We start from the raw sequence: 72,089 nt of genomic DNA on the forward strand, positions 1-72,089 counted from the left end.
TCCAGGGATATGTGATTTTAAAAAGTCACTTTATTAGTAGACGTGTGACAGTGGCTCGAAGACTCGACACTAGCAGTGTTTCGGCATCTGTGCCTTGATCAAGAGTCTTTCTTGAATGGTGGCACAATGCTGAAAACGCTGGTAAGTGTCAGTAAAATCGGGAGACTCTTGATAAAGGCACAGACGCCGAAACATTGCTAGTGTCGAGTCTTCAAGCCACTGTCACACATCTACTAGTAAAGTGACTTTTTAAAATCACATATCCCCGGCTGATCTTTTGACGTCTTATCCTCGCGATTCCTTCATTGTGTGTTTTCATCCCGTCGTTGAGGCCTGTTCCTGGCTCCTGATTCAGTATTTAATAAAAATATTTAGCATTTAATAAATACTGTATATTCAGCAGTGCCTTATGTATAGTCAACGGCTCTGATTATAAATGTAAATGCTGACTGCCACCCGGGGGCATAGCTACCATTGAATGAGAAAAGCAAAATGCCCAGGGCCACCCGATGGTAGGGGTCACCTGAAGCTGAACTCTTCCTTCCTTGCACCAAGGTCTAACACAGTGGTTCCCAAACCAAGATATCCCTAATGAATATGCATGAGAGAGATTTGCATATAACGGAAGCGACAGGTATGCAAATCTCTCTCATGCATATTCATTAGGGATATCTTTGAAAACCCAAGTGGCTGGGGGTCCCCCAGGACAGGGTTTGGGAACCATTGGTCTAACACCTCTCTCCCCCCTCCCCGTACTCAGCTACTTACCCACCTGCTGGGTCCTCCACAGTTAGCATCAGACAGAGCACTAAAAGCTGCCTCTGGCCAGCCAGCCTTTTCCTCTGCCATGTCCCGCAGCACTGATACAACTTCCTGTGGGCAGGACGCGGAAGAGGAAAGTTCCTGCCAGCCAGAGGCAGCATTTCACGCTGTGGCTGTGGAGGATTCCAAGGGCGGGGAAGTAGATGAGTGTGGAGGAGGGGTTGTGCCAGACCCGGGATGGGGGGGTATAAGCCCATGGGGTGCGCTGGAACTGGAGGGGATACCATAACTGAGGAGGGAGTGTACATGCACTAGAGGGAGGGGGGGGGGAACCAATCACTGCTGTTTCTAAATTATCCATATACCTTCAATATTATAACGATCGCCCAAATATGGGCGCCCAAAATTGGGCACCGATTCCAGATTGGTGCCCAAAATAATCAGTTAATGGGCTACATTGATTTACTTATTAGACCTAACACACACTTAATCAGTACTAATTATAATGTGGCCACGGATCTGACTATGCGTTATTCTGTAACAGTCAGGGTAACCAGATGTCTAGGAAAACCCGGATATGTTCTCTTTTTAGAGGACTGTCCGGGTTCCCGGCCAGGCTTTCCAAAACCCGGCATTTTGTCTGGGTTTTGACAAGCCCCAGTCGCATCTGGAGGGCCTTCAGCAAGCATGCGCGGATGATGTCACACGCCTCCATTCATGGCTTTGTGGGGGGGGGGAGAGGTATTAAAATAAAGGGGGATTAGGCAGGGGCATGGTGCATAAATCAATGCACTTAGGTTTAGAGCCCAAAAATATCAAAAAGCCTAAGAATATATATATTTGAGGAGGGGTCAGTCTCAAGTACAAATCAATCCCAAAGACCTGCTCCTTAGTCTTTTGTATTCTATCTTTGCACATGCACACCTACCATTCAAAAGGAAGAAATTGGATTAAGTTAGAATAGACTTAGTAGATGAAGACCTCTCCAAGGTAGGGAGAACGAGAGGGCACTCTCTAAAGTTGAAAGGGGATCGATTCCGTACAAACGTAAGGTAGTTCTTCTTCACCCGGAGAGTGGTAGAACATAAGAACATAAGAATTGCTGTTGCTGGGGCAGACCAGCAGTCCGCTCACGCGGCAGCCCCCAGGTCAAAGACCAGTACCCTTACTGAGACTAGCCCTACCAGCGCACTTCTTGTTCAGCAGGAACCTGTCCAACCCTGTCTTGAATCCCTGGAGGGTGCTCTCCCCTACGACAGACTCTGGAAGAGCGTTCCAGTTTTCCACCACTCTCTGGGTGAAGAAGAACTTCCTTATGTTCATCTGGAATCTATCCCCTTTCAACTTTATAGAGTGCCCTCTCGTTCTCCCTATCTTGGAGAGGGTGACCAACCTGTCCTTATCTACTAAGTCTATCCCCTTCAGTACCTTGAATGTTTTGATCATGTCCCCTCTCAATCTCCCCTGTTCGAGGGAGAAGAGGCACAGTTTCTCCAATCTTTCGTTGCACGGCAGCTCCTCCAACCCCTTAACCATCTTGGTTGTTCTTCTCTGGACCTTCTCGAGTAGTACCATGTCCTTCTTCATGTACGGTGACCAGTGCTATATGCAGTACTCCAGGTGAGGGCGCACCATGGCCCGGTACAGCTGTATGATAACCTTCTCCAATCTGTTCGCGATCCCCTTCTTTATCATTCCTAACATTCTGTTTGTCCTTTTTGCTGTCGCCGCACATTGTGCAGATGGCTTCATCGACTTGTCGATCAGAACTCCCAGGTCCCTTTCCTGGGAGGTCTCTCCAAGTACTGCCCCGGACATCCTGTATTCATGCCTGAGATTTTTGTTACCGACATGCATCACTTTACACTTATCCATACTGAACCACATCTGCCATGTCAATGCCCATTCTTCGAGCCTGATTATGTCACGTTGCAGATCTTTGCAGTCCCCCTGCGTCTTCACTACTCTGAATAACTTCGTATCGTCCGCAAATTTAAAACTGGAACGTTCTTCCGGAGGCTGTTATAGGGGAAAACACTCTCCAGGGATTCAAGACAAGGTTGGACAAGTTCTTGCTGAACCAGAACGTACGCAGGTAAAGCTAGTCTCAGGGCACTGGTCTTTGACTAGAGGACTGCCGCGTGAGCAGACTTCTGGGCATGATGGACCACTGGTCTGACCCAGCAGCGGCAATTCTTATGTTCTTAATACGATTTACACAGGGTGACTAATCAGTTCATGGGAACTTCCTTAAAAAAATTTTATATAAGGAGTTTAGGTTTAGAGCTCCATGGCAATCACTTGTCACTTTCATCGAAACTGGACTGAAATTTGGTATTTCCTTTGCCAGTAAGAATCCATGCTCTCTTCTTTTTTTTTTTTTTCTTTAAACATCTGTACATGTTGGCAGCAGCTCACATGATTTGGATTTATTTCATTTAGAAAATTCAGAGTGCTACTGATAAGATCCTTCCCTTTCTATCGGAGATACAAAAATACAACCCCATTTACGGCTCATCCTGCTTTAAAATGGACTCACCAGGGTCTGATGTTCTGTGACCAAAGGGTAATTAGCTAGAGAATCCTTTCTAAAAAAAAAACCTTATAGTTCCTGAGATAACAAGGGATACGAGGGCAGCGTGTCGTCAATGTATACAGTCTTTGCAGGAAATGCACACTTGCTTCCATGAAGTGTCTACAAAATGACTTGGAATCTCTTTCTGGTGCTTATTCTAAACAGTGAAGCATTCCTTCCCATAGTGTTGATTCCTGAAGGGCTACAGCATTTTGTGACCTTCGTGCCGGGTTTGATTATTGAAACCATTTTGTACCAAGAGAAATGTCTGATGCTGAGCCACAAAGTTTAGATAAAGGGAAAAGAAAAAAAAAAAAACCCCAATTTGAATTTTATGACTTCCTGTTTCTGTAGGAGTTGGAGTGTATTATACTTAGGGGATCTGTTTTTTTAGGTTTTAACTGATAAAATACCCCCTCTCCCTGCACAAAATAAAATAGAAGGTTTTTGTGGGGTTTTTAAAAAACATTTTTATTATTTTATTTAGTTACAATAGTGTAATACATTTAGATTGAAAATAACAAAATATAACAAAGAATACACTATCTCAAACAATAATATTATAGAATCACTAGTATTTTAGCCCGTTACATTAACGGGTGCTAGAATATATGTCTGTCTGTCTTTCTTTCTGTGTCTCTCTCCCTCCCGCTGTTTTTCTTTCTGTCTGTCTCTCTCCCTGGCCCCCTTTGTCTGTTTGTCTTTCTGTGTCTCTCTCTGCCCCTGTGCCTTTCTTCTTTTCTTTCTCTCTCCCTTGCTCTCGCTGTCTGGCTTTCTTTCTATCTATTTGTCTCTCTCCCCTCCACTTCCCTGTAGAGCAGCCACAGCAGCATTGCCTCCCCCTCCATGTCCCTGTGCAGCAGCATTCCCTCCCCTCCACTATTTCCCTGTACAGCAGCATTTAGATCCCCCTCTTCTCTGTGCAGCAGCAGCATTTCCTCCCACCCCACCCCACCCCACCCCACTTCCCTTTGCAGCAGCAGCGTTTCCCTTATCCCCGCTTTCCCTTACCTCGGTCTTGCCTGCTCTCTTAGTCCCTTGCCGCCCCCACCCTTCCCTTCCCGCGGTCCGACAAACCTGCCGATTCCAGCAGCGTGTGCAGCACTCTACACACGCTGCTTCGGGGCCTTTTACTGCCCTGATTTACTCTGGCACGTCCCTGATGACATCATCAGAGACGCGGCAGAGTAAATCAGGGCAGTAAGAGGCCCCGAAGCAGCGTGTGTAGAGTGCTGCACACGCTGCTGGAATCAGCTGGTTTGGAGTCGGGACCGCGGCATCCCTTTGCGGCTGGAGTGTTTTGGGCTTCCCGCCCCGCCCTGTGAGGTGTCGCCGCGGCTCCTATCGATCGCGCCAGAGTCGGAAGCCTTCTCCGACGCTGGTACGGCTGGTGAGAGGAGCCGACACGGAGAGCAGGGGGGTCCAGCGCTGGAGTGCAGTCCTGCCGGTGAGTGGTAGGTGCTGGGGAAGTAAGGCTGGGGACTCGCGCATGTGCACTCCTGCGGTCACAGACCTACGGATCATGGAAGCACGCAGATAGGAGTGCGCATGCGCGAGGTAGGCTTTTATTATATAGGATAGCTATACCCAACCCCTTTCCATCAATTATTAATATTGACAATATTAAACATCTTTAATATGAAGAATTAATATCTTTCTTTTCATTACCTTTCCCTACCCTACCCCTATCCCATTCCAGATGTGTAATGAAAAAACTCAGAAGGGAACATATTATCTTTTAATGTGAAACAGCAAATAAAGCCAATGGATTCCATATTTTGTTAAATAAAACCCTAAACTCTAAACATAGGAGTTCTGTTGGATGACCACTAGAAAATCCCTTTTCCTCTAGCCTCTCATCCCTTCCCTGGCTTCTCTTATACCCTTCATCGACTGTCGGCTCCGGGCGGCTTTCCCGCAGAGGAGAGAATCCTGCATTCAACGTGGGCCTCATCTGGGGCAGCCTCCTTGGAGCGGCTGGGGCACGGGCAGTGTGTCTGGGAGGGAATGCATGGATGGGAGAACATCGCAGGGGAGGAGACATAGGCATCCTGGGACTGTCGGCCAAGTCTCTTCCCTGAAGAAGCCCTTTCTGGAAACGTCAATCGCTCCTCCTAAACTTACTTGCTCCACTTCATCACTGACGCTGAAACCGTGGATTGAAGACAAAGTTTTATTTTATTTTTCTTTCCAGCTTATGATTTATCTTTAATCTTATCTATTGTTTTGCCTTTTGTCTTTGTTTTGTTCTATTTCTATCATTTAAATTTCCCCCTTCTGCTTCTATTCCTTTCTCTCCTCTCTTCTACCTTCCAAAGTATTTAGATCAATGCTGTCTTGTTAAAATGTTTATTTTATTTTTATTTTTCCTCTAACTCTACTTTTCACTTCTCTATTACCCTCCAGGTACTTTAGTTAGATTGTGAGCCTTCGGGACAGTAAGGGAATTTTTCAAGTACCTTTCTTATTTCTAATCTTAATGTATATTTTCTGTAAACCGCTTAGAACCTAACGGATGTAGCGGTATATAAGAAATAAATTACATTACATTACATTCATTCAGGGTTTTTGCCTTTACTGCACTGATGACACCTGAATGACACAAACATGATTAATTCCACTGGAACAGGCAGCCTGCCAATACATGGATGGACAACGATTTTGTGTCCTCTGTAAGAACTACTCATTGAGTTAGAAGATAAACACCTAAAAATATGAGCCCTAGATATGTGTTGCTCTGGACCTTGTAGCAATGAATAGATAGTGTTTTCTACTTTCTTTAAGTTATTCTTAAACTACAGTATATGATTTGTTTGAATTGGAGAATGATACAGGGACACATTTGTCCCCATACCCACAGGAACTCAATTTCCCTGTCCCCATGAGTTTGTCGCTGTCCCTATCCCATTCCTTTAAGCTCTGCCTTAACCGCACAAGCCTCAAACACTTATGATTTTAAAGTGTTTAAGGCTTGTGCAGATGAGGACGGAGCTTAGGTATTGGTGGAATGAGGCATTATGACATCACAATCTGAGCTCTAGAATGTTGCTACTTAAGTGTTTGATGATTGGGCAGATGAGGACGGAGCTTAAGCATTGGTGGAATGAGGCATTATGACATCACAATCTGAGCTCTAGAATGTTGCTACTTATGATTTTAAAGGGTTTGAGGTTTGTGCAGATGAGGACGGAACTTAGGCATTGGTGGAATGAGGCATTATGACATCACAGTCTGAGCTCTAGAATGTTGCTACTTAGGATTTTAAAGGGTTTGAGGTTTGTGCAGATGAAGACGGAGCTTAGGCATTGGTGGAATGAGGCATTATGACATCACAATCTGATCTCTAGAATGTTGCTACTTATGATTTTAAAGGGTTTGAGGCTTGTGCAGATGAGGACAGAGCTTGCAGGAATGGGGCAGGGACAGGAAAAGAACTCGCTGAGATGGGATGGGAAAATGAGTTTCCGCAGGGGACGGGCAGAAATTTGTCATCACGTCATTCTCTACTTTGAATTACCCTGGAACTTGAAGTTGCTTTACAGAGCACCCCAGCTTTGGAACAATTTACCACTATACCTACGTAATGAACCTTCCTTAGATAAATTCAAGCGTTCCTTAAAAAGCTTTCTGTATAAGGACGCATTTGAAACATAGACAGCATACCTTACTAATTACTAAATCCGTTAGACCTTAATCAATCCTACGAGTAAGTCGCCAAACTATCCTTTTATTTTTTCTTCTACTTTTCCTTTTCCTTATGTGTTCCCACCATATGTGTTCTTCCCTAAATGTTTCTTTTCTTCCTTTAAAGATTGTAGCTCATCCCTCGTGCCTTTTGAACCAGTTTGTATTGGAACGTATATAATTTATATACAATGTTTTGTTTTGTCCTCCGCTTTTTTAAAAACTGTTATACGCATTGAAATATATGATATTGCGTAGATAACAAACCCTAATAAACTTGAAACTTGAACTTGAACAAACTCCTGCAATGCTTATGTGATCTCCAGCGAAGCAGTTTTCTTCTGTGAGCTTGCACACGAATGGGGCTACCATGCCACGGCTATCCCCTGTTCTAAAATACTTCCTTTTACCTGTGCCACCCCTACTAAGACTGCACCCGGATCGGACCTCCCCCCCCTTATAATGCCACTGGCACCCGGACAAGAGCATGTCCAGGTTTTCCCTGGCATATGGAAACCCTACCACACTGGGTTCTCTGGCCAGCTCAACCATCCATCTACCTAGTTGGCAAATGAGTTTTATCCTGTAGTCAACCAGTAGCATTAAGATCCTCGGGGTTATTTTTGACAGCAAGCTTACCTTCCACAAACATATTAGTAGTATTGTTAGATCTACATTCTTTAGATTACGGCAAATTCATTCTGTTTCTAAATTCCTATACCCTCAGGCCCTGATTCTACAAAGTGCGTCCCGATTTTAGGCAGCTGTAGGCGTCCTACAGCTGTCTAATCAGCCAATCGGGATGCACGTTTTTTAAAAAAATGCTCCCCAGGCAGGCCGCTTATATTGAAGGCGCCTCCGGGAGCCTAGGGAGGCCCGCAAGCCGCCTAAGCTCGCCTAAAGGCCTTAGGTGAACCTAGGCGGCCTTATGAGTGTAGTGACTGTGTCTAATTTAACCCGATTCTCTAACCGGCGTCTGTACCATGGACGCCGATTACAGAATCGGGGTTTAGTGTAGGACCGATTCTGTATAGGACACCTCTCCTGGGCGTCCTATACAGAATCAGGGCCTAAATCTCTAAATATACTGATTCACTCACTGGTGATTTCAAAAATTGATTATTGTAATGCTCTATTCAAAGGAATTGCTTTAGAAGAAATCCGTCGTCTGCAGATTATACAAAATGCCTCAATGAAACTCATAAAGAACGCAAAAAAATTTGATCATGTGACTCCATTACTTAAGGAAGCGCATTGGCTTCCAGTTGTTCCCCGAATAACTTACAAACTAAGTTTATTAACTTTTAAATCTCTTCTATATAAATCACCTTCTTTCATTTATAGAGTTTTGATTCCTTATACTCCATCTAGATCACTTAGATCTACCGACCAACATCTCTTGGCAGTTCCTTCCCTTAAATCTATAAATTCACGACGACACTCTATTTTCTCTGTCACCGCCCCCCAAATGTGGAATTTACTCCCAATTTATATACGAGAAGAATTAAGTTTGGATAGATTTAAGAGCAAGCTAAAATGCTTTCTTTTTAACGATGCATTTGACAGCTAATAAAACTAGAATGTTGGATTAGTTTAGGGCTCTCTACTGAGCCCTGGGCTTCAAATTCTCTGTTACTTATTATTTTTCCCCCTCCCTATTGTTGTTCTTCCCTTATATGTTTCCTTTACTATCTTTTAAACTTGTATTTCTTTCCCCATTTCCTTCCTCTTGAGTCATGTTTTGTCTTGTGAGTTATACTCATATTGTCTGTTTCCCTTGAACTACTGTAATTTAATATTTTAATATGTTGTACATCGCTTAGATTAGAATGTGGAATAAGCGATTAATCAAATACTTAATAAACTTGGAAACTTAGGTAAAGATGACTGGGAAAGGCAAACCATCCTGCTAATGGTCAATCATAGTAGCATAGCAAATGACGGCAGATAAAGACCTGTGTGGTTCATCCAGTTTGCCTAACAGTCACATTCATTCCCATCTTCTACCAGGAATTAGAGTGTGGTGACGTCCTGAACCTGTTATGCATTCACGCCTCAATCCAATTCGCTTTCCCTTTTCCTTCATAAGTTGGCTGGTAAGTAAACTCCCTGTGCTGCCTGGTAGTGAGAACCTCCTTCCGGTTTTTCATCAGTTCTTGGTGCAGCTCTTTTTCCATCTCGTACATCGGATCTAATCTCCTTGTCTTCAGCACAAGCTGGCTTCTCTCTTCTCCTATTCAGCACAGGAAGTCGTTCGGCATCAATCACTTCAAAAAGAATCATTTCAAAAAGTAGCCAAAGATAGCATAAAAATGTTATGTTAATGTTCTCCTACTCAACTGGCTCCCCCTTCCCCCCCCCCCCTCCCGGATCACATTTCCCAGAGAAGCCTGGAACAGAGTTCTTCATTGTGTTACATAAATGTTTCCTTTCCCAAATCAAAACAAGAAAGATTTAAGCGGGGCTTAGACCTTTGGTGATGACCCCAAGCCGAGACTAAGAATGCCTAGCCAGGGAAAATGTAAAGGATGTCTGCATTGTAAAGAGGAGACTGGGACGTCAGTATCCTTCCTCCTCATCTAGGACATCACATATAGGTATTGAGTGTGACCCATGTAATAACTCACACACAGCTCTGTACCAAACTCACCAGTGTTTCTAAAATGCACATGTCTTTTTGTTGCATGTAAACTGTACAAATCTCATTTCTCCAGGAAATTTGACCTGGGTGGGAGAAAACTCAAAATACTGCTGCGAAATTGATCTTTGGGAAACGTAAATTCGATCACGTGACTCCGTTGCTCCAGAGTCTCCATTGGCTCCCGGTTTATTTTAGAGTTCAATTTAAATGTGCTTGTGTTGTTTTTAAAATCCTATATTGTATCTTTACTCCTCTCCTTCCTTTATCTTGGAATGCTTACAGACTTTCTTTTGCAAGAGGAAACCAACAATTTAAATGATCTCTTCCTTCCAAAAAAGGGATTAAAGGAGTCAAGATTTTTTAGTCAATCTCTGATCTTTAAGTTTTCTCAACTTTGGAATGATCTTCCATTTCTTTTATGGAGTTCCGGCTCACTTCAATTTTTCGCAAATCTTTAAAAACTACTTTATTTGCTAAACACTTTGAAAATTAATTTCCCAAAATTTAGTCTTATTTTTTATGGTTTTTATTTGTTAAGTTAATTATTGTAAACTGAGTCGAGCTTTCTTAGAATGATGACTTGGTATATAAAGCCAAGCCTTAGATTAGATTAGACTTAAGTTATTATTTTACCTTTTGGCTATTTTTTAAACGGATAGGGAGAGGGGTGTTGGTGCGATAGTGTCTGAGGTCCTCAAGGCTTGTGACAAAGCGGTGGTCCTAGCCAGAGGAATGCTGGGCTGCATAGCAGAAAAAGAGAAGTGCTGATGCCCCTGTACAAGTCATTGGTGAGGCCCCACTTGGAATATTGTGTTCAGTTCTGGGGGCAGTACCTTGCTAAGGATGTAAGAAGCCCTGAAGCGGTCCAGAGGAAGGTGATGAAAATGATATCGGGTTTGCGCCAAGAGACGTATGAGAAGAGGCCTGAATAACTGAATGTGTATACTCTGGAGGAAAGAAGGGATAGATGTTTAAATCCATGAAAAGTATTCATCTATACTCAAATCTATTTAGGAGATGGAGAAGCGGTAAAACTAAAGGACATAGAAACATGATGGCCCCATCCAATCTGCCCATCTGCAGCATCCACTATCTCCTCCTCTCCCTATTGGCTAAGGGTCTTTATACCTGCATCCCAAAGAGCAGTCTGATATGATAATGTTCGTTCATGATGTCTTTTAAATTTTCAACCCCTTCACTGGTGGATAACTGAAAAAAAGCATGAGCTTTACGAAAATATTTTGGATCAAGGACTGTGAATGCATCTAACAAGTAAGAGAGAGCCTGGCCTTTCCTCCAAAGTATACAGATTGAGATCTTGAAGGCTGTCTCCATACACCTTATGACAAAGACCACGCACCATTTTAGTAGCCTTCCTCTCAACTGACTCCATCCTTTTTATATCTTTTTGAAGGTGCGGTCTCCAGAAGTTTCAAAAGTTTTTATTAAAATTTGATATAATCGCTTATTTTGTTTTACTAAGCGAAAGACAAAATCAAAAGTCATTAAAACATACGCATATAGTATTACACAATGGTCTAAATGAAGTTTCACCAGAATCATATACAGGGACATCAATACCTTTTTCCTACTGGCCATACCTCTCCCTATGCACTTAATATGAGGTTACCGGGTGGTAGACTTAGGAGTAACGTCAAGAAATATTTCTTCACGGAGAGGGTGATGGATGCCTAGAATGCCCTCCCTACAGAGGTGGTGGAGGCAAAAACAGTGACGGAGTTCAAAAATGTAGACACAAAGGATAGACACAAAGGATTCCTATGATGTGCAGGAGTGGTGTTTAAACGGAAGCCCCAGCAGCGGGGAAGTGAAGACGATGCCAAATGGATTTCTGTGGTCCGTATGCTATATATATCTCACCTAAACATCACATATATATATATATATATATATATATCACGCATGCCATATATATATCACCTAAACATTAACTACTCCAAACACTAATTTCAATTTTTTCCTAATATGTCCCCTCTGAAAATTCTTAACAAATTGTATTCTGTAATTCGCTGCATTTTTAAGATTCTGCATACTGTAATTTCACTGACTATCTGCATATTGTAACTCGCTGATTGTCCAGCTCTCTTCGATGTGAACTGCCTAGAAGTCGCACGATTGTGGCGGTATAGAAGAATAAAGTTATTATTATTATTATATATGGCAATGCAGACCGGGGGGAGGGAAGGGGGCTGAAGTTAGCTTTGACAGCGACTCCAGAAGTGGGGCAGTGCAGCCAACAGACTTCTAAGGTCTCTGTCCCATGTTCCAGATTCTAAGCAAATTAGATTGGAGATGTACGAGTATAGGGACTCGATCTTTATGGTCTTGGGACCTCAGTTATGGAACTCCCTTCCAAAGGAATTGAGAAAGACTGAGTCTTTGAGTTCATTTAGAAAACTTCTAAAAGCACATCTGTTTTCTCAGGCATTTTTATGAATTCAACAAAAATTTTAGACATTATTCCAGTTTTTGAATACTGTATGTCTTGAAGAATATTCTGTTTTTAATGTTATATCTGTTCTATGGATGTATGTTGTAAACTGCTTTGATTTGTAGATTTGCGGTATATATGAAATTTATATTAAAAAATGAATAAAAGATCATATTTTATACCACATTCAAATCATCTAAGAACGAGTTTTACCAATCTCGATGGGTGGGAGGAAGCTTAGCAAGAAAAAGTGAGTAATTACTGGTTTGCTGCCATGGGAATGAATGTGACTGTTGGGCAGACTGGATGAACCACACGGGTCTTTATTAGAGGTCTGCACGGGAACGGGGATCGCGGGAATCCCGCGAGTCCTGTGGGGGTCCCGGAAGGAATTCCCCCATAACCCATGGGACTCCCACGAGGACCCCCTTCTGGCCCACGGGACTCCCACAGGGACACCCCTCTAGCCAATGGGACTCCCACGGGGATGGAAGGCTTTGGAAGCAGGGTTCGTCCATATAATTTAATGGACACGTCAGCCTTAGTAAAAGAGGGGGTTTATAAGTTAATTACCTGAACAGAAAACAAAAAAAGGGTTCCACCAAAGAGATTCCACAGCACAACATAAAAGAAACTGTGGAATTGATGATCCTGTCAGAAGTAATTGCTGCTTTTTATGGGGACGGGCGGGGATGGAGATAATTCCTTGCGGAGATGGGTGGGGAAGGAGAGGATCCTGGCGGGGACGGATGGGGACGGAGAGGATCCTGATGGGGACGGGCGGGGATGGATGGGATTTCTGTCCCCACGCAACTCTCTAGTCTTTATCTGCTGTCATTTGCTATGCTACTATGAATGACCATTAGCGGGATGGTTCACCTTTCCCAGTCATCTTTACCTCCCACCTAAGGCTGTGAACTCATTTGCCAACTCTAGGTAGATGGATGGTTGAGCTGGCCAGAGAACCCAGTGTGGTAGGGTTTCCATATGTCCTGGAAAACCTGGACATGCTCTCTTTTCAGATGACTGTCTGGGTGCTAGTGGCATAATGAGAGGGGGGGGGGGGTGGAGCAGTCCGCTCCAGGTGCAGTCTTAGTATGGGTTCTAGCACCCATCCCTCCTCTCTGCCCCTGCTCCTCCCTGACCCCCCCTGCTGCATGCGTGCATCCCTTCCCTCCCCTCATACCTCTTTAATTTTCCCTACATGAGCAGCATTACAAACTTGCTGCCTGCATTAGTGTTGCCTCTCTCTGATGTGACTTCCGGACCCTGCATCTAGGAAATGACATCAGAAGGTTAGCCAACGCGACTCAAGTTTGTGATGTTGCTCCCACCTGGAAAATTAAAAAGGTATGGGGGAAGAGAATGGGCTGCGTGTGTGGCAGGTGGGTAGGAAGAAACGTGGGGGTGTGTGTCAGAGAAGAGGGCAGGGGTGGTTCCAGGGCAGAATTTGCTTTAATTTTTTTTTTTATTTTTTATAAATCTTTATTAATTTTCAAAGCTAATACAAAGTGCCATGAATTATATATACATTAATTACAAAATAAGCACTTAAATTCCATTAATAACAATGCAGAAAATAAATATCCCTTCCCTCCCATCCAAGAATTTAATCAAGAAATGAACCAGAAAAATATCCCCCCCCCCCCCCTACCCCGTCCTGGATATGTATAAAAATAAATTAAAGTTTAAACAAAGACAACTATGTTGAATTAACAAAGGATGTCAACAGGTCCCAAATAGAGAGTTGCGCGGGGACAGAAATCCCACCCGTCCCTGCCAAAGTCCCACCCGTCCCCATGAGGAATCCCACCCGTCCCCACCAGTGTTCCCTCTAAGCGGGCGGGTGTTGTGAGCAAACTTTTTTCACTGTGAGCTAAAAATATCGGGCGCCAGCAAGTTATGAGCCAAATAAATATGTTGCTTTCTACCACAGAACTTCCTTACGTTTGTATGGAATCTATCCCCTTTCAACTTTAGAGAGTGCCCTCTCGTTCTCCCTGCCTTAGCTACTAAGTCTATTCCCTTCAGTACCTTGAATGTTTCTATCATGTCCCCTCTCAATCTCCTCTGCTCAAGGGAGAAGAGGCCCAGTTTCTCTAATCTTTCGCTGTACGGCAACTCCTCCAGCCCCTTAACCATACGTGACAAAAAATCAATTCATGTAGCAAATGCTACATTTATCTTTTGGCATGGCCCATCATGTAGCAAATGCTATAACTGATGGGCCATGCCAAAAGATAAATATACATATACTAAAAAATAAAAAATAAAAATAAATATATACTAGGAGTAAAGGGGCATGCAATAAAGCTTTTAAGTAGTAGATTTAAAACAAACCTGGGAAAATATTTTTCATTCAACATGTAATTAAAAAAAGATTTGGATAATTTCCTTAAAAAATCTGCATGACATTATTAAGATGGACTTAGGAAAGCCCACTGCTTATTCCTAGAATAAACAGCATAAAATCTGTTTTACTCTTTTGCACTGTTGTGCTTTCAGCAAAATGTTTTAAACACAAAAACAGAAAATCACATGCACAGGCATTAGGTCACCCAGGCATCTAGAATTAGCAATCTTGCACAGCCAGCCTATGATTGACAGGAGCTGCCAAATCACATTGAAAAGGATGATAAGGAAGGCAGATAAGAGATGGTGGAAGGAAGACAAAACGAAAAGGCAAGAACAAAACTGAAGTAGAAACGAGCCAAACATACAGTATAGCATACAAAAAATGTATGTTTTCCTTTGGCTTCCAAAAACTGATTGGCATCCAAGTTCCCTAAAGTTTCACACAGTCATCTTCTAATAATGTCACCATATACAGTTAGCTTGCCAGAAATATGTTTAGGATGCCACTGCAACTCTACCAACAGCATATTAACTTAACAGTGTAGCTTCAAAATAACTGCATCTCTATCCTTCCCTCCCCCCTGTGGTTTTTAGCATATCTCTCTTCTCATTTCCTCCACTCAGATCTGATCATTCTCTGCTCTCTCTTCCCTTTTCTTCTCTGGTCTTCCTTCTCTATTTTCTGCCTCCATCTAAATTAAATTCTTTCTTACTATTTAGTCCCGTTTCCCTCTTTTCACTGTGTCTACACACAGCTTGTCAGTCACCCCTTTCCCTCACCCCTCCATTATCTTACTATTTTCTTCCCCCTTTATTTATCTCCTCCTTCCATCCAGTATGTGTTCTTTCCCCACTTCCATTCAGCATCTGCTCTCCCTTCTCAACTGACATCCATCTGCCTTCTGCTCTCTCTCCCTTCTTCTCACTTCCATCATCTGTCCCCTTCTCTCTCTCTCTCATCTCCTCCATTCCATCATCTGCCCCTTCTCTCTCTCCCCCCCCCCCCCCAACTTCCATCATCTGCCCCCCTTCCCCTCACCTTTGTGGGTCACTTTCTTTCCCCTGAGGGTGGCTCATGTCACAGGGGAAGCTTTGGCCGAGCAGAACCGCTTGATTGACAGTGGAACTTACTTGATTGATGTCGATGCTGGGGCCCGTTGCCGTTTGAAGGAAAAAAAAAAAAGGTGGAAAAAAGGAACCTGTAAAGGCGAGAGGAAGGGAAACCTCCAGGACAGCTGCTTTTTGCCCTCCTTCAGCGGCCCAAGAGTTCAGACCAGCAGCGGCAGCTCTGTATGCTTTTAACTTCGGCACAGAGCTGCCCCTAATCAATAGTTTAGCGCGGTTTCATGAGGCAGCCTCGGGGCCTTTGATAGCCGGCCCGCTTCGATGATGCGATGTGGGCCGGCCTAGCAAAGGCCCCGAGGCTGCCTTATGAAACCGCGCTAAACTATTGATTAGGGGCAGCTCTGTGCCGAAGTTAAAAGCATACACAGCTGCCGCTGCTGGTCTGGAGGTGCGGAGACAAGGCAGGAGGCAAACGCGGTGGAAGGCAGGAGTCCCGGCGAAGGCAGGAGTCCCGGCACAGCGACTGCAACAGGAAGTTGCAAGTCAGCTGACGCCGGCCTTTCGTTGCGGCGGGGACCGAATCCTTCGCGGACCGGCAAGATTTTGTTTGCGGACCGGCGGTTGAAGAACTGTGCTCTACACTGTGTGCGCTGTGACGAGAAACTTGTGCGCTGCGAGGTAATATTTTGTGCGCCAGCGCACCCCAGCGCAGCTTAGCGGGAACACTCCCCACCCATCCCCGCGAGGAATCCTTCCGTCCCCACCCATTCCCGCGAGGAATCCCCCCCGTCCCCACCCGTCCCCGCGAGGAATCCCCTCCGTCCCCACCCGTCCCCGCGAGGAATCCCCTATGTCCCTACCCGTCCCTATAAACTACAGAAATAGTTATTTCATTTAATTATGCTACTGAATTAAAGGCTGTGGTAGAAACCCATTTACAAATAAGCAAAAAGACTTTATTAATTTGGAAATATTAATTGGAAAGAATACATACTTTGTAAACGGGTTTCTACCAAAGCCTCTAATGTTTATAAATTTTTATCAATACAACTAATATACTACTTTATCCTAAAGCAAAAAAAAAAAAAAAAAAAGAAATATAATTTTTTTTTCCTACCTTTGTTGCCTGGTTTCTGCTTTCCTCATGTTCTCATTCAATTCTTTCCATCCTCTGTCTCTCTTCTCTCTGCGTCTTCCATTTGCTCTGTTACTGTGCCTCTCCCTTTCTCCCCCCTTCCAAATTGGTCTGGCACCCATCTTCTTCCCTCCGCTCCCCCCATAGTCTGGCATCTCTGTCTTCTTCCCTGCCAGCATCTTCTCCCCACTCTCTCTTCCCCATTTCCTTTCAGTGTCCTTCTCCCCCCCATCTTCCCCATGTCCTTTCAGCGTTCTTCTCCACCTCTTTGTCTTCCCCAGTGCTTTCAGTGTCCTTCTCCCCCCTCAGTTTTACCTTAAGCGCCTTTTCCTCTCCATTCCACCTTTCCTCCCTTTCTCCCTCGCTGCCCCTTACCTTTGTGGCACTTACCCGCCCGAATGACAACAGAACAGGCCCGGTCCAACAAACCTCCCTGCCCTGTAGCCGTGAATCTAAATTACCTTCTTACAGCATCTGGAGTATTGAAGCTGCTGTAAGAAAGTAATTTAAATTCGCGGCTACAGGGCAGGGAGGTTTGACGGACCGGGCCTGTTGTCGGTCGGTTGGGGGACCTGGCTGGCTGTGCTGCACCGGGGGCAGACCGCCCCCCGCCTTGTACCACTGCCTTTTCCCTGCCTGCCCTGCCGCAGCACACTGCCGAACGGAAGTCTTCACGATGTCAGCGCTGACGTCGGAGGGAGGGCTTAAGCAAAGGGACTGTCCAATCTGCACCCACCGGTCAGACCACCACCGCCCGGATGGGACCTCAACTTGGGGCCGCATCATCTCACCTCGACCCCTTCAAATCTTTGGGGGAGGCAGATCCCGTATTCCTGGCTGGGAAAACCCTGACCATCGTGTCTACCGACACACTCCCTCATGAGAACAGGGTGGTACCCAGAACCCACCCCCGATTCTTGCCGAAGGTGGCTTCAGCGTGCCTCCCGGCACTCTACATCTCCCCACAGGGAGGCACACTGCCACCTCAGCAACACCTCCTGGACTGTGTGCGGGCCCTGACTATGCAGCAGATTAGACAAGCCTCAATTGTTCGTCTCCTACGACCAAAACAGACCAGGACTTCCGGCCACCAAACGCAGGTGCTCGCGCTGGATATAAGAGTGCATCCCCTTCACCTATAGAAAAGCGCAGCATCAACCGCAGGTGGGAGCCAACGCCTACCAGCGCAGAACCATAGCCAACACAACGGCACATCTGCACCACACACCAATAGGGGACATCTGCGATGCAGCCACTTGGTCCTCCATGCACACCTTCACCAAGCACTACTGCCTCGACATAGCATTCCACGCTCCAAATGCATTCGGCCGAGCAGTCTTGGAAGTGGCTCTTCCCTCCCGGGAGGGACAGCAACCACTAGCATAGCCTTGACAAACACTGTTCAAGTAGGGTGTTATAGATATTGATTAAGTAGGTCTTCCAGCACTCCTTCCTAGACTGAATATGGAATAGGCAAGTATGAATTCTCACATGCAAGTACGATTTGTCACTGTTGACCAGTTGGTTTCTCACTGTTCATTGATTGTCATTGACCAATTTCACTGTTCTGTGAGTTAAGTAGGTCTTCCAGCAATCCTGTCTAGTCTGAATGTGGAATAGGCAAGTATGAATTCTCATATGCAAGTACAAATTGTCACTATTGACCAGTTATGAATTGTCACCGTTGACCAGTTGGTTTTCTCACTGTTCATTGATTGTCATTGACCAGTTTTCGCTGTTCTGTGAGTTAAGTAGGTCTTCCAGCACTCCTGTCTAGACTGAATGTGAAATAGGCAAGAATGAATTCTCACATGCAAGTACGAATTGTCACTTTTGACCAGTTGGTTTCTCACTGTTCATTGATTGTCATTGACCAGTTCACTGTTCTGTGAGTATTATTGCTCAGTTAACACAGCACTTTATCTAAAACCTTGTTTCCACAACTTTACCTGCTTTGCCTGATTACCCTGCCCGGCTCGGCCTCCACAGCCAGGCGAGGGATGCACAAAGCGCTAAGGCGCAGGTCCAGTCGGTACATCCCTCGGCTAGGGAGTCACCCATATGTGGCTGACTCATCCTGCTTGTCCTAGGAGAAAGTGTAGTTACTTACCTGTAACGTAGGTTCTCCGTGGACAGCAGGATAGTCAGCCACACAACCCACCCTCCTCCCCTTACGGCCGACCCGGCCACAGCTAGGAACATCCTGGGGATTAGGGGGAAGCAGGGGGAAATGGGTAGGGCTCGGGCATGCCCAGTGGGGCCCGGGCACTGCACGTGCTCAGAGAAAAAAAAAAAAAAATCTCTCTGAGCTATTGGAGAGCTTATCCGCAAATTGGGAGGTGTTGGCATCAGGAAGACTTCCGTTTGGCTGTGTGCAAAGGCAGGGCAGGTAGGGAGACGAGCCTTGTGGCTGAATACATCCAGCCCCGCAGGAACCCCGCGACCCTCGGAGGCGTCCCCACGGGATCCCCGTGACCCAAAGGGGGAACCCGCGGGATTCCCGTCGTCCCCGTTCACGTGCAGCTCTCTAGTCCCAAACCAATTTAAATAATTTGCTATTCCCTAATATATCTGCATTCATCTTTTCATATTTGTAACTTAAACATAAACTGTCCCACCAAAACGGAAAGTTGAGGTGGTCACAATTTTTCCAATTGCGGGTTATCCATGGCATAGCAATTCCTGCCATAATTAGGAAAAGCCTGCCTTTGTAGCGATCCATGGGAGGCTTGATATGCAGCAATGTTCCACATATAATTGCCTCATACGTCAAAGGGATTGTTTGATTCCAGTATGAGGTTAATCTGTCCCCATATTGACTTCCAAAAGCTGAGTATCAAAGGACAATAGAACAACAGATGATCCAATGTCCCTATGTCAAGATGCTTGAATTTTTAGTTCGGATTCCAAGTTGTTTGAGTACCCCTGGGGCATTTGGATTCCAAGGTATCACTGTAATGTCACCAGCTTTCATACTTAGGCTGTCATATCTAGTAACACAATATATACAGTACAGAGTCTAAAACCACTGTCCTTAAATGTCACCCTTTCTGTAGGTATCAGCAGAGTACAGAGACTCTCTGCAACAGAGAGCTCCATCTAGTGGTGGATATGACAACTTCTGGCTATTTTATCTCCAGCAATTAATAGAGCCACTGGCTTTAGGGCAGAAAACTGCATCAAAGATGGTCTTTTAGGCAGAATTTGAGTAAGTTTCTTTAACTAAGCAAATGTTAGAAGACAGACAATGGGAGTACACTGGAGAGATGAACATCTCAAGAACTGCTTTAATTACACTAAAGAAGCTACAAAAAGAAAGCATCAAAACAAAAGCACTATTTTCAATTCTAGGTGCTTACTGCTTATGTCTATATTTAAGCTAGGAAACACTTTCCAGCTGTATAAGCAACCGTTTTTGCACTTTATCAGACCCTCAGTGGCACCACTCAGGACTCAAACATTTCATTGTCCTGAGCTTTACGTGTCAGCTCGTCACTGGGTCTTCCTATGTTTTTCATGGAGCTTAATTTTTAAGTATTTTTTTCAAACTTTTATATATATTTTTCTATATTTTTATACTTAGCTTAAAACTGTGGCTAAGTCCTCTTGGCTCGAAATGTCAGCGTTCATTAGGGATGTCAAAGCCGACATGTTTCGCCTAGAAAGCTTTTTCAAGGCTCCATCCCTGTAAGCATAACCAGCAAAGCCACTAATTAATAACCATTTACAGTATGTTTGTCAAAAGAAGCTCTTTCTTTACCCAACTAACTAACAACTTGTTGGATAAAATAGGAATTTTCTCTGTAGTCTTTCTAATGTGCTTACAACCCCCCTCCCCTTTCTCTGCCTCTTTCTCTCCTTTTTTCCTTCCTCTCTCCTAGCAGATTTTAGCATATTTCTCTTCGCCTTTTTCCCCCTCAGATCTAGTATCTGTCTCCTTCCTCTTTTCCTCCTCCTAGGTCTGGTATCTGTCTCCTCTCCTTCCCCCCTGCTTTGGCATCTCTCTCTCCGCTAACTTCCTCCTGTTCTTCCCTGGTCTTCCTTCTCAATTTATTTTCTGCCTTTGTCTAAATTCTTTTTTACTATTCAATCCTCAATGTCCTTCTTTCACTGTGTCTACCTATAGCTTGCCACCTCTTTCCTTCACCCCTTCCTGTAACTAACTATCCTGTTCCCTCAATGCTGCATGTGCCCTTTTTTCTTTCTCCTCCCCACTTCCTTCCAGCGTCTGCTCCCCTTGTCCCTCACACTTCCATTCAGCGGCTGTCCCTCCTCTCCCCCACAGTTCCATTCAATGTCTGTTTCCCTCTCTCTACCCCTTCCATCTACTGTTCACCCTCTGTCTCGCCTCTTCCATTCACTGCCCTCTCTGCTCTTTTCATCCAGTGTTCGCCCTCTCTCTCTCTCTTCCATTTGGCATCTTCCCTCTTTCTATGCTCCTTCCATAAACTATCTATCCTGTGCCCCTTCTCTCCTTTGTACATGATTGATTTCAGCTCTGTCACCTCTCCATTTTTCTCTCTCTGTCACCACCCCCTTCCCTATGCTCTGGCATCTCTCTCTTCTTTCTTTCCTTCCCACCCCATGGTCTGGCATCATCCCTTCCCTGATTCCCTGCCATCTCTCTGCTTTCCTTTTCTTCCATCTCTCCCTCCCCCTCCATGCTCTGACATCTCCTCCTTCCTTTCCCCCTTCCTTTTCCCTTGGTCTGGCATACCTTCCTCCTTCCCTCCATGCCATGGCATCTCCTTTCATGCCCTTCCTCATCTTCCTTCTCCCTCCAGTTGGATACAGCAACACTCTCCCCAATTCTCTCCCCCTCTGCTCCCTTTCCTTCCTTCCTTTCCTGGTGTCCTGAACTTCATCGGGCAGCAACAGCGTTTACAATTCACTGCTGTTGCCGGCTTCAGGCCTTCCTCTCTGTCAGGTCCTGTCTTCATGAAAACAGGAAGTAGGCAGGACCCGGCAGAGAGGAAGGCCTGAAACCGGCAACAGCAGCGAATTGTAAACGCTGCTGCTGCCCGAAAAAGGTCATGGCGCCAGGCCTTGGAGCACCCGAGGCAGACTGCTTCTCTCCCCTCCCAGCCGAACCCCCATTGACCCTCCTATCTCTCCCCCCCCAAGCGAACCCTTCCGACCCTCCCAGCGAGATGACCGAACAGCAAATCTCCCTCCAATAGCGTCGGTAGCCACAGCACGCTAAACAGGCTGCTTCACAGCTTTCTCCTGCCGGTGAGTCCCTCTGCCGTGTCACTGATGACATCATCAGTGACGCTTCACCGGCAGGAGAAAGCTGTGAAGCAGCCTGTTTAGCGTGCTGCGGCTGCCGACGCTATTGGAGGGAGATTTGCTGCTCGGTCATCTCGCTGGGAGGGTCGGCAAGGTTCGCAAGGGAGGGAGAGATAGGAGGGTCAACGGGGCCCGAATCCAGACTGCGATCCCCTGTCCTTTTGTCCCTACTCTCAGCTTCGGGATGCCCTCTTTGAAAACGGGGCATTTTGGCGTCCGGAAGCTATGAGTGGGGACAATGGGACAGGGGATCTGAAAAAGGGACTGTCCCGTTCAAAACGGGACGTATGGTCACCTTAAGCATAGTCCTAGCAGGGTAGGAAGGAACAACTAGGGATTGCTCCTCTCTCTTTCTGACTTGCCAAGGGCTGTGGGCGGGGCAAAGAACAGCTGCTCCTCCCTCTTTCTGACCTGCCGAGGGCTGAAGGGGGGGGCAAAGAACAGCTGCTCCTCCCTTTTTCTGACCTGCCAAGGGCTGAGGGCAGGGCAAAGAACTGTTGATGATATGACCGAAAACCTGGGGTTGGGAGGCGTTCATTTTAGCAGCATCACTTTTTCAGAATAGGGAGAAGGGGCAAGACTGGCAACCTGCTTATGGAAAGCAAAACAAGCAAAGAAAACGAAAACCAAATGCTGGTCTTTTCTTTCTCTTGATATACCACTGTTTAAGACCCACTGGCAAAGTGGTTTACAATAAAATAAAATAAATGAAACCCAGTTCTATTAACAGGACAGTGAGGAAGAAGAAGATAAAGATGGGGAATAGTGCTGCCCGATTCACGATTCGCATCGATTCACCGATTCAAATCAGGCAAATCGTTTCAAATCGATTAAATTTTTTTAAAAATCGGCCTCCCGAATCAATGGCCGACCCTTCCCCCATGCCTTCCTAAAGCAGGAGCTGCAGCGCTGCCTCTTGCTGGCCATCCGCTGCTGCTCCTGCTTGAGGGAGGAGGGTCGGTCAGAAAGGCCTCCCCCAGCTTGCCCGCTCTTGCCTCCCCCAGCTTCCCCACTCTTACCACTATTTTCCACCACGAACGAACGCCTTCTCCCCCCCGCAGCCTGCACCTTCCCCGCTCTTACCTCCTTAAAGCTAATAGGGCAGCCTGCAGGCTTGATGGTGTTATAGCGATCCCTGCTGCTGCCTGTGGTCCTCAGCAGCAGGTTGTCTCTGTCGTGATCCTGCCCCTGCTCTGACGTCAGGGGCAGGATCGCGGCAGAGAGAATGTGCCGCTGAGGACCATGGGCAACTGCAGGGATCGCTATAACACCAGTGAGTCTGCAAGCTTCCCTATTAGCATTAAGGAGCTAAGAGCGGGGAAGATGCAGGCTGCAGGGGGAGAAGGCATTCGTTCGTGGAGGAAAATAGTGCCTTTGCGGCGGGGGGGGGAGTAGGCCTTCCTGGGGGGAGCTGGCATTCGCAGCAGAGAGGAGTAAAAGAATGCCTTAGCAGCGGGGAGGAGCAGGCCTTCCTGGGGGGAGCTGGCATTTGCAGCAGAGAGGAGGAAAAGAGTGCCTTCGTGGTGGGAGGAAAAGGCCTTCATGGGAGGGAGCTGGCATCCACGGCAGAGAGGAGGAAAAGAGTGCCTTCGTGGCGGGGGAGCAGGCCTTCGTGGAGGGATCAGGCCTTTGCGGTGGGGAGGAAGAGAGAAAGTGCCTTCGTGGGGGGAACAGGTCTTCGTGGTGGGGAGCAGGCCTTCAGGGCAGGGAGGTAGGCCTGTGCAGAGGGAGGAGGAGGAGGAAGAGTTCCTTTGGCGGTGGGGAGGCAGGCCTGTGCATAGAGAAGGAGTAAGAGAGGGAAAAGGAGATGCCAGACCTGGGGTGAAGTGAAGGGAAGAGAGAGACCAAACCAAAAAGAGGGGGAGGAAAGCAGAGGAGAGGTGCTGGACTAATGGAGAGAGGGAGAGAGAAATGCAAGACCACAAGGGGAAGGGTACAAGAGGGACAGATACTGCTCCAAAATAGGTGGGCAGGGTGCAGAATGGCAGGAGAGATAGTAGAAAAAAGCCTGTACCTGGGAAAGGGGATACAGGAGGTAAGGAAGGGAGAAAGAAGAAGCTGGATATGGGGAGAGATAAGATGCTGGGCATGGAGGGAGCATAGGAACAGAATACAATGGGGACAGTACTGGAGAGGAGAATAGGGACAGGAACACAGAAGAGAGATGCTGGATGAAAGGAGTTGAGAAAAGGAGAGATGGTGGATCTGTGGATGATGGGGGTCCATCGCTGCAGCTGCGGGGGGGATGGAAATGAAAAAAATGAAAGATGCCAGACCTCCGGGGAGGAAAGGGAAACAAAAGAGGAGGACAGAGATGGAAGATGGATGGTTAGCACGGAGAAAGAAGAAAGAAGGAGAGCCTGATCAGAGGACAACCAGACCAACATGGGACCAACAAGATTTGAAAAATGACCAGACAACAAAAGGTAGGAAAAATAATTTTATTTTCTGTTTTGCGATTACAATATGTCAGATTTGAAATGTGTATCCTTCCAGAGCTGGTGTTGGACCGCAAACGTGAGCTAAGATTTAATAGAGAGAGGAAAAGTATTTTTTGTTTATTTTGTTTACACCACAGGACCAGTGTAGGTAGGAGAGGGCAAAGGGGGTGAAGAGGCTATAAAATAAATCCACCAGGATGTTTGGAAAAAGCCACCCAATTGGGCAGGAAAATTGACACGAATTGAAAAATTGATTCAATAGGCTGAATCGAATCGAAATTTTTTTTCCTGAATCGGGCAGCACTAGTGGGGAATTCAGCCCATGCTTCAAACTTGGGGGAAAATGAAACCAAGTCAGAGAAACTTCATTAAGATTTCATATTTCACTTCCAGCAAAAGCACATGCCTCAGGCAGAGAGGCTCCATTAGGGTCCCTTTTGAAAATCTCGTGTGCCATAGGGTGTTTTTACCCCCACCCACCTACTTTGCAGGGGCAGAGTTAAGAACCCAACAGGAATTTTCAAATGAAAGTGCAGTTTATTCTGACAGTCAATAGGGGAATTTAGTCCACAGAAAACACACATTTACCCAAAGAAATCCCTTTGGCACCTATGTTCAGGGTGGAAAGGAAACATGATGTTATTTCTTTGTTTTCAGTTCTTCAGTCTGATGTAGGCAGTATCATAGATCGTAAGCCCTCCTGGACAGGGAAATATTTATTGTTCCTGAATGTAACTAGAGCTCCAATTGAAAAAAAGGCTTAACCAAAATCCCTTCCTTTCCATGTCAAATACATTTTGCATCCCTTTTAGCTTGCAATCTGGCTTTAGAGATTTATATCTTTGTTATTTTGACCGATTTTAAAAAATTAATTAGGTAGCTGAGAGCTTCTCTGATATTTTTATTTTATCCTTTCTTGTAGGGAAACAACACCCAGTGGGCACCATTGAAGCCTATGAGTAACCCATTTAAATAATACTGAAATAACAAACAAATTTAAAATTAAAAAAAGATACAGGTTCTTAAAAAAAACAACAACAAAAAAAAACTTTCAGAGAAGTCTTGCTAAAAAGGAAGAAAACCCCCCTCAGAAAAATTAACTAGGCACTGAGGTGGATATCCTGAAAACTTGACTGGCAAGAGGGTACTCCAGGACCAAGTTGAGAAACACTGCTCTAGTCTAGGGTGTACATATTTAGATCTTTTCACCTGTCCCCCGTGTGGTCTCTAACACTGCTCAGAAATGATGTCTCTCTCACCAGAGACACCTCATCCTGTTTGCTCAATCTAATCAAAGGAGACCAATTGGTGTTCAGTCTCTTTATTGGTAAATAGACTCGGCACGATCGTGTTTCGGCCCACAAGGGCCTGCCTCAGGAGTCTTCCAGAGAAATGCTTTCTCCTCTCCATTGGTGATTACATTACAGATTTCTATTCCGCCATTACCTTTCGGTTCAAAGTGGATTACAAAAAGAGTTATGGAAGAAAGGTTTCCAAGAGAGGGAAAAGTAGGATCTGGGGTTAGGGAGGGGATGGTAAGAGGGGGGTTAGATCAGAGAAGGTTTCCAAGAGAGGGAAAAGTAGGATCTGGGGTTAGGGAGGGGATGGTAAGAGGGGGGTTAAGCTTTATCATGGTATTAAGCTTTATTAAGGGATTTCTTGAAGAGTATAGTTTTTATTTCCTTTCTGAACATCTTGTAATCTGGGGTTGTTGTTAATAGGTTGGAGACTTGGTTGTCTATCTTCGCTGCCTGAGGGGCCAGTAGTCTGTTGTATAGTTTTATCCGTTTTACTTCTTTGATTGGGGGGTAAGTGAATGGGGTGTGTGTTTTTCTATGCCTGGTAGAGGTGGTTTGGATGAGGCGGTCGTTTAGGTAGGTTGGGCTGTTTTGATCTGTTGCAGTTGTCCTCAGGGAATTATGAGATTTGGGCAGATGATACACAATCAGTCCTAAGATCTGCCAGTGGGACATTGCCAAGCGGGACACTGTAAAGAGTTCCTTGCATATTTCACTTTGGCTCAGGAGAGGAGAAAGCATTTCTCTGGAAGACTCCTGAGGCAGGCGCTTGTGGGCCGAAACACAATTGTGTTGAGTTTTTTTTTTTTTTTTAACCAATAAAGAGACAGAACACCAATTGGTCACCTTTGTTGTTGTACTTGCTGTTCATCGTTGTGAGGGCGGTTTCTCCTGTTTGTATCCCTGCTCAATCTAATCCCCATCGCAATGACTTTTGCCTTATCCTCTTGTTGATTCCTTAAGATGATCACTTATGATCCCTTCTAGGTTCTGGTCTTCTATGATGCACTGGTCTCTCAGGTTTTTGCAGCCTAAATACATGGCCCTGTATTTTTTTTATTTTTAATCTTGTGTTTAAATCAGCTGATCTTATATAGCTGTAGCTAAGGAAGTTTATATACTGCAGTAGGAGAGGAAGCACTTTTAAGATGTTCTATTGAAATAGTATTCAAGAAGTTTTGATAAAAGATAAAAAGAGAAGAACCCCACCCCCCAAACCAGACCAGTGAAGATGTGTATTGGATTCAGGCTGACTAGCGTTTGAATCAGAAAGTTTTAACTATCTGAAGGTCCCTGTAGAGAAGAATATTGCTTTTGTGACTTATACAGTATATGTAAACTCTAGTGTGAAGATATAGATATTACATCCTGTATTTTTTTTAAGCATTACATTTTACGTGCAAAACTCTGCTGTAACTCCATCTACATGGGAATCAACACTGCTCTAATTCACAAACTGCAACTCATCCAAAACACTGCCCTAAGACTTATCTTAACCTGAGACAATATGACTCAGCCACAACCATCATCGAACAAATGCACTGGCTACCCATCCCATCACGAATAACAATCAAAATATCTTGCATCATTCACCGCATACTTTATGGAAACTCTGCGGCCCCACTCATCCAACTCTTCTCAAAAGCATGGTCTACTTCCCTCAGAACCCTCAACCGGATGCTACTAAATCTCCCATCCACTAAAGATCTTCACTATAAACGAGTTTTCCACTCCATGCTTACCTTCCTAGGAGTCAAAACTTGGAAGAGCCTTAGAGAAAAGACCAGAACTGAACCTTGCCACATCATCTTCCGAAGAAAATTGAAAACCCATCTGTTCGATATTTAATCTCCTTCTCTCCCTTTCCCTTCCTCCTCTTTCCCCTCTTTTTCTCTCCCCCTTCCTTTCCCTCCTCCTTATCCACCTCCTCTTTCTCTCTCCTTTACCCTCCTCTCTCTCTTTCCTCCCTTCCTCCTCTCTCCCCTCTTTTTCTCTCCCCTTCCTCTCCCTCTTACCTATCCACCTCCTCTTTCTCTCCCCTCTTACCTCTATTTACAGTCGCCTTGAGCCTGTATAGGTATGAGCGACTGCCCAAATAGAAGATTAGATTCTTCCTCATGTTTCACTGATCCCACCTGCTGCTTTCCACACCTTCCTGGATACCCACTGCATTGCAGTTTTCTATTGACTGTGGACAGGAAAACCTCTCCCAACTGTTTCTTTCATATCTCTTCTTCGTCCCAGCAAATACATTTTTTAAGTAATTTCAATTTCTTTTTGTAGAGTTGTGTTGCAGCCCTTGTATCATTTAGTAGCATTCTGGATTGATATGAAAATTCTGGAATACCTACCCCTGTTCCCCCTAAGCCAGTGGTCTCAAACTTGCGGCCCACCAGGTCCTGTTTAGAGGCCCTCAGTATGTTTATCATAATCACAAAAGTAAAATAAAACAGTTTCTTGATCATATTATTATTAAGACTTAGCCAAAAGGAAAGATTTATAAACTATAAAGAGTTTTACCTCATGCAAAATTGTCACTTCTTTAATATGACATTAACTATTTTTTTCTGAGGCCCTCCAAGTACCTACAGATCCAAAATGTGGCCTTGCAAAGGGTTTGAGTTTGAGACCACTGCCCTAAGCTGAATGGGAGTCCTCCACCTACAGAACAGTCCTACCAGCAGGTGGTGCTATTTCACTATCACATTTTCAATAGTGAGAAACCGACAAACTCTGCAGGACTCCAGGCAGTGGCGTACAGGGCCGCCGAGATACAAAGATTTTTGAGATGACATATTTAAGGCAGGTACCTGAAATGAAATATAGAACATAGAAATTTGCCGTATTGCTATCAAGAATTTTGTTAGTGGTTCTAAAGTTAGGATAATATTGCTATTGTCTTTCCGCTAACCTTCAAGCCGTTTAAAGTCTCAAATCTCTCAATAACGTAGACAAAAAGACACGTGATGATAATGCGTTGTTTATGCTACAATTACAGCATTTACAGGGAACTTTACCTGTGGAATTATTTCTTCCTTCTCTGTCATGTAAAGTCTTCTTTGCAGTCCATGATGAAATAGCGTGGCTCGTGTCCCGTTTTCTTCTTCCTCCCGGGATTCGGTGGGAAAGCAAAGAGGAATAATCCGAGCTATAAGCTTGAAGCTAGGAATGAACATGTGAGAACACTCGTTGATAGTCACTTTCACAAGTTTTTGTTTGTTGAATCTTGAATGCACCATATTATGTCACTCAAAAGTATTTGATCATTGTCACGGCCTTCTATCGCTTCGCGCTCACTCAATGCTTCACAATCTTGTACGCGAACTTTCTCGCGCCGTTCTCTGTAAGGACATCTCCTTCTTGAGATGACACATTTTGGTTTTTGTGATGTTTCTTGGGCTTCGTTGGGCCCCCTTGAGCTTCATAGGCCCTGGAGCAATGTACCGGCTGCACACACACCCCTCCCCCATCTCCTCGGGCCTGATGGCGTAGCGAGAGTGAGAGGCACCCGGAGAGCTTGCGCCCCTCCCCCAACCCTCCCCGCTCCTTCCCCGCTCCCTCATGCCATGCGCATGCGCCCCTTCGGAGGACATTGTAAATGGGGATCAGGATGAAAAGCTGGTCCAACTAGAGGTAAGCCAAGAGGATGTCCTCAGGCAGATAGACAGACTAAAGAGCGACAAATCACCAGGTCCGGACGGCATTCACCCAAGGGTACTCAAGGAACTAAGGAACGTAATAGCAGAGCCACTTCGCCAAATATGTAACCTATCCTTAAAAACTGGAGAGATCCCGGAGGATTGGAAAATTGCGAATGTCACACCCATCTTCAAGAAGGGTTCAAGGGGGGACCCGGGGAACTACAGGCCGGTGAGCTTGACCTCGGTCCCGGGAAAAATGATGGAAACACTGATTAAGGACAGTATCTGTGAACACATAGAAAACAATGGACAGCTAAAGTCGAGCCAGCACGGCTTCTGCAAGGGTAGGTCATGCCTCACAAACTTATTGTACTTCTTTGAGGGGGTAAACAGACAGGTGGATAAAGGGGAATCCATTGACATCATTTACCTTGACTTTCAAAAAGCCTTTGACAAGGTACCGCACGAAAGACTGCTTAAAAAGCTGTGGAGACACGGGGTGCAAGGGGAGGTCCACCGATGGATCAAAAACTGGCTGGCGGACAGGAAACAGAGGGTTGGAGTGAAGGGCCATTACTCGGACTGGCATGGGGTCACGAGCGGAGTTCCGCAGGGGTCGGTGCTGGGACCGCTCCTGTTCAATATATTTATTAATGACCTGGAGGCAGGAACAAATTGCGAAGTTATTAAATTTGCGGATGACACCAAACTCTACCGCAGGGTTGATACCATGGAAGACTGCGAAGATCTGCAAAGGGACCTAACGACGCTAGAAGAATGGGCCAAAAAATGGCAAATGAACTTTAATGTAGGGAAATGCAAGGTCATGCATGTAGGGAAAAAGAACCCGATGTTCAGCTACAAAATGGGAGGATCACTGCTAGGGGTAAGTAACCTTGAAAGAGACCTGGGAGTGATGGTGGACACGTCTTTGAAGGCGTCGGCACAGTGCGCCACAGCCTCAAGAAAAGCAAACAAAATGTTGGGTATCATTAAGAAGGGTATCACGACCAGGACGAAGGAGGTCATCCTGCCACTGTATCGTGCAATGGTGCGACCGCATCTGGAGTACTGTGTCCAATATTGGTCGCCGTACCTCAAAAAGGTCATGGCGGTACTTGAGGGAATCCAGAGAAGAGCAACTAAACTGATAAGAGGTATGGAAAACCTCTCATATACTGACAGACTGAAAAAGCTGGGGCTGTTCTCCCTGGAAAAGCGGAGACTTAGAGGAGACATGATAGAAACCTTCAAGATTCTGAAGGGTATAGAAAAAGTAGACAGGGACAGATTTTTCAGATTATGGGGAACCACAAGTACAAGGGGGCACTCGGAAAAATTAAAAGGAGACAGGTTTAAAACAAATGCCAGAAAGTTCTTTTTCACCCAGAGAGTGGTGGACACATGGAACGCGCTTCCGGAGGCTGTGATAGGCCGGAGCACGTTACAAGGCTTCAAAGAAGGTTTGGATAGGTTCCTAGAGGATAAAGGAATTGAGGGGTACAGATAAGAGTAGCGGTAGGTTATAGGGATAGTCTGGGACCATTGCTCAGGCAATGGGCCTGATGGGCCGCCGCGGGAGCGGACCGCTGGGCGAGATGGACCTCTGGTCTGCCTCAGCGGAGGCAACTTCTTATGTTCTTATGTTTTCCCCTGTAACCTCTTTAATGTTCCCGGCACATGGTATCACAATTTTCCCTAAGCTGCGCAGGAGTCCTCCAACTGCATAACTGCCAGGGAGTGGCAATGCTTCTGTTGCTAGGGAATGGGACAGATAGGTTCCCTGGAGTCAGTGGGGTAGTAAGGGGGGTGGCACTGGCACCGGTCCTCCTCTCCGGGCCCCACACCCTACTATCATCCACGTGCATCCCTTCCCTTCCCCTCCCCCATAACCTCTTTAATGTTCCCGGCACAAGGAGCAACCCCAACCTGCTGCTCGCGCCAGGTCCATGAAGTGACATCAGAGGAAGAGCCGACGCTGGCACGAGCAGCAGGTTGGGGTTGCTCCTTGTGCCGGGAACATTAAAGAGGTTATGGGGGAGGGGAAGGGAAGGGATGCACGTGGATGATAGTGGGGGGTGGGGCCCGGAGAGGAGGACCGGTGCCAGCGCCACCCCCCTTACTACCCCACTGACTCCAGGGAACCTATCTGTCCCATTCCCTAGCAACAGAAGCTTTGCCACTCCCTGGCAGTTATGCAGTTGGAGGACTCCTGCGCAGCTTAGGGAAAATTGTGATACCTGCAGAGAATGAAACACACACAACAAACCTTTTAAGCTCTTCCAAAAAGGACAGCACTGGGGTAACCTGCAGAGAGTGATCGTTACAACCCTGAAAGGCCGTGGCACTGCTTTGAAAGATTGGGCATGGCTAGGGTTACTAGACGGCCGGATTTCCCCGGACCTGTCCTTTTCGTGGCATGCAGGTGGCGGGGGAGGGGGGACCGGGAGATTGGGGACGGGACTGGGAGGTAACAGGGCGGGGATGGGTGGAACTGGGTGAGCCTGGGGGTGGGTCTAGGGGGGTCCAGATTTTATAGCATATGAGAGAAGCAGAAGTGGGTGTCGGACTCCATGTGAGAATTTGGCCCATTTAAAACAAATAAGAGAAAATATATTTTTTTCCAATGAGCACATAGTCAACTCTTTGCCCGAGCAAGTGGTAAAAGCATTTACCCCCTGTTTTACTAAGGTACGCTATGCATTTTAGCATGCGCAAAATATACGCTTGCGCTAACTGTTAACATGTCCATAGACTAACATGCGTGTGTTAGCGTTTAGCGTGCTAATATTTACTGCACACTAAAATGCTTAGAGCACCTTTGTAAAAGGAGCCCTTAATGTATTTGGGTTTAAAAAAAGGTGCGGAAAAGTTCTTGGAGGAAAAGTCCTCAAACCATTATTAATGAAGACATCGGGAAAGAAACTGATTTTCCTTGGCATTACGTAACATGGAATCTTGCTCCTTTTTGGAACTCTGCCAGGCACTTGTGACCTGGACTGGCCTTTGTTGGAAATGGGATGCTGGGCTAGATAGACCCTTTGTGTGGCCTAGGCCCAAACACACTAAAGCCAGCGATCGTTGCTAAACCTGTTTTGACAGCTTTAGTGATGACTGCATTTGCTGACCCCGGTGCACAAAACGGCTCACCGCGTGTTTTTTCCCCTCAGTCGCCCATTTTCCGATCCGGCCATGCAAATCAGCTAAAATCCCACGCAAACTAGCCAAGCGATTGATTCACTAACATTGCTTGGCTATGCACAAAAAAGAAAAGCAAGGGTTTTAGCAATTCCAAACCCCCGATTGTATTGTATCTCTCCAGGTGGCTAGCATCTCATCTCCGTCTCTCTTCATCCCTTTCCCAGCCTAGCAGCTCGTCTCTCCCTATCTGCAGTCAGTGTTTCTCTCACATCTTGCCTCACCTCCTCTGAGGCTTCCCCTATGCCTTAATAACAGACTATGAACTTTTCCTCCAGGAATTTGTCCAAACCTTTCTTAAAATCAGCTACGCTATCTGCTTTTACCACAACCTCTGGCAACAGAGAGCGTAGCTGGTTTTAAGAAAGGTTTGGGCAAATTCCTGGAGGAAAAGTCCATAGTCTGTTATTTCTTCATGGGGGAAGCCTCAGAGGAGGTGAGGCAAGATGTGCGAGAAACACTGACTGCAGATAGGGAGAGACGAGCTGCTAGGCTGGGAAGGGGATGAAGAGAGACGAAGATGAGATGCTAGCCACCTGGAGAGATATAATATAATCTTTATTTGTATACCGCCAATACCTCTATGAAGTTCACAGTGGTTTACATAAGTAATTATGGTGATAGAAATTAAAAACCAGTGTTACTATATTTAGGAATTATTAGTAACAAATTCTTGAAAAAGATAGGTCTTTAGGTCTTTTTTGAAACATTTAAAATTAGATTGCTGGTTAATATTAGTTGATAATGCTTTCCACGGTTTTGCTGCTTGATATGGCCATGTGGAGTTTAAAGTTCTCTTATATTTAATGTTCCTAATATCTGGATACTGAAAAGTAATCATTGTTTTTTAGGTTCAAAGATGGATTGTTAGAAAATTTAACGAGATGTGGCATATAATCAGGAGTTTCTCCAAACCATATTGTAAAGAGAATACCATAGAATTTATAAAGTATTCTCTCTTCTATAGGTAGCCAGTGTAATTCACGTAAATAAGGTGCAATCTTATCACTTTTTTTCAATCTGAAGATTAATCTAATGGCTGTATTCTGTAGTTTAGGGAAGGGAATATTCTGAATTTTTGGGGGGAGGGGCACATAACTGAAAGCACCCTGAGGCTGTGGGTTCAAATCCCTTGCTGCTCCTTGTGACCCTGGGCAAGTCACTTAATCCTCCATAGGCCCAGGTACGTTAGATAGATTGTGAGCCCACCGGGACAGATAGGGAAAATGCTTGAGTCCCTGATTGTAAAAACCGCTAGCCTTAGATAATAGGCGGTATATAAAATCCTAATAAAATTGAAACTTGAGTATCACGAATGCATGTCCTTTGGCCACCTGTGAACCCACAAATTGCCAGCATGAAAGGAATGTCTACGGAATCATGAGTCCCAAATATAAAAGTGCAAAGCACGTTACAACTCATTCCAAAAACAACACTAGAGAGGAACTACAGAACAGAGAACAAGGAACTTAAGAAACCATAAGCAGAAACAAGAAAAGAAACAGACGGAAGAAAAATCCCCAACCCCCAACAAGATGAACAAAACGTACACAGGTAGAAAGCTTCTTGTTGCACACAGAGATGATAAGGCTGGGCCTTCCTAAAAAATGGGCTAACCTTCATTTTTGCCCCATTTCTGCTAGTATCCTATTTAATAAAACGCTAGCCGCGCATGCGCACTCAGACCTGCGTGATCTGTAATCCCTGATCCGTGATCTGTAGGTCCGTGGCCAGAGTGCGTATGCGGCGGACAGATCGGGAAAGCACAGCACAGCCGGCGACTCCCCCCCTCCCGCCCTCACTCACTGCCAAAACCACAACCTCCTCCTTCTCGCCGGCTCACCCGCTTCACCCGCTTTTAAAAATAAAGAAAAAAGCACTGCACTGCGCTAACGCTGGCTTTGCTGTCTTCTGTCCACTGCGGCCCGCACTCTCTGACTACTTCCTATTTCCGCTAGGGTTGGCCGCAGTGGATAGAAGACACCGAAGCCAACTGCTGTAGCCGCCGATCTCCGTTCCTCCAGGGGGGGGGGGGGTCTGGGAGGAGAGGGTTCGCGGCCACTCAGCGCCCCCACCGACGAGCCCAGCAACTTTCCGCTGCCCGGGACCCAAGTCATCTGCCGCTCCCCCTCTTCCCTTACCGCGGGCCCGACTGGCGATTCAAGCAGCTGTGCAGCAGTCTTCACACGCTGCTTCGGGCCCTTCTACTGCCCTGTCGAAGCAGCACCTGATTGGTGAGGCCCGACTTTAGTGCAGGAAGAGGCGGTCGGAGCATACCACGAATGATTTCCTTCACTCGCCGGTGCTCCGGCTGCTCTCTCCTGCCTCTCCGGCTGCCCTCTCCTGCCCAGTCATTCGTGGTCAGAAAATACCGCGAATGACTGGGACCGCAAATCGCCGAACGCGAATGACCGGGGGAGCACTGTACCTGCCTATGGACTGCGGGAAACGTGCAGCCAGGGCTTTCAGGGGATTCAGGGATTCCCCAGCTCTACTTTTTGCTTGAGGCAGCCTGCTCAACCAGTCAAACTGCATCCGTACCCCTGAAGGCCCTGATAATACTGATCTGAAATTGATTGGTTCAGCAGCCTCTGTCTGCTAAACCAATCAAATTCAGAACAGTGCCCTCTCTCCTCCTACCCCCCAACCACAGACTCACAGAAATCCACAGAAAGAATATTCATGGCCCCAGTCAATTGTCTTCAGATCTCAGCTGCTTACTGAGATGTGTTCTGCCCCCTCTTCTGTTGGATTAAGATTCAGAGACATTGCCCTCCACACATTTACCACCACCTTGCTTCTTCTCGGTCTCTTCACATTCACTGCAGTGCCAAGAGCCACAGAATCAACATTTCCGTTCTCTCCCTGTGCTTCAGTCTCTCCGTTGAGCGCCAAGATGTGTGAGAGGAGGAACTCTGCATGTGAGCGATGCTCCCTCCAAGCTGCGCGGGAGTCCGCCCACTGTATTCCTGGCACTGAAGGTGCTGTTTCAGTATCACATTTTCAATAGTGAGGGACGTCTAAGGAACCTGCCTATCCCTAATGATTAGAAGCACAATATTGAAGCACCGCTCCCTACTGGCAGTAGTGCAGTTGGAGGACTTCCGCACAGTTTAGAAGGAGCATTGCATGTGGGTGGGTGACGTCCTCCAATTGCATGTATGCCATGCCTACTGTGTGTGACTTGGTTTTGCCGAAATCTATTTTTTACTGACACACACACACAATTATACCTGCCTTTTGAGCAGGTGTAGCTTTGTATGGAGGTCTCAGGTAGGCCCAGATTTTATAAATGGTGCCTGAAGTTCCTAGCTAGATCAGTTCGTCTAGCCAATCTAGGCACCTAACTTAATTATTCGATTAAGCTTAATTGGCGCCGTTAATTGAGAACTGTCACTGAAAAGTCATTTTAAAACAATTGAAAATATTTATGTGAGGTAGGCATCTACAAGGTGTCTACCTGAAAGTAGGTGTGGTTGGAGCAGATTCGGGGTGGATTTGGGGTGTGGTTTGACTTAGGCACACTTATTTAGGCCAAGAAAACCCTGACATAAATGGAGTGCGTCTAAGACTGCTTAGCCACCGCTAGGCATGATTCTATAAATGGTGCTTAGCAGATGATTGAGGGTTGCATGTTAGGTACCATTTATAGAATAAGGGCCATATTTTTTTTGCTATAAAATAGGTGCAGTGTATATGCCGATGTGCTCACCAAAATGTCATGGCTTCTTAAGTACGGATATTGTATTTGACCCCCCAGTTAATGTCAGGCAGCGCAGAGAGGGACAGACTACAGCAAACACACAAAGGGCCTCGGTGAACAGGACTCGTCTTTATTGACCCAACACGAGCCGTGTGTCAGTGTAAACGCCTGCATCAGGGGTCAGCCAAAGAGCAAGAAAAGGACGTTGAGACTGCTTTCTGTGCTCTGGCTTAAGGACTGATTCCGATTCCTTAGTTAATTGGCTGACCCCTGATGCAGGCTTTGTAGGCCGAAACACGGCTCATGTTGGGTCAATAAAGTCAAGTCCTTACGTAATGAGGCTTTGTGCTTTTTTTGCACTAATTAATGCTATGCAACTGAAGAGGAAGCAGTGGCATAGCTACGGGTGGGCCTGAGTGGGCACCCATTCCTGGCTCAGGCCCACCCAGCAACAGTGCCTCACTCCCCTCTCTTCTCCTCCTCCTCCAATAGCTTAGCATCTGCCCCCTCTCTGAAACCCCAGCCTCTTCCCAGTGTACCTCAGACTAGCGCATCGCACCGTATTGGTTTAAATGAATGAATATCATTTGGGTGTTGCAATTTAATTAATTGGATATTCAGCTTGCATGTATTTATTTTTTTCCCAGTGCCATTTTTTGAGCGTCATTTACCGAATCTAGACCAGAGAGTGCAGCACCTATGCTTTCATCACAGATACCTCCAAACTTTTGGATTCTGGGTTTGATTTGATGGAAGTTTATTGAAGCTTTATAAATACTGTATATATAATAAAAAATAAAAAAAAAAGATAATACACTCTTGTGCTCTCTGGTTTGCTAGTCTTATTTTCTTTGCTTTGTTTTATATCTATTTACAGTATTATCTTTAAAAGTGGGCTAACATGACTACCATAGCACTATCTCCTGATTTCAGAGAAACCCTCTGAGGACTGTACAGTATTCATGTGACAGACCAAAAATTACCCTCAGGGTTATGTCTTTGCAGACCTTCTTTCATCTAATGCAGCAAAGAATCATAGTTGCACAGTGTCATGACATACTAAACACTTTGTTTGAACTGGTCACTGGCCTGGAGGTAGCACAGCCAACCAGAACAGAAGGGTCAAGATTAATGCAGTTTCACTAGTAATCTTTCCAACCACAGTTCCATGTGGTTTGTAGTTGTTGATGCAGAGCACTACCTTATATGGTGTGGCCTCGGGACGGAGAAACTTAACTCCAAATGGATGAGGTTTACTACAGTTTTAATAAGTTACTGTTCTAAAGTTCGGTGTAATGTCTTCCAAGAAAAACATCTTCAAATGCAGTTCCAACCTTAAACATTTCAGTGATCTGGCATAAAGCTATTGAGGGTCATGTTGTCTTCATCACTATCATGAGCATTGCTTCCAAATGTCTTCATTCTCTTTGGCTTCACCTTACTTTGTTCAGCTGCTGGCTCATTGTCTTGCAATAGAGTAGAGATACACATCATCTCTGTGCTGTTCTCTTGGTGCAGTCTGTGGTCTTTCTTTCTAAAGGTGAGTTTGGTAAAAAGAACAATTGTGCACACAATGAACAGAGTTGCAAGAAATGCAAGAATAAATATTGCCATCAAGCACGGCCCCATGCTGGAGTAGGTGGAGGGTTTTTCAGAAGGAGATTCTGTCCTGTAGATCATAGTAGTTTCTAATGTCATATCCGAGTCAACTTCTCCCATGTGGCTGTTGTTGAATGCAGAGGATGTGATTAGAGATTGATCTGAAGAAATGGTGGCTAGTTTAGAAGATCCATTAGCTGAAGCAGTTACACTTTCAACCAGGTCAATATGTTTTGTGGTTGCTTGGTTTTCTGTGGTTGGTTCAGAAGATCTATTAGCAGGAGCAGTTGCCTCTTCAACCAAGTCAATATGTTCTCTGGTTGGTTCGTAAGATACTTTAGGTGTAGCAGTTGCCTCTTCAACCAGGTCAATATATTCTGTGGTTGGTTCGTAAGATACTTTAGCTGTAGCAGTTGCCTCTTCAACCAGGTCAATATGTTCTGTGGTTGGTTCGTAAGATACTTTAGCTGTAGCAGTTGCCTCTTCAACCAGGTCAATATGTCCTGTGGTTAGTTCAGAAGATACTTTAGCTGTAGCAGTTGCCTCTTCAACCAGGTCAATATGTCCTGTGGTTAGTTCAGAAGATACTTTAGCTGTAGCAGTTGCCTCTTCAACCAGGTCAATTTTTACTGTGGTTCTTTGGTTTTCTGTGGTGGTTATGTTTTCCCTTTTGCTGACCTTGGCTTCTTCAAATTCAATCATAGATTTCCAAGTAGAGATGTCACCCACAGGTGTCTTGAGTATCATAGTTACAGCACTAGTTGAGTCAACAGCTGTAATTTCTTCATTTAGATCTCCAGAATTATGAAGGGAATAGGCCTTTGTTGGACTATTTTCTGTAGAAGTGTAGAAATCTAGTTCTGTTTTGGAAGAATCAAGAGTATTTTGACTGCTAGATAGGATTGATGTTTTCATTGTAGATAATGTATAACTTAGTACTTGTGGAAGGCATAAGAAAACCAGCAGCAAAGTGATCCTAATGACGGTCATTTTGCCTGAAAGAAATAAAAAAAAAAAAAGAATACAATTCAAATTGTCTGTATTTGAATACTTCTATAGACTTTAGCATAAATTAATATTGTTATAAGGTATTAAGGTGCTCATTTTTAAAAAAGAAAAACATCCAAAATTTGACATAAAGGGACAGATGGACATTTTTCTCACCAAATCCTTCCAATTTGCTATTTTCAAAACCTATTTTCTAGACGGATTTTTATGTTGCTTTTCCTGCAGTGCTTCTGAGTCTCAAGGAGGGGGGGGGGGGTTGTTAGAGGCATGGTTTGGGCTGGACTAAGGCAGGCTTAAAATTTGTTCAATTTTCTGCAATAATCAATCATTTTAGAAAATGTACAGGCATAATTTAACTGTTTGGGGCTAGACCTATTTTTAATAATGAATAGGTGCCAAAAAGTTGCCCAAACCAACCAGATGACCACTGGAGGGATGAAGGCATGAGGCCCCCCCCCCCCACACACACACACTCCCCCAGTGGTCACTGACCCCCCTCCCACCCCCCAAAGATGTGAATGAAACAGTACATTGCCTGCCTTTATAATAGCTTCAGATGTTATGGCCAGTCCTAGTAAAGCAGCAAGTAGGTTTCTGGAGTAGACTAGTGGGGGATGCAGTGGACTGTAAAGATGGGGACCCAGGTCTATATCCCTCTCTCATTTATGGGAGCTTATGTGAGCCTTCCAAAACCTACCCAAATCCCATTGTACCAACATGTAGGTTACATCCGTAGGCATAAAGGCTATTGGTGTGGTGTACAAGTGGGTCCAGTAGGTTTTGGGTGGGTTTTGGAGGGCTTACCATACACTGTAACGGGGTTATGGTAAGATGTGTACCCAGGTCTTTTAAAGTGAAGTTCACAGCAGTGCCCCACCGCTCTGGAATGACAGTGTGGTCAGTCTACTAAAAATGCTGGCCCCTCCTACATCCCGATGGCTTGTGCATTTTTCTTTTGGATGTGTGTGTATTGTGGGTTTTTGGGTTTTTTTCAAAAAATTACATTACATTACATTAGTGATTTCTATTCCGCCAATACCTTGCGGTTCAAGACGGATTACAAAAAGATAGATGTACTGAGGACAAACACATCTAGGAAATGGTCATTTTCTAAACAAAAAGATGGATGTGATTCTGGTCACGTTCGCTACTGGAATTTTGTGCCTCTGCCACAAAACGTCCAAACTCGGATTTGGACGTCATATCGAAAAGGCCCCTCTATGTATTCCATGATGATGTGCCACCTATACACACAATTTTCAACATAGTTGACATAAGAACATAAGAATTGCCATCTCCGGATCAGACCCTAGGTCTATCAAGTCTGGCGATCCGAACGTGCGGAGGCCCCTCCAGGTGTACCCTGGCATAGTTTTAGTCCCCATATCACGCTATGCTTCTCATAGGGAGATGTGCATCTAGTTTACCCTTACCCGTATCACTCTATGCCACTCATAAGGAGATGTACATCTAGCTACCGTTAAATCCTAGAACGGTGGATTCTGCAATTACCTCCTCTGGGAGAGCATTCCAGGTGTCCACCACTCGCTGCGTGAAACAGAACCTCCTGATATTTGTCCTGGACCTGTCCCCCCTCAGCTTCAGTCCATGCCCTCTTGTCCGTGTCACATTGGACATTGTAAATAACTGTTTATCCTGCTCTATTTTGTCGATTCCTTTCAGTATTTTGAAAGTCTTGATCAGATCCCCTCGCAGTCTCTTCTTCCCAAGGGAGAACAACCCCAGTCTCTTAAGTTGTTCCTCGTAATCCAGGTTCTCCATACCTTTCACTAGCTTTGTTGCACGTCCTTGCACCCTCTCCAGCAGTTTTATATCCTTCTTTAGGTATGGAGACCAATGTTGGACGCAGTATTCCAAGTGTGGTCTGACCATCGCTCTATAAAGCAGCATTATTAGTTTCTCCGATGACTTTGGAGCACTGGGTGAGAAACTGAGGAGGATGGATGCGCAGGTGGTCTTCTTCTTGATCCTCTCAGTAAGGGGCAAGGGAAGAGCCAGGGAAGATCATATCCAGAGGACAAACAACTGGCTGCACGGATGGTGCAAGGAGATGAACTTCGGGTTCCTGAACCATGGAGAGGCGTTGCAAGGACTACAGGGACCAGATGGGCTACACCTGACCAGAAGGGGAAAGAACGTCTTTGGACACTGACTAGCCCGCCTATTTCATAAGGCTTTAAACTAGGTAAGTTGGGGGAGGGTACCCACTCAAGTACTGGCATAAGTAACCAACCTGGTGAGGTAAGCTGCCAATCCATTTCTGAGTCTGAGGTAAGTGCACATTGCATTTCCGAGTCTGGGGTAAGAACACATTGCAATTCTGAGTCTGGGGTAAGTACACATTGCAATTCTGAGACTGGGGTAAGTACACACATTGCAAACAGTACTAAAGGAGTCAAATTAGCTCAAGCGGTAATATCTCCACAAAGACATAGCAAACATAAGGTATGGAGGGCTATGGACGTCAATGCCCACAGTTTGGGCAACAAGATTCTGGAATTAGAGACGGAAATGAGGAACGCCGACCTAGATGTGGTGGCGATATCCGAGACCTGGTTCACGGACTCCCATGGGTGGGATATGGCTATACCGGGTTACAACTTACATCGTCGAGACAGAGAGGGCAAAATGGGAGGAGGGGTAGCTCTATTCACTAAAGATGACATTAAAGTTACCAAAATTGCAGATGTCAGGTACTCTGAGGAATCCCTCTGGGTGAATTTGGCCAGGGGGAAGGACAAATGCCTGTATCTTGGCATAGTTTACAGACCTCCAAGACAACAGGATGACCTGGATATAGAATTAATCGAAGACATAGAGAATATCACTTTGCGTGGGGACACAGTATTGTTAGGAGACTTCAATATGCCTGATATGGATTGGAACAAACTTTCCTCTGCGACTAGCAGCAGCAGAAGGCTATTAACCTTTATAAAGGGAGCAAGACTTAGGCAAATGGTATTAGAGCCCACTAGGGATCAGGCGATACTGGACCTGATACTTACCAACGGAGAAAGCATCACAGAAGTGACGGTAGGTGACACATTGGCCTCCAGTGACCACAACAAAGTATGATTCAACCTCAGGAAAGGTTTCACTAAATCAAACACATTAACCAAGGTCCCCAACTTTAAGGACACAAACTTCAAAAGCATGGGAGATTTCGTCCAACAGACACTGCAAAACCAAGCAGAAACAGATAATGTAGAGGTAATGTGGTCAACTCTGAAAACAACCATACACGAAGCAACCAACCGCTATATAAAATCAGTAAGTAAACGGCGAAGAAACAATAAACCACAGTAGCTCTCTGCGGAGATCTCAGATCTCATAAAAAAGAAGAAAAGAGCATTCATCTCCTACAAACAATCAGGGAAGCAGGAATCCAGGGAAGTCTATCTGGCCAAGTCAAAAGCAGTCAAAACAGCAGTCAGAGAGGCCAAATTCCGAATGGAGGAGAATCTAGCAAAGAACATCAAGAAGGGCGATAAATCCTTCTTTAGGTATATTAGTGACAGAAACAGAAACACAGATGGGATAGTACGCCTTAGGAAACCCGACGGGAACTATGTAGAAGCCAAATCTTAAATGAATACTTCTGCTCAGTCTTCACTTGCGAGGCGTCGGGATCCGGCTCTCAGCTGCAGACAAGGGAAAGCTCGGAAGATCCATTTCGAAATTTCGAGTTTACGCCCAGCAGTGTCTACTATGAGCTATAAAAACTCAAGGTGAACAAAGCTATGGGACCAGACAAACTACACCCCAGGGTGCTCAGGGAGTTAAGTGACGTTTTGGCAGAACCGTTATCCGCGCTCTTCAATCTTTCCCTAAGTACAGGAAGAGTCCCGTTGGACTGGAAAATGGCTAACGTCATTCCACTCTACAAAAAAGGATGCAGGACGGAGGCTGTGAACTACAGAACGGTGAGTCTCACATCGATAGTGACCAAACTTATGGAAACTCTAATCAAACGCCAATTGGATACGATTCTGAAAGAGGAGAATCTACGGGATCCCCATCAACATGGATTTACAAAGGGAAGGTCCTGCCAACCCAATCTGATCAGCTTCTTTGACTGGGTGACAAGGAAGCTGGATATAGGGGAGTCCCTCGACATCATGTACTTGGACTTCAGCAAAGCATTTGATAGCGTCCCACACCGCAGGTTATTGAGCAAGATGAGTTCGATGGGATTAGGTGAAACATTAACTGCATGGGTTAAAGACTGGCTTAGAGGTAGACTTCAGAGGGAGGTGATCATTGGAGTGCAGCAGGGTTCGGTCTTGGGCCTGATCCTATTCAACATCTTCGTAAGAGACTTGGCTAAGGGGCTTCGAGGTAAAATTATGTTATTCGCCGATGACGCCAAAGTATGCAATGTAGTAGGCAAGAGCACAACAGACAAAAGCACAGTGCCTGACAAAAGCTCAATACCCAACAGTATGACACATGTCCTACTCCTACTGGAACATTGGTCCAAGACTTGGCAACTAAGTTTCAATGCCAAAAAATGCAAGGTCATGCACCTTGGCAGCAAAAATCCATTCAGGACTTACACACTAAATGGTGAGACCCTAGCAAGCACTGTAGCAGAACGAGACTTGGGGGTGATCATTAGTGAAGACATGAAGACTGCCAATCAAGTGGAGAAAGCTTCATCCAAGGCTAGAAAAATCATAGGTTGTATCCGTAGAAGTTTCATCAGCCGTAAGCCTGAGGTCATAATGCCATTGTACAGATCCATGATGAGACCCCATCTGGAATACTGTGTACAATTCTGGAGGCCACATTACCACAAAGATGTGCTGAGAGTTGAGTCGGTTCAGCGAATGGCCACCCGGATGGTCTCAGGATTCAAGGATCTCCCGTATGAGGAACGGCTGGATAAGTTGCAGCTATACTCACTCGAGGAACGCAGAGAGAGGGGGGACATGATCGAGACGTTCAAATATGTCACGGGCCGTATCGAGGTGGAAGAAGATATCTTTTTTCTTAAAGGTCCCACGGCAACAAGAGGGCATCCATTGAAAGCTCAGGGGTGGGGAATTTCATGGTGACACCAGAAAATATTTCTTCACCGAAAAGGTGGTTGATCGCTGGAATAGCCTTCCACTACAGGTAATTGAGGCCAGCAGCGTGCCAGATTTTAAGAAAAAATGGGATTGGCATGTGGGATCTCTTCATGGAGGAAGTTAGGGGGTGGGTCATTAGTGTGGGCAGACTAGATGGGCCGTGGCCCTTTTCTGCCCTCAGTTTCTATGTTTCTATGTTTCCCCCCTTTATCATGCCTAGCATTCTATTTGACTTTGAAAATTTCCCCTCACATTCACAGGGTTCATGAATTTAAGCAGACAGTAAAAAAAAGCCAGATTGTTGATTTAGTTGGTCAGCACAAATTTTCAGCACAGGGCTTTGGAATAATCTTACTGCCCCACTACGGAATCAGGGCTCCTTCCAACTATTCCGTAAGCACCTGAAAACTAGGCTTTTCACAAAAATGTAGTGCTCTCCTCTCCCCTGTACTCAACCTCCAAACCCAATATGTTATTCCTTCCTAGATTAAGCTCTTGTAAACCGTGCAGAGCTCTATGCGGTATATAAACTTAAGGTTTAATTTAGTTTAGTTTAGCACTAAGGCGACAGCTCTGATTGCATTTTAACATAAGTCTAACTGAACAAAATTCTCCAGCTAGATTTAGGTGAATTTTCAGCCACAAACCTAGCCAGCTGGATGCGGCTGAAGGTTCAGCTAAAGATAAAGCAAGCAACTGTTTGCCTTTCAGACACATATTTGAAAGTATGAGGAGCTAGTAATATTGATTTTTTTTTTTTTTTTGTAAATCTTTATTAAATTTCCAAACTACCATAGTGCAAACAAACAATTTCAATGTACATAAGTTTACACAAAATGCACATTAAATTTATAGACATTAATGTACAACTATTTCCCTCCACCCACCCACCAAATAATCAGAAAAAGTACATACCTACAGGAAACCATCCATATATTCCCCGAATGAAATTCCAATGCAAAACCCTCCCTCCTCCCACCCACCCTGGATGTGTATGCTTAAGGGTCAATAAAATAAAATCAGTTATCATTCCTTACAGAACTTAGTCAATGGTTCCCAAACATATTCCTCAAGATAAGTTTTATGGCTACTCCTGTCATTATAAAGAGAACAGCTGGTCACGGAACCGACACGGGGAGATGCCACTCTTGACTTAATCTTCAACGGACTAGGGGGACCCGCAAAGGAGGTGGTGGTACTAGCCCCACTAGGAAACAGCGATCACAACACGATCCAGTGCAGGCTAGAAACTGGATCATCAAAGGTGAAAAGAACCACAACGACGGCACTCAACTTCAAAAAAGGGAATTATGATGCCATGAGGAAAATGGTGGGAAAGAAACTCAATGGCAACACAAGGAAGATGGAGTCCGTAGAAAAAGCCTGGACCCTACTCAAGGGCACTGTGCACGAAGCACAGAACCTGTGCGTCCCCAAGTTCAGGAAAGGGTGCAAAAAAAATAGAACAAAAAAACCCAGTGTGGATAACAAATGCAGTGAAAAAGGCGATAAGTGACAAGAAAGCATCGTTCAAAAAATGGAAAAAGGACCAAACAAAGGACAACCAAAAGGAGCACAAAGAACACCAAAGGGAGTGTCACCAAGTGGTTAGGAAAGCAAAAAGAGAATATGAAGAGAGACTGGTGGGGGAAGCAACAAACTTCAAATCATTCTTCAGGTACGTTAAGGGAAGCAACCAGCAAGGGAGGAAGTGGGACCCTTGGATGATGGAGACAGAAAGGGAGTGGTAAAAGAGGAAAAAGAGATAGCTGACAAGTTAAATGAGTTCTTCACGTCAGTCTTCACGAGGGAAGACACAACCAACATTCCGGAACCCGAAGAGACACTCTTGGAATGTAATAGAGGTTGTCTAATTCAAGAGTATCCACTTTAGTATATTGTAATATATCCCTCAAGTACATTTTCAAGAAGCCCTTAATGGCCGCCTTGCTACAGAACAAGTCCCATCATTGTTTGTTTCTTAGCACAGAGAGCGTCTCATGTTCAAGGGCAGCGGTCTCAGCACACTCCTTCGGACACACCCAGCCTCAGTGACATAGTAAGGATGGGTAGTGGGTGGACTGCCCCGGGTGTCTTGTTGGGGTGCCGGCACCTCTCTGCCCCCCCATGCCATGCTCGTGCCCTCCCTTCCGCGCCCCTCCCCCCATACCTCTTTAAATCTTTGCAAACGCGAACAAATACTATAACCTGTTGCTCCCACCAGTAGACCAAAAAATAAGTTCATCCAGTTCAGTACTGATTGAGTGAAATTCTGGATGTACCATTGGGTCTGATTGCCAAGTCCAAAAGCATAAGGAGGAGGATTATTTTTTTGGTCTACTTCGCATGGCAGGACTGATTTGTCTCTGCGCCTGATGAAGGAATCGAAACGGAGCTCTGGCGGGTGGTGACTCAGATAAGTTGGATCATTTTTAGGATCACAACATTTTGATGACATGTACTTTGATGGTTTTTCTACACCAGGATCGTTTGGGGATTTATTATGACATTTAATTGTACTTCTTTCTCACTCACTGAAAATTAATTACACTGTGTGTCTTTTTCAAGAGATATTTTATCTTCAATATTTAAAAGATTTGAAATAATAAATAAGATGGAATGATGGATGGGGCAGGACTTATTTAGACATGGTCTGGTGCTAGCCACCTATGAGTTACCTGCCTGGGGTAAAGAAACCAAAAATGATACATTTTGGTGTATCCATACTGAAGTCTGCATATCAGTGGTCTCAAACCCTTTTGCAGGGCCATATTATGGATTTGTAGGTTCTTAGAGGGCCGCAGAAAAAATAGTTAATGTCATATTAAAGAAACTAGTCTTTAAACCCGTTACATTAATGGGTGCTAAAATAGATGTGTCTATCTGTCTTTCTTTCTGTCTCTCTCTCTCTCTCTCTCTCTTTGGCCGCTGTCTGTCTGTCTTTCTTTCTGTATCTCTCCTTGACCACTGTCTGTGTGTCTGTCTGTCTTTCTGTCTCTCTCTCCTTGGCCGCTGTCTGTCTGTCTTTCTGTCTCCCTCTATCGCTCTCTGTGTGTGTCTGTCTTTCTGTCTCTCTCTCTCTCTTTGGCTGCTGTCTGTGTGTCTGTCTGTCTTTCTGTCTCTTTCTCTCTCTCTCGTTGGCCGCTGACTGTCTGTCTTTCTGTCTGTCTCTCTCTCTCCTTGGCCGCTGTATGTGTGTCTTTCTGTCTCTTTCTCTCTCTCTCCTTGGCCGCTGTCTGTATGTCTTTCTGTCTCTCTCTCTCTCTCCTTGGCCGCTGTCTGTGTATCTGTCTTTCTCTCTCTCTCTCTCTCTCTCTCCTTGGCCGCTGTCTGTGTGTCTTTCTGTCTCTCTCTCTCTCGTTGGCCGCTGTCTGTCTGTCTCTCTCTCTCTCTCTCTCCTTGGCCGCTCTCTGTATGTCTATCTGTCTCTTTCCCTCCCTCCCATTCTCCGCCTGCGCCCTACTCCCCTTCCTTTGGCTGCCCCCCACACCACCCCATCCCATCCCCTCTCTGCGGCAGCGCCACCAGCCTCCAGCACCATGGCAGCGAATAAACAAATCCTTTTCCTCGACCCGCCCAACCAACTCAAATTCAGAGGTAAGGGGTGTTGGTTCGCCGCCAGGCGGGCAGAGAGTGCGGCTCCTGCGAGCTGTAACGGTGCTCTGACCCAGAGGGGAGAGCGGAGGCAGAGGAGAAGGCCGTGTGACCAGGGAGTGGCAGTGGTTGCGGCCTTCCCTCCCCTAGCTCAGTAGCTTGGTCGTCGATGCCTCCTTCTGTCCCCCATGTCAGCTCCGAACGTGCGCACGTGCCGCACCCTTTAACATTCTGCCGGCCACGGAGCTATAGATCACAGATCACACAGGTAGGAGTGCGCATGCGTGCTTAGGGTTTTATTATTAGTGATGACAACTTTGCATGAGATAAGTACCTACAAATCCAAAATGTGGATTATCTGAAATCTGAAATTATCAGAAGCAATTAAGGAAAGATTTATAAACAGCTGAAAGCAGTGCAACATGCAGAAAGTGAAAAACTATCAAAGTATCAACTGCAAGAGACAAGATTTTGGACCAACTATTTTGAGGCCTTCGGTATTATAAAGAAGGATTCATTAGGGAAAACTTGTGCCTTAAGTGTCTGGCAGTCGCGTCCGCAACCGCCTTCAGCTTTCACCTCCACCAGCACTGGACACACGCACAAGCTGCACCACCTCCATCGGTTACCTTATGTTCTGGAACGTTGCCCACCTCGCTGCTGTAACTTCACGCAAGCGCTTTCCTGCATCTGTACGCGATTGTGAGGTGGAGTGGAGAGGACAATTGCGTACAGATGCAGGAAAGCGCTTGCTTGAGGTTACAGCAGTGAGGCGGGCAATGTTCCAGAACGCGACCGCCAGACACTTAAGGCACATGTTTTCCATAAAGAATCATTCTTTATAATACCGAGGGCCTTAAAATAGTACCTGGCGGGCCGCGAGTTTGAGACCACTGCTGTATATCATTATTGGATTTAGACACCGGTGTTTCTTTTGAGTGAGATTGAAACTTTGTTGTCAGTTGGGGTTTTTTTTTTTGGTTTTGTAATACACATTTTGGCAATTTATAGGTTTTTCTTTGGGCCTATTACATTGATAAAAAGACATTTTATGCAAAAAAAAAATGAGCACTATTTTATTAAATTAACCTTCAATATCTGCACTTTATTGTGGAAAATAGAAATTTAACATACTTCACTAACCCCCCCACCCCCCTTTTACAAAACCGTGAAAGCGGTTTTTAGCACAGGCCGGCACGCTGAATGCTCTGCGTTGCGTCCAACGCTCGTAGGAACTCTACGAGTGTCGGGAGCAGTGCAGAACATTCAGTGTGCTGGCCTGCACTAAAAACTATTATTGTGGTTTTGTAAAAGGGGTGGGTAATAGCTAAACATGGCTTCAAAGTTCTTGAACACTCCAGTGCTTGAACAGTTTCATTGGGACAAGCTAGTTTTCAAGCAGGTCAACCGAAGCACGTCCCTGGGAGACTTGGTTGGACCTGAATCACATTTCTTGTTTCATGCTCTTGGTATTACCAATGAATGGTTGGCAAAGCCAGTGGACAGGTGGGTCTGAAGATCCAAACTTCTATACTGCTGAACAGTTTGTCAACACAGTATAGGTGGATAATGACACAGCCAGCGAGGTGTTAAACCAGGGGTGTCAAATTCCCTCCTCGAGGGCCGCAATCCAGTTGGGTTTTCAGGATTTCCCCCAATGAATATGCATGAGATCTATTAGCATACAATGAAAGCAGTGCATGCAAATAGATCTCATGAATATTCATTGGGGAAATCCTGAAAACCCAACTGGATTGCGGCCCTCGAGAAGGGACCTTGACACCCCTGTGTTAAACTGATAACAGACTTTGCCGCTATCATCGCCACGGTCCCAGAGCAGCATGAGGCCTTGTTGCAAGGAGTCGGACAGCATCGCAGGCTTTATCCTGACTATCTCAAGAAGACATTGAATGCTTGAGTGTTTGGAACGCCATTGGAAGGTGATTACAGTTCCCCCTCCGTATTCGCGGTGATTGGGAATGACAAGACCAGCGAATACAGAAAAACCCCGAATAACTTTCTCATATGTCATGCGCGGTTTTCTGTTAAAAACCATCGAGAATATGATACAACCGCGCATAACATATGAGAAAATTTAAAAAAGTTGGGGAAGGAGACAAGAAACGTTGACGGTCTGAAGCTGCCAGAGGACGGATTGCGCTTGGAAAATGCCTACTGTACTGTAATTTGGGGGGGAGGAGCCAGCACGCTAAAAATCACGAATAATCAAAGTCGCGATTGCTGAAACCTCGAATACGGAGGGGGAACTATACACCAAAGTGTACATGTTTAGCTATTAGCAAAGTATGTTAAATTTCTAATATTTTCCACAATAAAGTGCAGCTATTGACGGTTCATTTAATAAAACACTACTAGATTTTTATGCATAAGATGTCTTTTTATCAATATATCATTGCTGAGTGTGAAAGCATAAAAGTTATAGCTTTAATACCAAGAATTTGCTCCATTAAGCAAAAATAATAGCAAATTTTAAGAAAAACGGAGCTTTAAGAGATCAGTGGCTTTGAGCAACCCCAGGATGGGCTTTAAAAAATTTTTTTTAAATTATTTTCTGATCAAACACAATCAGATTCATGGGAAAAACTTCAATTTGCAGTTTTTCGAATTTTAGGTTATTCTGGACAAACCCTATAGTGCATGTATCTTTTAACGAGAATCACATCTAAAGTATAAGAGGAATCACATTTACACCCATCCCCAAAGCATGTTTTTTAGTGCAGGCCATGGAGATAACAGCTCCAAAGCTCATAAGAGCTGTTACCACAGCCAGCGTTATAAACTGTGCTACAGGTATGTAAAGGATGGGGTGGGGGGGGTTAAAGTTTAAATCACACTGATTTAGGGGTCTGTGCACTAAGCATTTTTCCCAATTGGGAATAGCAAAGTTTAAGAATGGAGCTTTCTTTGTGACCCTGGGCGAGTCGCTTAATGCCCCATTGCTCCAGGTACATTAGATAGATTGGGATCATATCGGGACAAACAGGGAAAAATGCTTAAGTACCTGAATAAATTCATGTAAACCATTCTGAGCTCCCCTGGGAGATCAGTATAGAAAATTGAATAAATAGTGTGAAAAGTTTCAGCCTCTGATAACCAGAGCTGGTATTGTGACATCATAATGCCTCATTCCACCAATGCCTACGAGCCAGCCTCATCAGTGATGTCACAATGGCTTGATTGTCCTGTACTTAGCTCACTTGACTACATTTTGATTTCTAGAATGGCACAGTGGTTAAAGCTACAGCCTCAGCACTTAATCCCCACATTGCCAAAGGTACATTAAATACTGTACATTGTCCTTAGCCGCTTTCTGTATTTGTGTCTTTCTTTCTTTCTTTTTTTTCCTTGGCTGTCCACCACCACCCCTTGCCTGCTATTTTTCTCACCTACCATATGTTCCTCACATGGTAAAACTGCAGTGCCCTGTCCTCAACAACTAAAACTTAACCGATTTAATTACCATATTTTTTGCTCCATAAGATGCACTTTTTCCACCCCCCAAAAAGGGTGTGTGTCTTATGGAGCGAATATACCTCTGCGCCCCCTGGAGTTCTGTTGCTGCTCGTTGCCACCCCACCATCCCCTCACCGCCCTCTGACTTGCTCACCATTGCAGGAAAGGAAGAGAAGGACCAGCGGTCAGCAAATCTTGCCCCGATGTCAATTCCCATCGGAGAGAAAGTCCAGGTCCAGGCCCAGACCTTATCTCTGACATCAGAATTGACGTCAGAGGAAGGCTTGTGGGCCCAATTGCAAGCTGCCGGCCCTTCGTGGAGTTGCGTGCAGGAGTCAGCAGTCGCTTTGCCCTGTCGGAAGCAGGAGTCAGCCGCTGCCATGTCGGCAGCGGCATCGGGTGTGCTCTGCGGTCCAGGAGTGCAGGAGCCTCGTTTTGAGTGTGTTGCGGTCCAGGCCTTGAGGATCATGGCAGGGAGGAAGACATTGTTTGGCGGCCGCTGGAAGGAGGGGGAGTTCGGTCCTGTGTCGGTCCCACTAAACCGGCTGGCAATAACGAAGCCAGACATCACGGGGTCTTTCCCTCTTGCTAAATCGCTATAGGCTCTGCCGGTCTCGATCCCGCCCCTCAAAATCAGGAAGTAACTTCAGAGATGGGCAGGATCGAGACCGGCAGAGCCTTTAGTAATTTTGCAAAAGGGAAGAACCCATGGCATCTGACTTTGTTATTGGCAGCCGTTTTAACAGGGACAGGACCGAAGGCAGGACTGCTGACAATCCAGATGTGCCACAGGACCCGGCGTTCACTCCCTGTGTGACGGTTCATTTCGCCTCGAGAACGGGGAAGTGCCAGACCGTAAGCCGCGCAAGCGCACTTCCTAGCTACAGCTCACGGAAAACGGACGCACACATAGGAAGTGCGCATGCGCGGCTTACCGTTTTATTATATTAGATACCGCAATACCACAAGTAGTTCGATGTGGTTTACAAAGGAAGAGTCTGTATACAGACAGCGATCTCACAAAAGCTTCCCAAATTACATCAGAATAATAAGATTCAGACAAATTTATCAGGAAATGTTCGAAGTTCCATCAGTGTAAGAAAATGCATTTGAGATAAACTCTGGGCTCCTTTTACGAAGGCGCGTTAGCGGTTTAACGCGCGTAATACCGCACGCTAAACCGCCGGACGCGCTAGCCGCTACCGCCTCCTCTTGAGCAGGCGGTAGTTTTTCGGCCAGCGCGGGGGTTAGCATGTGATGAAAAGTCACGCGCGTTAAACCCGCTAGCGCAGCTTTGTAGAGGAAGCCCTCAGTGAAGCAATTATTCCACAGACCACAGTGACCCTGTTCCCTAAAACCACTCCAACCATTGATTAACCATCTTTGTTGCAGCGTAAATCAAGGCACTTTACAATTAAAATTCACGTCCATTAAAAACAGGACAGAGACACAGAGTCGTATCAACAGCAATTATATAAAACCTTAGGGTCCCACATTTAATACATCAACGTATATGTTCTAAAGGACTGGGTGTGAGTTCGTCTTCCTTTACTCTGCTGTGAGTAAGCGTCTAGTCTCCAGGTATGTTGCACAAGCAGTTTTAAGAAGTTTCATCGTTCAGCGACAATTTTTTTCCCCTTTTCGACAATATTTCCTTGACCTCATAGGTAGGGTTACCATTTGACTCCAGAAAAAGGAGGACAGATGGAGACATCCGGGTTTTATTTCCATTGAGAGCAAGTCTAAATTGCATCCTCCATTTTCTGGAGCCATATGGTAACCATAGTCATAGGAGAAATAAAGTTAATTAGAATAACCATTAACCATAGAAAGAATCAGGTGTCACTCACCATAGGCATCAGAAGCTCGATAAAAAACAGAGTGGCACCTGGTCCCCTTGAGAGAACAAAACGCTTCATTAATCCTCCGAGCCCTTGATGCTCAAAGGAAAAACCGAAAGCAATGGTTTGAAAGTTTGACTCATTTTGCTATGCTACCTGTTTCAATACAGGAAATGCATAGAAGGAAGAGCAACTGTGGTTTTTAAGAGTCATGCCGCAAAGCATATATGGTATTATTTCCTCATTTCAAAGAAAAGAAAATGTTTAGCGTGCACAGGGAAGAGGATGTGCAAACATAAAGACAAGCTACTAAAGCTTACTCAATAAAGTGTCTTGCTGTAATCCAAATGTAATTTCATGCTGAAGAGAATTTTCAGCTCTAAGAAGACAGCTCTGATTGCACTAATAGCCAACTTAAGTCAATAAATTTGTCTAGCTAAATGTAGGTGAATTTTCAGCCACAAATCTAACAAAGAAAGAACTAGTGGGAAGTGGGATAGAACACGTCAACCTTGGGTTGACGTGTTCTATCCCACTCCCCATTAGTTTTTTCTTTGTTGGACTTTACCTGGGGTTTCTGTTTCCTTTACTCTGTTTTATATCAGTCACAAACCTAGCCAGCTGTAAGAGCAGCCGCTGGGAATAGGCTGACAAGCTTTCAATGAGCAGCAGTACCAAATAGATTAAGGAGTGGTTAAAAGTTTGTTTCAGCAACTAGTGGTCAGTGAGCATTGACGGCAATTCTGAAGAATGTGCAAATAGTAGTATGTTTCTTGCTCCCTCATCTCAACTCACTGTATTAAGACTATTAAGACTCAGTTTGGTGATTTTATAAATATGAAAGGCTGCAGTATCAGTAGTGGCCACAAGGTGTCATTATCTTATTAGTATACTAGAAGACACTGACATCTTGTGACTACCACTGGTACTGTAGCCTCTTGTGCCAACTAACTATAATAGATAAACAACTATTTTTCTCTCATGAAAATGTATAACTATGAGAAAAGAGATTGACTGGTGGAGAAGATTAAAAGAGATCATCTAAGGGAAGGTTAAAGGATATTGACTCATATATGTGTTTATATGTTTTTAGGGGAGATAGAAGAAATTAGCTACAGGAAAGTGTGTTCTTGAGAGGCTTCCACAAACACAAATTTGAAAGAGAGCACCAAGGCTGGGGGTTAGAAGAAAGGGAAAGAAGACTAAGGATAGGAAATAGAAGAGAAGGTGAGGATGCAAGGGGAAGCAGGACTGGAGCTGAGAGAAGGACATCTTCCAACCTCTTCTGAATCTAGATCTTCCCTTGAAGCTTTGTTAAAGATTTTTTCTGTGGTCAATAAATAATGGGTTTCTAGTTATTCTCAGAAGTGTTCCTACGATAAAGATGTTAATTTTACCAGAAATGTTTCTTGGGTTTCAGGTAGTTAATGAGAATTCCTTGATGGATAGTGCACACTGTGCTCCATTTGAAGTCTTAGAATGTTGTCAAACCTTTTATTAGCTAACATGTCATAGTACATATTAGGAAAAGTTAAAAGCCTGAAAAAAATGTCAGCCTTTAAACCAGAGAAGGGCATTCACTGGCAGATTTCTTAAATTCAAATTGAGCATTCTATTTAGCCTGCAATATTTATTATTTATAAAAAAAAAAAAAAGTTACTAATCTATATGACACCATCCAGCATGAAACTACAGAGCTTGGTACCAATATAGTTATCTATTTTTGCTTGAAAGTTCTCCAAAATCCAATTTGAGTGAAAGAAAAAGGATGTTCTTTCTCGTATTACAGGCAAATGGTAAGACTGTAGGATAGATGGGTAAGGCTTCTATTCAAAACAGGAGAGGTTGTGCTAGGTAAAAGAAGCAGTTATAAAGATTACCAGATTGAACAAAACATGATGATTATTTTTAAAAAATATCTTGGAAGCTCAGATAAAATGTATTCCATAAGTTTATTTTTATTTATTTTAGTATTTATATGTAAACCACTAATAGCCTAAGTGGTTTATATTCAGTATTTTTCCTATCTGTCCTGATGGGCTCACACTTGACCTAATGTACCTGGGACAATGGGGGATTAAGTTACTTGCCCAGGGTCTCAAGTAGCAATGTAAAAAAAACAAGACTCTGCCAGTATAGTTTTATGTTACTATGAAAGAGGCTATCAAAGCCAGAAAGGCATCTTTTGAAAACTGGAAAGCAGGGACATGAGGAAAATAGGAAAGCATATAAACAATGACAACCTAGACGTAAAATTATACAAAAGAGAAAGTGAGGAGAGATGTGCCAAAGGTAAAAGGTGATAAAATCATTTTTTCCCAACACTTTCAAATTGCAGACTTTGCCATTAATTCATAATTAATCGGCCTGGATAAATCAGGAATAAGGGATGGCATGAGTGCCAGTTAAAATGCTGGAAGCATGACTTAATTGGGAAAAGTCATCATGGATTTACAAAGGGACCATCATGCCTTGCTAATCTATTAGAATTTTGAATGTTTGGATGAAGGGGAGCTGGCATTATGTACCTGAATGGAACTCACCTTAAACTACTACTGAAAACGCAGTGTGCTATATCCAAGATTCTTTGATTACTTACTGAATCCCAAAAGGAGGTGACTAAATGATTAAAAACAAGTAGGATTAGATGATCTGTCTTCCTAATGGAGAGGGATGAATAGTAGAATGCCTCAAGGATCTGTACTGGGATCAGCGTCGTTTAAATTATTCATTAATGATCTGAAAAGGGAACAGCCTGCAGAGACTCCAATTAATTCAGAACACCGCGGCTAGGTTGATTTTTAGTATGGGTAAATTTGAGCATGTATCTCCGCTGCTGGCTAAACTTAATTGGCTTCCGATATTTTCCAGGATACACTTTAAGGGCTCCTTTTACTAAGATGCGCTAGCATTTTGATTCTCAGTAGGCTCTCAAGGTGCCTTCATAGGTTATGCAAAGAGTCGCATAAACCCGATTGTCACAGGATCAGTTTTCTATTATATTTTAATTTTTTGTTTCATACGTAATTAAATTTTTAATATCAAAATAGTACTTATCTCATGAAATTATTTATTAAGGGAGTGCCTCTACCGACATGTCCATGTTTCAGTATTTTTTTTTCAGGGTTGAGGCTTCCGAAATTTAATTATCATGCTTTTCTCAAAGATAGTTTTTCCGCTCCAAAAATGCTCATTCTTGTGGAGCGGAGCAACTATCTTTGAGAACAGCATGATAATTTTGATATCGGGAGCCTCAACCCTCAAGAAAAAATACTGAAACATGGACATGTCAGTAGAGGCACTCCCTTAATAAATAACTTACCCCCTGTTTTACTAAGGTGCGCTATGGGGCTCATAATTGAAAGAGAAAAACGTCCAAAAACCGGCCTAAGTCGGCACTTGGACAAACATTTCTCAAAAATGTCCAAGCGCCAAAAATAAAAATGGGTTTCGGACATATTTCTAAACGACCTAGGCCTTCATAGTGCCACTCAACGTCCAAAGCTAAACGGGGCGTTTTGGGAGGCGTGTCGAGGGCGGGAGTTGGGCGGGATGTGGGCCGGCTTAGACTTAGTCGTACAGCATGTATAACCGAAAGTTATACAGCCCACGATCGACGGAACTTGGACATTGTGACTTAGACCATGTAAATCATGGTCTAAATCACAAAAACCACCTACACTCACCAGATAAGCACTGAAAACACATAACACAGACCCCCCCCACACACACACTACCCCAGTGATCACCAACCCCTCCCCCCCACACACACACACTCATAAAAATATTATTCACAACTTTATATTTCAGCCTCCGGACCATCATCACCTGGCCGCCTGGCATAGGAAAGCCTAGTCGTCCAGCCCAGAGGCAGCTTAAATCATCTTGGGGGTGGGTTAGGGACCCATAGAGAAGAGGACCCATGCCCATAAGCCCCTGTAATCACTGCATTGATACTTAAACATGTGCACTCCCCTATACACCCCCAAAACCCTTTTGTACTGGCATATAAGTGGCTCCTGAAGCCATAAGGGCTATTGGGGTGGTAGATAAGTGGGACTAGGGGATTCTGGAGGTGGTTTGGGGGGGCTCATCATGAGCTATAAGGGAGCTGTAGGGAGGAGAAGCCATGGTACCCTTTTTGTGAAGTTCACAGCAGTGCCCTGAAAGGTACCCCACTATTTAGGTGGCATGTCTGGGTATTCAATCCATCACTTTGCAGACCCCTCCCACATCCAACAGGGCTTGTTCTAGGCGTTTTGGACTTGGACGGAAAGTTGGACGGAAATGTGGTCTAAAGATGGACGATTTAGCGGCTTGGACGATCAGATCGGCAGGACGTATAATTAGACGATTTTCGAAAGTCAAAAAAAATTGGACGTATCTTTCGAAAATGTGTCTTAGGCTCTTTTTAAACTTTGGACGACTTGCGAGATGGACGTAAACGGACTTAGACGTCCATTTCGATTATGCCCCTCCACGCGTTTTAGTGCGCACTAACCGCTAACGTGTCCATAGACTAACATGCATACTTTAGCGTTTAGCGCGTGGTTAGCGTGCACTAAAACGCTTAGTGCACCTTTGTAAAAGGAGCCCTTAATGAGATAAGTACCATTTTGATATTGAAAATTTAATGATGTATGAAATAAAAAATTAAAATATAATAGAAAACTGTTCCTGTGACAATCGGGTTTATGCGACTCTTTGCATAACCTATAAAGGCACTTTGAGAGCCCACAGAGGATCAAAAAAAAAAACAACAAAATTTTAAAGCTGGATTTTTGATATACAGTGGTGCCTCACACAACGAACTTAATTGGTTCCAGGAGCAAGTTTGTTATGCGAAAAGTTTGTCATGTGAAATGCGTTTTCCCATAACAATACATGTTAAAAAAAATAATTCGTTCTGTAGCATAAAATATGCTAAGATGACATAAAAAAAGATAAATTTGTTATTATTTTTATTTAGATACATCTAAAAACATAATTGTTTTTTAAAACAACACACATTTTTTAAATTTAAAGACAGACTAAGTAGAGTCTAATTTTACAGTGAGAGAGGGCAGTCTCAGCGGCAAAAACTGGGACTTAACTGTTCATTTTTTTTTTTTTTTCTAGCATCGGGGAAGCGGCGAGAGTAGCTCCGCCCCCCCCAACGCATCAGCAGTAGGCGCTGGGCCCCTGCGAGCCGACGGTCCGCCACTGCACAGGGAGCCAGGCGGAGAGAGGGCAGTTAATAGCAGTGCCTGCGCGGAAGGATGCAGCTCGGGCGACTTCGTTGTGTGAAACGAAGTTCGTTGTAGGAAGCAAGACAGGACGTTCGTTGTGCGCAGCGTTCGCTGTGCGAGGCGTTTGTTATGCGAGGCACCACTGTACTACTGTTTGATATGATTACATTCCAGTAATAGAATAGCCATATTTATACTGATACTGATTTTACAACACTTCAAGAATATATTTTCAAACTTTCTGTATTTTAGATTGTCAACACTAGCAAATTCCATAAATGAGACACCCGAGTAACACATTTAAGATATTGTTTGCATTTACTATATCAAGTGGTCAAGATTGACATGAACGCATTTACAAGATCTGAAAAGCATTTCAGCCAGCTGTTTGAGGGTGGCATGCAGTGGCGCAGCGAGGGTGAGAGGCGCCCGGGGCAGTAGCGCACCTCCCCTGCCCCCGTGCCATCCCCGATCCCGCCTGCCGCGTGCGCCCCCTTCCCAACCTCTAGTTGAAATTGTTGCTTGCGGCAGTCAACAATATGCTCCTCGCAACCCCCGTCGGCTCTCCCTCTGATATCACGTCCTATGCGCGGCACCTGGAAGTGACGCCAGCGGAAGAGCTGACGGGGTCGCAAAGAGCACGTTGACCGCCGCGAATGACGACTTCAACTAGAGGTATGGGGAAAGGAAGAGGATGCGCGCATGGAGGGGAGGAATGAGAAGAGGCGGGAGGAGGATGGGGTGCCACGCCCCCAGCAACATGGCGGCCAGGGTGGGCCGCCCCCTTAATACGCCACTGGCTGCATGTTGGAGACCACCGTACTGTCAAATGAAAAGCAGAAGGGCCAGCTTTAGGGATGTATTACCTGTGCAGCAACACAAGGGTGGGGTGACACTATGCTAGCACCCATCCTTGTATCTTTCTAAGCAGGTGGAAAGAGAGATGGGGGATTATGGTGCTGGGTGAAAAGGAGACTAGAGAATGACACAGTGACAAAATTCATCACCGTTCCCGTCACTGCGGATAACCGCGGGAAACCATCTTCATATCATTCTTTAAGGAAAGAGGGAAGAATCAGAGTATAATTGGGCACAACCACTGACCCGCAAGCTTTGCTTGAAGAATGCTGGCGTAGAAGGACCGAGGTTGAAACAGACACTACAGAATAACAGTCTCTGGTATCCAGAGCAGATATTGTGATGTCATAATGCCTCATTCCACCAGTGCCTAAGAGCCAATCACATCAGTGATGTCACAATGGCTTCATTATCCTTGGCTCACATAAGAATCAAAGTATGAATGGCCACAACCACTGACCCGCAAGCTTTGCTTTGAATAATGCTGGTGTAGAAGGATTGAGGTTGAAATAGACACTAGAAAATGACATGGGATTATTTCCCGCGGTTATCCGCGGGAAGGGAACGGTGATGAATTTTATCACCGTGTCATTCTCTACTTTAGACCCTCTCCTAGATACTCCTAGGCTCAACATTCTGATCCACTCTCTTGTTATTTCTAAAATTGATTATTGTGATTCGCTATACAAAGGGTTAAGTCAAAAGGATATTAGACGTCTCCAATCGATCCAGAATACAACTGTTAAAATGATCAGAAATTCAAGAAAATACGACCATGTCTCTCCCTTGCTTAAGAAGATGCGCTGGCTTCCCATCGCTCATCGAATTACGTACAAAATTGCTCTTCTTACTTTCAAATCTCTAAAGTCCAATGAGCCGGCATTTATTAATAGACTGCTGATTCCATATGAGCCTTCTAGAACCCTAAGATCTGCTTCGGAACATACTCTTCATGTCCCCTCCTTAAAAATGATTGGGACACGCCGCGCTTTCATTTTTTCTGTTACCGCTCCTACTATTTGGAATTCCCTTCCATTACACATTAGAGCACAACAAATTTTAGGGCAATTGAAAAAGTGTTCTTTTTAAAGATGCTTACGAGTAATTCACCATTTCGATATTTTATTATTTTTAACTTACCTACCTCCCCTCCTTGATGTTATTTCCTTTTTTTGTTCTTCTTTTCTTTAATTAATGGCGTTCTCCCACTTTTCCTCTTGGTTTAGATCCCATCCCAGTAGGTTAGTAGTTCTGTGCTAAGTCATGTTTGTTTTCATATAAATTCCCCCATTTATTTTAATGTACCACGCTTTGAATTCTATGTCAAGCATTTAATCAAAATTTTAATAAATTATGAAAAGGGAATGCTGTGCTGAAGCAAGCTGCCATCATCGAAGGGGGAGAGCCCAAGTTCAATTTTGGCACAAGGCATTCCTAAGATACAACCAGCTCAGCAAAGCTTAGTCTCTGAAATTTATACTTGCCTGATTTGGGCTTCCTTATCTTGCAAGAGATGTCCCCAAAACACCAAAGAGCCTACAAATCCATAGATGCGGCGAGCCAAAGGCAGCACCGTCTGAAACGGTCAAGGTTGGCGCAACTTCTTCAGCTTCGGGTCCTGCTTTTCTCTGTACCCAACACCAAAACTTTCAGCGATTTATCTTTCTTATTAGCAAATAACGACGGCTCCCATCCTCAACACATTGGCGCTTTCACTCCTCTTGAAGAAGTATCTAGTCTGTTTCATATCACACATGGTTATGTACTTTTGTTCCAACTATTCATCTACTCTGCAATCAACATCTTTGAGGTAAAATATAGACGTTGTTTATGCTTCGCCGTCTCTCTTATCTTCAAAGTGAAGTTATCAGTAGCTGCCAGATGGCTTCACATGAGATAAGGTGTGAAACCCTCCCAACTGTACTGATGCTAATAGTGATATGGCACTCGTTTTAAGACTGAATTAACACTTACATTTGCTTTATTAATATGTTGAGTGTTTCTCACTTTATACTTGGTGGCTGCCCTCCTGTTATAGTGAATTTTTTTGTTGTTTGAAAGACTGTAAACATTTAACTGCCCTTTTCAAAGTCACCAAAGTATTTTAGAGTTGGTCCGGCGGGTTACATATACGGTACTGTGAAACTAGCAAGTAGGGATTTGACTAGTACAGGCATCACCTGATGATTCAGCCCAGTCAGTTCTGTGTCTTTATTAACACAGGTCTGCTTTTGACAGGAAACCATGTTCACCAACTCCAGAGCTGACAGAACTAGTGGATTCAGGCCAGCTTTGGCTCAAGTCAGAACTTCTATCTTACAATGAATTACAAATTCGAGGTGCAAAGCTGACATGTTAAATAGAGTCTGAGGTAGAGAGTTGCACGGGGACAGAAATCCCACCCATCCCTGCCAGGATCCTCTCCGTTACCACCCGTCCCCGCCAGGATCCTCTCCATCCCCACCCGTCCCCGTCAGGATCCTCTCCGTCCCCACCCATCCCCGCAAGGAATTACCTCCATCCCCGCCTGTCCCCATAAAAAGCAGCAATTACTTCTGACAGGATCATCAATTCCACAGTTTCTTTTGTGTTTGCGCTGCTGTTTTCCTTGTGGAATCTCTTTGGTGGAACCCTTTTTTTGTTTTCTGTTCAGGTAATTAACTTATAAACCTCCTCTTTTACTAAGGCTGATGTGTCCATTATATTATATGGACAAACCCTGCTTCCAAAGCCTTCCATCCCCATGGGAGTCCCGTTGGCTACAGGGGGGTCCCCGTGGGAGTCCCGTGAGCCAGAGGGGGGTCCCCGTGGGAGTCCCATGGGTTAGGGGGGATTCCCGCTGGACCCCAGCGGGACCCAGCTGGATTCCCACGATCCCTGTTCACGTGCAGACCTCTACTCTGAAGCTCCTGATCCCCGCCGAGGTCAGTAATGGGTATCCTGGATGGACAGTCGTAAGAGACACTTTATCCCCTCAGTAGAGCTACTGGGAATCTTCCACGTTCTGGCTTAGAAATCTGATCAGTGAGGGCTCCATTTGTACAAGAAAAAATGAATTGAGTTTCTATGATGTCTGGAGAAACGAGACCCAGTTATGTGGTGTTTCTAAATTTGCTTATGACAATTGTAATTCTTATCTTATTAAACTTAAAACTTCATGTCACAAAAGCATGGGTAGGGCTCTACAATTCTGCATTTGTGTTCTTATAGCTAAACTATACAGGGTGGACCAAAAATAGGTATACAGTATTTATTTAATATCTCTTTTTATTTTACAGATGTCATGAATAACCTTCATGTGAAGTTTTTGAATCAGCTACATCATTTTGCTTTTCCATGATTATCATTCAGTACTGTATTACACCTATTCAGTATTTGTAAAATAAAAAAAATATATATATATATAATGAATAAATAGTGCAGTGGTCTTTGCTAATTTTTAAGTGAGGATCATTTTAGATCCAAAAGGGCTGAAGGAGAGCTGACAAATTTCTTCCTACTTGGGGCCATGATGCTAATAGCACTTCTCAACATTCATTCCTGGAGGAGTTGCCGTACAGCGAGAGATTAGAGAAACTGGGCCTCTTCTCCCTCAAACAGAGGAGATTGAGAGGGGACATGATCGAAACATTCAAGATAATGAAGGGCATAGACTTAGTAGATGAAGACAGATTGTTCACCCTCTCCAAGGTAGGGAGAACGAGAGGGCACTCTCTAAAGTTGAAAGGGGATTGATTCCGTATAAACGTAAGGAAGTTCTTCTTCACCCAGAGAGTGGTAGAAAACTGGAACGCTCTTCCGGAAGCTGTTATAGGGGAAATCACCCTCCAGGGATTCAAGACAAGGTTGGACGAGTTCCTGCTGAACCAGAACGAACGCAGGTAGGGCTGGTCTCGGTTAGGGCGCTGGTCTTTGACCTGGGGGTCGCCGCGTGAGTGGATTGCTGGGCGCGATGGGCCACTGGTCTGACCCAGCAGCGAAAATTCTTATGCTCTTAACACCTGGCCCTGGTCACACAACGAACCCTATGCAAATACAGGAGCACAAACTAAAAAGTCCTAATATACACAGTTGAAAGCATTGACGCCAGACTCTGCACGCAGTCCACCGCCAGAGAAACAGAAAGAAAGGCATTTCTTCCTGAACAGTGCAAAATATAGACAGCGGATGTGAATTCTCAAAACTGACCTATTTCAATCACTGAGCCCTCTCTTTTACTAAGGTGCGCTAACCGATTAGCAAGTGTCAAATGCGAACACGTCCATAGACTAACATGCACGCATTAGTAAATGAGGACCTGAACTTTCCGGCCTTTGTTGTCTGGTGATTTTATTTATCCAGTCATCTTTTCCCAAAAGAACACTTCCTTCTGTCTGTGCTCTTAACTGTTCCCAGGATCTTCATATCCATTTGCTGGTTTTCTCTCCTTCACCTTCAGTCCTACATCCATCTTTGGCATTAACTTTTAACATTCAAATTTCTTCCATTTTTCTGCTTTCTTCTCATTTGTCTACTTTTCCATGTCCTCCCTTCCTCTCCATCTATGCATGCCATCTCCTCCCTCTCTCTGCCCTTCCCCTCCGTTTATGCACATCATCTCCTCCCTCTCTCTGCCCTTCCCCTCCATCTATGTACACCCTCTGATCCCTCTCTCTGCCCTTCCCCTCCATCTATGCACACCATCTCCTCCCTCTCTCTGCCCTTCCCCTCCATCTATGTACACCCTCGGATCCCTCTCTCTGCCCTTCCCCTCCATCTATGTACACACTCTGATCCCTTTCTCTGCCTTTCCCTTTTCCTTCCCATCTTTCTTCTCATGGAGGGCTGACATCTTCTTTCCCCTTTCCCTCCCCTCACCCCAGCCCCTTCTGGGATTCAACACTTTTTGTTTCCAGCGTTGCACTCTTCGGGCCACAGGCAGCCGTGAATGAAGTAAAAACACTGCCTTCAGCGGCCCCAGAGGCTTTTCCTCTTCTACAGCTTCCTACCGTCAGGACAGAGGGAAAGCCACCAAAAGCCGTGGCCTCTGCAAAAATTGTCAGTCAGAAGAGTCGGTTGAGGCTCTGCTCCCCCGCACACTTCCTCCCGGCCGCTGTAATTTTAAATCTGCAGGCAGAATGAAGGCTTCCAGGGCAGGTCCGCTCGTTGACACTGCGTGACAGCTGGCTGGGGAAGGTAGGTGGGGGAGCCATCATGCCGCAGGATCCTGCTGAGGCTAGGGTGGAGCTTTTGGACCTCCTCAAACAAAAAAGTATTTCATTGTCTATGCTGTCAGTGGCTTTAAAACTGGCTGCCACTATGAGCTGAATAATACCCTTAGGTGGCTGTAACCCCCAAATTATCATTTTGGTGTTGTGTTTAAAAAAAAAAAAAAAAAGCACACAGTCTTTGCAAATAGGGCACAGTATTTCAAAATATAACACAAGTTTTTGCCATTGGTTTGCTTCAGACACGAAACACAAGAAACGTCGATCGTCCTGCGTTTCAACAAGACAAAACAACGAACAGAGTAAAACCCAGTTCATCCACTATTGCTAAGTGTGTTTTCCCCTAGACATTTCAGTTAAAAGAAGCCTGCTCCATGGGCTTATCTGAGTGCAGAACCTACAAACGCTGTCTCTCTTTCCCCCCACCCTCCCCTTTTGCGATTATCTTCCGACAGATAAAGAATCACGGAGATAAAGGAAACGGAGTCCTTGTTGCGTTTTCCTGTTCCCCAGCTCTCAGGGCGATTATTTGCGTTCATGTTTCCAGTTCAGACAACGAACAACCCTCCTTCTGGATTTTAGAAATAGTTTCATGATGGTTTGTTAAACAAATTTGCATGATGTGGATGGTTTCGTGACAAAACAGCAGGATAGGTTTTAATAGGAACTTTAAAAATATTTTTTTTTTTTTTTTTTTCAGATCCAGCGGCTTGACTCTGTATCTCTTGGCACTGCTGATTCGTATCTCCAAATGGGTGTTCAACATGCCTCCCCTGATCTCATCTTCATATTGTACAGGTTCTCAGTATCAACCAGAAGGCCAGACATGGACCGACTTCAGACCATGGTTCAAGCTTTCTTCCTAAAGAAAAAAAATATAAACATTTATTTAAAGCAATGGTTCTTAAATCTGTCCTGGGGGAACCGTAACCGGGGTTTTCAAGATATCCCTAATGAATATGCAGGAGACAGATATGTATGTAATAGAGCTGACAGGCATGCAAATCTGCCTCCTTTATATTCATTATTTTATTCAATTTTCTATGCCATTCTCCCGGGGGAGCTCCGAACAGTTTGCACAAATTTATTCAGATACTCGAGCGATTCTCCCTGTTTGGTGGACTTACAATCTATCTAATGTACCCGGGGCAATGGTGACTTGCACAGAGTCATGGGGAGCAGTGTGGGTTTGAACCCACAACCTCAGGATGCTGAGGCTGTGGCATTCTTTTGAAAACCCAGCTGGTTGAGGGTCGCCCAGGCCAGGTTTAAGAACCACTGATTTAAATCAGTGTTTAACTCGGTCCTTGCCAGTCAGGTTTTCAGGATATCCACAATGAATATGCTTAAACTTGATTTGCATACACTGCCTCCATTATATAGGGTCACCAGATTTTCTGTTTGGAAAATCCAGAGCCCTAGATCCGCCCCCCCAGGCCTGTCCAGTTCTACCCATCCCCGCCCCAGCCCTGTCCCCAGCTGCCTGCCCTCATCAGGCAGGAGCGCATCCGCGCCTGGCGCGATGACTTCACATGCGTGTGCATACGCAGATGCGCTCCTGCCCGACAGCGATTTGTTCCAAGCTTTTCAAAACCTGGATAAAGTGCCGGGTTTTGAAAAGCTATCCGGACACGTCCGAGGAAATCCAGATGTCTGGTAACCCTACCGTTATATGCAAATTTCTTTCATGCATATTCATTGTGGATATCCTGCATGGGTTTCTGCTATCAGGGTACTTTACACTTCTTGGCATTAAAATTCAGCTGCCAAAGAGTAGACCAGTGCTCCAGTAAAAGTATGTCCTGTGTCATAGTGTTGGGCACGGTACCTTCGCCCACTATGTTGTATAATTTAGCATCATCGGCAAATAATGCAATTTTACCCCGAAGTCCCTGAGGCAGATCTCGTATGAAGATATTAAATAGGATTGGACCCAGGACCGAGCCCTGTGGTACTCCACTGTGCACTTATGACTTTTCAGAGGGAATACCGTTTTTCCATCACCCTTTCATGACTGCCACTGAGCCAGTCTTTAACCCATGCAGTTAATATTTCTCCTAGCCCCAACGAACTCATCTTGTTCAAACGTCTACGGTGTGGGACGCTATCAAAAGCCTTAGTGAAGTCCAAATACACTACATCTAGGGACTCTCCCTTATCTAGTTTTTTTGTTACCCAGTCAAAGAAGCTCATCAGGTTGGATTGGCAGGATCTCCCCCTTGTAAATCCATGCTGGTGGGGATCCCTCAGTCTCTCATCATCCAGAACCGTATCTAATTTGTGTTTAATCAATGTTTCCATAAGTTTATACACTATTAACGTGAGACTTACCGGTCTGTAATTTGCAGTCTCTAACCTGCATCCCTTTTTGTGGAGCGGAATGACGTTAGCTGTTTTCCAGTCTAGTGGAACTTTTCCCGTGCTCAGAGAAAGATTGAAGAGTGCGGCTAACGGCTCTGCCAGGACATCTCTCAATTCCCTAAGCACTCTGGGATGCGATTTATCCGGTCCCATGGCTTTATTCACTTTGAGCCTTGACAATTCTTGGTAGATGCTGCTGGTGGAAAATTCAAAATTCCTGATCGGGTCTTCTGAGCTTTCCCTTGTTTGCATCTGTGGACCAGATCCCGGTGCCTCACAGGTAAAGACTGAGCAGAAGTATTTGTTCAGTAATTCGGCTATATCGGAGTCCGATTCTGCAAAATTGCCGTCGGGTTTCCTCAGGCGCACTATCCCGTCTGTATTCCTTTTCTATCACTAACATACCTGAAGAAGGATTTATCCCCTTTTTTGATATTCCTAGCTAAATTTTCTTCCATCCGGAGTTTGGCGTTTCTGACCGCTGTTTTAACAGTTCTAGATTTCTCTAGATAAGCTTCTTTGGCTTCTGGTCGTTGTGATTGTTTGTAGGATACAAATGCTCTTTTCTTCTGTTTTACAAGTTCTGAGATCTCCGCAGAGAACCATTGGGGTTTGTTATTTCTCCGCCGTGTACTCACTGTTCTTATAAAGAGGTTGGTTGCTTCCTGTAGGGTAGATTTCAGAGCTGACCATATTACCTCCACATCATCTGTTGTGTCTTGGTTTAGCAGCATCTCAGAGACAAAATCTCCCATGCTTTCAAAGTCAGTGCCCTTAAAGTTAAGGACCTTCGTTGACGTGTTCGACCTCGTGGATCCCTTCCTGAAGTGAAACCACATCATGTTGTGGTCGTTGGAAGCCAACGCCTCACTTATCAAAACCTCTGTGACGCTATCTCCATTGGTGAGTATCAGGTCCAAAATCGCCTGATCCCTGGTGGGCTCCAGTACCATTTATTTGAGTCGTGTTCCCCATATATAGGTTAGTAGCCTTCTGCTGCTGCTGGTCGTAGCTGAAAGTTTGTTCCAGTTTATATCTGGCATGTTGAAGTCCCCTAACAGTACAGTGTCTCCACGCAGAGTGATGGTCTCGATGTCTTCAATTCTTTGTCTATGTCGCCTTGTTGTTTCAGAGGTCTGCATACAATGCCCAGATACAGGCATTTGCCACTTCCCATGGCAAGGTTCACCCAGAGGGATTCCCTTGTATACTTGGCACCTGTGATTCTGGTAACTTTGATTTCTTCCTTGATATATAGTGCTACCCCTCCTCCGTTTTTGCCTTCTCTGTCTCGGCGGAGTAAGTTATAACCTGGTATAGCCATATCCCATCCATGGAAATCCGTGAACCAAGTTTCAGATATTGCCACCACATCTAGGTCGCCACTCCTCATTTCCGTCTCTAATTCCAGTATTTTATTGCCAAAACTGCGGGCATTAATGTACATAGCCTTCCATACTTTGTGTTTGCCCGGTCTGCGTGGAGATTTTCCCGCTTGACTTAGTTTGCCCTTTATTTCCCTGTTTGAGTTAGTTTGTCCCTTTTGAGTTGGTCTGTCCCCTGCAGTACTGACTGCAGCATAAGTACTTACCTCAGACTCAGTAATGGAGTGGTTACTTACCATACCGGGATGGTTACTTACCACACCAGGATGAAAAGGCCCCTTAGCTTGCACAGATATGACGTGATGATGTGCGACATCATTGCATCGCATCTGTTCATGCACAGAGGCCCTCCAGACGTGGCCCCGAGCTTGGGAAAGGAGATGAGATGGCAGGGCTAGGGGTGAAACAGGGCGGGGCTGAGGTAGAATGGATGTGGCTGGGGGGAGGGGCTTCAGAATGGAGCAGGCCCACATGTCCTCTTTTTTGTAGAGAAGAAATCTGGTAACCTTAGGAACAGCCTAATGGTTAGTGCAGTGGGTTGAGAAAGACAAGGGGGAAGTCACTGCTTGTCCTGGATCGGTAGCATGAAATGTTGCTACTCTTTGGGTTTTGGCCATGTACTAGTGACCTGGATTGGCCACTGTGAGAATGGGCTACTGGACCATTGGTCTGACCCAGTATGACTGTTCTTATGTTCTTACGTGAGCCAAGTATAGGACAATTAAGCCATTGTAACATCACTGATGATTTTGGCTCTTAGGCACTGTGGAATGAGGCATTATGACATCACAATCTCAACTCTGGAATGTTGCTCTGATTGGGGTTCCGGAATCTTGCTATTCTTTAAGATGCTGGAATGTTGCTACTCCTTGGGTTTTGGCCAGGTACTAGGGACCTGGATTGGCCACTTTAAGAATGGGCTACTGGGCCTGATGGACCATTGCTCTGACCCACTAAGGCTATTCTTATGTTCTTATGTTGGAAGTCTGGGCTCAAGACCCAGCACAGCCCCTTAACCCTCTATTGCCCCAGGGTCAGAGACAGTACCTGCATATAATGTAAACCACTGTGGTTGTACCACAGAAAAGTAGTATATCAAATCTATGACCCTTTACCCTTTGGTTTCTCATTTTGTTCCCTTCCTTGCATACTTCCAATTTCTGATCCCTGCAAGATTCCCTACTACTGGGCCCAGGGATAAGTAGTGGCTTTCCCTATGTCTATCTTAATAGCAACTTGCGGACTTTTCCTCCAGGAACTTGTCCAAGCCTTTTTTTTTTTTAAGCCCATATGTGCTAACAGCTTTTATCACATCTTCTGAAAAGAAGTAGTGTAGGAGGTGTGAGCGCTGCAGCCATCAGCGGCTAACTGTGGGCCCATGAAAAATTACTAGATTAGAGGGTGGAAGTTAAGGAGGTGGGGTGGTGGCATTAGCTGAAATCTGTAAGCAAATGTTCACTAGACATATGCTTAGAAACCCTTCTGATCTATAAATACTTAAACAATATTCCTCTCAAAAATATTAAGCAGTTCTAAGTTTCACAAACTAATTTAGTGATTGAGGATAATTAGTGACAAGGAAAAGAATATGCCTGTTTAAATAATAAATAATATGTTTTACTTTGTTTAATTTCTTAAATTAAATTAAAGTACTAAGCGGCCTCAATAATGTGGACTGGATTGGTAAAGTGTTTTGGGGGTTTTTTTGTTTAAAATTATTTCTTCTTCTTATTATTATTAGGTGCTATATTTGGAGGGAATGTACGTACAGAATGTTATATATGGCATATTTCTCACAAGTGCAAGCATTCCATGCGGGATTAGTTAATTCTCCCAATTGTATTAAATGTGATAAATCTCCTATACATTATCGCATGCGTTATAGCAATGTCCTCTTAAGTCGTTCTGGTCCGCCATCCTATTATATCTAGGCTCATTGTGGGATAGTCAATTAGTGGAATCCCCAAGGGGGGGTGTTATTTGGTAAAGCTGCTGCTTGTGGGGTATATGGACAAGGTAGATGCATTTTATTTCAAAAGGCATGCATGACTGATCACAAATGTATTTTGCAATATTGGTTACAGAAAGATCCTCCTAGTTTATGGCATTGGAGGAACCAACTCCATCGTTTAATTTTATTTGAATTTAGGGATGTTTGTAAGTTTCCAAGATGTACACGTTTAAAAAAAAAAATTGGGGGTCCATATATTCAAAATCTTTCCTCTAGAGCACGATTATTAATATTTTACATTGAAGCTTTGGAAACATTTATAACATTGCAATACCAGGTAATATATGTCATCTTCCATTCGGGGGGGGGGGGAATTGGGGGGTGCAGGGGTAGGTTAATAATATGTCATATAGAAATGTATATTGAAGGAATGATAAATTTCATATTTTATTTAATCTGATTAATTATTTCAATACAATGTTAAGAGGAGGGGAAGGGGAGGGGAGGAAGGGAGTAGGGGGGTTGATATGGGTCTTATGGAAATATATTTTGGAGGAATGATAGAAATATGTATGAAAATATCATAATTGTGAATTTATTTGAAATGAAAATCTATTTGTATTATATTTTATTATTTCCTTCAATAAAATGTTATAAATTAAAATTATTTCTTGTGGATACTATGATTTTCTTGAATTTTGTTATTCATGTATGTAACAAATATTAAATAAGGTATAAAAAAAATTAGATTAAGCAGCTCTCTCCTTTTATATTTATTCCCAAAATTACTCGCAGACAACATCTGTCCAAGTGCTGTTCATGCAACTGGACCAGGCTGGGTCTGAGCAGTAGCTTTTGCAGGTGAAAACCTGAGCAATTATGAAACTGCAGAGTCCAAACTGCTTTTGGGTTGGGCACTCAGCGAGAAACTGTCAAACATTCATAACAGTACTTGTGGTTGAAAGCCGATTGAAGATGTGTGAGACAGCCATCTCCAGTCCCCGCTGGGCGTGTGGAAGCTACAGTAGAATAAATGACTCACTTTACCCAAATCATACACATGCACAATGTTCTGTAAGCTCCCCCTTTTCTCTCCTTCAGTAGGAAAAATGTTAGATTAGTATTATGCTTTAAAACTGTGCAGAGAGTTTCAATACGAGGAAAATAGTATGAGTTTATTGTACAGAAAGGCATGTCTTTAATGGAACAGAATGCGGATATAACTAATTAACATGTTGCTAAGAAACGCTCTAAGGCAGGGGTGTCAAACTCCCTCCTCGAGGGCCACAATCCAGTCGGGTTTTCAGGATTTCCCCAATGAATATGCATGAGATCTATTTGCATACGCTGCTATCATTGTATGCTAATAGATCTCATGCACATTCATTGAGGAAATCCTGACAACCCGACTGGATTGCGGCCCTCGAGGAGGGACTTTAACACCCCTGCTCTAAGGGTCAGATTCTGTAAACCAGGGCTGCCCAAGTTCAGTCGAGATCTACTGGCAGGCCAGGTTTTCAGGATATCCACAATGAATATGCAGGAGAGAGATTTGCCTGCACTGCCTTCTTGGTATGCAAATCTTTCATATGCATGTTCATTGTGGATATTCTGAAAACCTGGCTTGCCAGTAGATCTCAAGGACCGGACTTGGGCAGCCCTGCTGTAAACAGTGCCTAAACCCGCAGCTGTCTACAAAAATGGTACTGGCTGCGTAGGCACCATTTAAAAGCAGCGGTTCCCAACCCTGTCCTGGGGGACCCCCCAGCCAGTTGGGTTTTCAAGATATCCCTAATGAATATGCATGGGAGAGATTTGCATATAATTGTAGTGACCGGTATGCAAATCTCTCTCATGAACATTCATTAGGGATATCCTGAAAATTCAACTGGCTGGGGGTCCCCCAGGACAGGGTTGGGAACCACAGATTTAAAGAATCTCGGCTAACGACACCTATCAGAAAACTAAGGCGTCTGCAACGTAGGCTGGGGTTTTGCTGGCCTACGTTGCAGACACCTAAGTTCTTTTGAGAAATGTGCCCAATGGTGCCTAAGGTCAACTCCACCCTTAACCACACCTACCTTGACCTTAGACACTGTTAGGTGGCTTGCTGTACTAGACATACGTATGGCGCCTACTTTTTTAATGACTTGTTAATTGTTTTTTAATGGCCAGTCAATTACCATGCCAATTAAACCAATTAATTTAGGCAGCGATTGGACACCTACCACCACTTAACTTACGGCACCGT

At 44.7% G+C, this 72,089-nt stretch overlaps 1 protein-coding gene across 2 annotated transcripts; it reads right to left on the reverse strand.

Annotated features, from left to right (window-relative positions):
- Positions 1 to 36,972: 36,972 nt before the first annotated feature.
- SELPLG (selectin P ligand) lies at positions 36,973 to 52,995 on the reverse strand. 2 transcript variants are annotated; one of them, XM_033956132.1, is made up of 2 exons: positions 52,858 to 52,995; positions 36,973 to 38,833 (listed from the first exon to the last, which is right to left on the reverse strand). In XM_033956132.1, exon 2 carries the CDS (start codon positions 38,826 to 38,828, stop codon positions 37,584 to 37,586), a length of 1,245 nt encoding a protein of 414 aa, XP_033812023.1. In that variant the 5' UTR covers positions 38,829 to 38,833; positions 52,858 to 52,995; the 3' UTR covers positions 36,973 to 37,583. The 2 variants fall into 2 exon arrangements, with proteins under 2 accessions (XP_033812023.1, XP_033812024.1); XM_033956133.1 differs by lacking the exon at positions 52,858 to 52,995 and adding an exon at positions 39,003 to 39,126.
- Between the last annotated feature and the right edge of the window lie 19,094 nt (positions 52,996 to 72,089).

This window comes from Geotrypetes seraphini, chromosome 8 (assembly GCF_902459505.1).
Source record: "Geotrypetes seraphini chromosome 8, aGeoSer1.1, whole genome shotgun sequence".
Lineage (NCBI taxonomy): Eukaryota > Metazoa > Chordata > Amphibia > Gymnophiona > Dermophiidae > Geotrypetes > Geotrypetes seraphini.

Coding starts and splice junctions, on each gene's coding strand:
- SELPLG (XM_033956132.1), bottom strand. CDS start 38,828: ATGACCGTCATTAGGATCACTTTGCTGCTGGTTTTCTTATGCCTTCCA.